At 36.6% G+C, this 71,054-nt stretch overlaps 7 protein-coding genes across 13 annotated transcripts; 5 read left to right on the top strand and 2 right to left on the bottom strand.

Moving 5' to 3' along the window:
- The first annotated feature begins 34,922 nt into the window (after window positions 1–34,922).
- Window positions 34,923–38,168, top strand: LOC145087030 (histone-lysine N-methyltransferase ASHH3-like). Of its 3 annotated transcripts, none has more exons than XM_079024925.1 (13): window positions 34,925–35,351; window positions 35,597–35,646; window positions 35,770–35,896; window positions 36,016–36,133; window positions 36,208–36,307; window positions 36,400–36,478; window positions 36,607–36,778; window positions 36,868–36,948; window positions 37,026–37,203; window positions 37,302–37,329; window positions 37,437–37,524; window positions 37,703–37,751; window positions 37,839–38,168. In XM_079024925.1, the coding sequence occupies exons 2-13, from the start codon at window positions 35,629–35,631 to the stop codon at window positions 37,926–37,928; spliced, it is 1,128 nt and encodes a 375-aa protein (XP_078881051.1). In that variant the 5' UTR covers window positions 34,925–35,351; window positions 35,597–35,628; the 3' UTR covers window positions 37,929–38,168. The 3 variants fall into 3 exon arrangements, 2 of the variants coding, with proteins under 2 accessions (XP_078881051.1, XP_078881052.1); XM_079024926.1 differs by having other exon boundaries at window positions 34,925–35,092; XR_013700708.1 differs by having other exon boundaries at window positions 34,923–35,646; window positions 37,026–37,207; window positions 37,839–37,926.
- Window positions 38,169–39,287: 1,119 nt separating this feature from the next.
- On the top strand, window positions 39,288–40,242 carry LOC145087031 (uncharacterized). 2 transcript variants are annotated; one of them, XM_079024928.1, is made up of 4 exons: window positions 39,288–39,462; window positions 39,545–39,708; window positions 39,836–39,879; window positions 40,001–40,242. In XM_079024928.1, the coding sequence occupies exons 1-3, from the start codon at window positions 39,354–39,356 to the stop codon at window positions 39,839–39,841; spliced, it is 279 nt and encodes a 92-aa protein (XP_078881054.1). In that variant the 5' UTR covers window positions 39,288–39,353; the 3' UTR covers window positions 39,842–39,879; window positions 40,001–40,242. The 2 variants fall into 2 exon arrangements, with proteins under 2 accessions (XP_078881054.1, XP_078881053.1); XM_079024927.1 differs by lacking the exon at window positions 39,836–39,879 and having other exon boundaries at window positions 39,291–39,462.
- A 7,296-nt stretch (window positions 40,243–47,538) lies between these two features.
- Window positions 47,539–49,476, top strand: LOC145089659 (uncharacterized). The gene is made up of 5 exons (XM_079028068.1): window positions 47,539–48,039; window positions 48,111–48,566; window positions 48,663–48,853; window positions 48,909–49,087; window positions 49,208–49,476. The coding sequence occupies exons 1-5, from the start codon at window positions 47,539–47,541 to the stop codon at window positions 49,474–49,476; spliced, it is 1,596 nt and encodes a 531-aa protein (XP_078884194.1).
- Window positions 49,477–52,770: 3,294 nt separating this feature from the next.
- Window positions 52,771–54,050, top strand: NRPB4 (RNA polymerase II, Rpb4, core protein). The gene is made up of 6 exons (XM_079024930.1): window positions 52,771–52,883; window positions 53,105–53,172; window positions 53,253–53,361; window positions 53,437–53,514; window positions 53,601–53,703; window positions 53,819–54,050. Exons 2-6 carry the CDS (start codon window positions 53,124–53,126, stop codon window positions 53,894–53,896), a joined length of 417 nt encoding a protein of 138 aa, XP_078881056.1. The 5' UTR covers window positions 52,771–52,883; window positions 53,105–53,123; the 3' UTR covers window positions 53,897–54,050.
- Window positions 54,051–54,187: 137 nt separating this feature from the next.
- Window positions 54,188–56,540, bottom strand: LOC145087032 (programmed cell death 2 C-terminal domain-containing protein). The gene is made up of 8 exons (XM_079024929.1): window positions 56,370–56,540; window positions 55,940–56,032; window positions 55,775–55,858; window positions 55,587–55,678; window positions 55,205–55,497; window positions 54,900–55,128; window positions 54,613–54,808; window positions 54,188–54,436 (listed from the first exon to the last, which is right to left on the bottom strand). The coding sequence occupies exons 2-8, from the start codon at window positions 56,030–56,032 to the stop codon at window positions 54,359–54,361; spliced, it is 1,065 nt and encodes a 354-aa protein (XP_078881055.1). The 5' UTR covers window positions 56,370–56,540; the 3' UTR covers window positions 54,188–54,358.
- Window positions 56,541–57,784: 1,244 nt separating this feature from the next.
- LOC145087034 (rRNA-processing protein FCF1-like) lies at window positions 57,785–59,457 on the bottom strand. Of its 4 annotated transcripts, none has more exons than XM_079024934.1 (7): window positions 59,216–59,457; window positions 58,902–58,996; window positions 58,759–58,818; window positions 58,577–58,682; window positions 58,320–58,362; window positions 58,067–58,122; window positions 57,785–57,959 (listed from the first exon to the last, which is right to left on the bottom strand). In XM_079024934.1, exons 2-6 carry the CDS (start codon window positions 58,970–58,972, stop codon window positions 58,094–58,096), a joined length of 309 nt encoding a protein of 102 aa, XP_078881060.1. In that variant the 5' UTR covers window positions 58,973–58,996; window positions 59,216–59,457; the 3' UTR covers window positions 57,785–57,959; window positions 58,067–58,093. The 4 variants fall into 4 exon arrangements, with proteins under 4 accessions (XP_078881060.1, XP_078881059.1, XP_078881058.1 ...); XM_079024933.1 differs by having other exon boundaries at window positions 58,902–59,032; XM_079024932.1 differs by having other exon boundaries at window positions 58,902–59,040.
- Window positions 59,458–62,663: 3,206 nt separating this feature from the next.
- On the top strand, window positions 62,664–64,300 carry LOC145087036 (SEC-C motif protein). The gene is made up of 5 exons (XM_079024935.1): window positions 62,664–63,023; window positions 63,235–63,383; window positions 63,535–63,696; window positions 63,828–63,943; window positions 64,064–64,300. Exons 1-5 carry the CDS (start codon window positions 62,810–62,812, stop codon window positions 64,101–64,103), a joined length of 681 nt encoding a protein of 226 aa, XP_078881061.1. The 5' UTR covers window positions 62,664–62,809; the 3' UTR covers window positions 64,104–64,300.
- The last annotated feature ends 6,754 nt before the right edge of the window (window positions 64,301–71,054 follow it).

Here is a 71,054-nt window from a genome sequence, read left to right on the forward strand (position 1 = left end):
TTGATATGAAGTCACATTACACTGAGAGATTTAAAAGAGATGTAGATCACTAGAGTAAATGAATGTAAGTTTTGTTTATGCTTATGTTTCTGTATTGACGATGACATCCCAAATGTTTTAAAAGTGAATAAAAATATATTTCTTTAGAAATGCTTTGATAACGCGATTATCATGTTTTTCTGGGAACAAATTCCGCAACATTTTTATTAAAAGAGATACTCTGATTTTTATAAAGCATAAACAAAATCGGTCTTTTCTGACCGTAAAAATGGGGATGTCACACAAATCATCGAAAATCCATATGTAGGTATACTAACTTTTTCTTCTTTCAATTTGACTAATCATTGTCACTATGCAGCTTTTATGTAATCGATCGAGCCAGAACCAGAAAAGAGGCACTTCTGGAGACTAATTGGGTTATTGCAATGCGAGAGGAACTGACAGTGTTTGAAAGAAATAGGGTTTGGAAACTGGTACCAAAGCCTAAAGGCCATACTGAAGTTGGAACCTGATGAGTCTACACGAACACACTAGATGAATTGGGTGTAGAGATCCGCAACAAAGCTCATCTGGTTGCCAAAGGGTATAGTCAGTTAGAAGGAGTTGATTATGATGAAACATTTGCTCCGGTAGCAAGGATGGAATCCATACATAATTTTCTAGCGTATGCAACACATAAGAACATCAAATTTCATCAAATGGATGTGAAAAATGTTTTCCTCAATGGAAAATTGAAAGAAGAAGTGTACTTACAGCAACCTCCAGGCTTGGAAAATTCATATTTTTCCCAACCATTGCTATAAGTTGGAGAAAGAGGTCTACGGTTTAAAATAAGCACCAAGAGCTTGGTATGAAACTCTTTCAGAGTTTCTTGTCAACTCCAGGTATAAACGACGTATGATAGATCCTACTCTTTTCAGATGATTAAATGACAAACACTTATTGCTCGTGCAAATCTACATGGATGTTATTATATTCGGCTCAACTAATCAAGGAATGATGGATGATTTTTCTACGCTCATGACCAATAAATGCCAAATGAGCATGAATAGTGAGATTAATTTCTTTCTAGGTCTTTAGGTCAAACAAGTCTCTCAAGGAGTTTTCATCCATCAAAAAAAAAATATACAGTTGAACTATTGAAGAAATGTTTAATGGACAATTGCTCCTCAGCAAAGGTTCTCATGGCCTTCGGGTACAAGATCTCAGATGACCCTATCGAAGAGTTAGTTGATCAAAAGGTATACCGAGGAATGATTGGTTCATTGATGTACCTCACTGCAAGTAGACCACATATAGTCCTCGCCACAGGTTTATGTGTTAGATAATAGGCTAGCTGATCCTAAAGTATCACACTTGACCACATTCAAGCAGATATTCAAATATCTCAAAGGGAGTAAGGCCTTAGGTCTCTTGTATCTAGCAGGAAATGACTTCAGTCTGCAGGCTTTCACTGACGCAGAACATGCACGGTGCAAACTTCATAGAAAGAGCACCTCGGGAGGATGTCAAATTTTAGGTGGAAGAATAGTGAGTTGGTCCTCAAGGAAACATAATTGTGTTTCACTGTGCACCGAAGAGGTTGAATATGTTGTCGTAGCCAGTTGTTCCTCTCAGGTCCTCTGGATGAAAACACAGCTTATGGATTATGGGTATAGGATGCTACGGGTACCCATTTATTGTGATTCAGAGATTGAAATGGCCATTTCATACAATCCTATTCATCACTCAAAGACAAAACACATCGAGCTACTGTATCACATCACCAAGGATCATATCGTCAAAGGTAATATTGAATTATCTTTGTTCCATCTCATGAAAAAATAGCTGATGTTTTCACAAAAGCACTCGACACCGCAAAACTTAATGGCTTTTTAGAAATGTTAGGAATGATGAATCCAAACCCTTAATTCTTCTTGAAAGGATAACAAACAAAGAACTCATGATCTTCAGGAGTAACTAAATTTGCTTATTTTCTTTTAAATAGAAACTCTTGTATATCTTTACTTACTTTATCTATTTCCTAAATAACTGATGTAGTGTATACCTCATAAGTTGCTCCTCGGTATGCTTTTTACATCGAAGATCATTTATGATCTATGTACTCCATGGGTCTATTTATTATTTGTATTTCTAACCTTTTTGATCAACTTGCTCTTCAGTATCATTTCTCGTAGAGTCACTCAACAACCCGAAGCCATTTTGCATTAAACATATTAAATTTCATTGTGTGCTATTTAATGAATCTGAAACATCAGTCTTTCAAAAGGAAAACGTTTTATTCTTCTTCATTTAATTTGTCGCACATGAAAAATGATTGTTCTTCAAAGGACTTGTCTTAACCAGGTCTATTTTTGGGTATAGGATAAACAATCTGATTTTCCTTAAAAGAAACCTTTTTTTGAAAATCTCTTTTCACTCAACCAATCCCATGAAGCAACCGTTGGGGTCACATCCGTTCCACTTTCCCACTTTATTCAACGGATGAAACCATTTTCACCCCACGATTGTATGATGCATCATCATGCGCCTGTAACAGCATTTAATGCTTCCTCTTTTCCAGGAAAATTTTGATTTACTTTTAACTAATAAAGATAAAAACCCAAACGTTTTTTTACCAACTGTCATTAAACTGATGTGAATCAATTTTAAAATCCGGAAGTATAAAACCCTTTTTTTCTTCTCCAATAAAGTTTACGCTTTCTGAACTCTTACGGCGATCTTATTCTTCATCTTCTTGCAAGAACCAACTTTTTGTTGGAGTTCTTTAAATCTTTTCATAGCAATGGTGAAATATCGTGCCTCAAAGAAAATCCAAGGCCTCTTTCTATGCTAAACCTAATAGCTCTGGATCAATCATCAAGAACATCACTCCCTTCATCGCAACAAGAAACTACAGAGGAATCTTTGATGATCATGAAAGCTCCAACGAATCCATCAAGCTGTTGATCAAATACCTTACCAATCATCCACTTTTTGGTGAATTTGATTCCTTAACAGAATGTAACAACCAAAAATTTCAACCAATTTAAAATTTCGAAAACAACCCGATTCCATTAAAGTTATTACAAAAAGGTTTTCAATACAAATTTATTTAAAGTATTCCCAGAATCTTATCACCACATAAATACGAGGAGTGGTACGATCACGCCTTCGCCTTGCCACGGTCTCCTGAAGAACCTGAAAAACATAAAACCACAACTGTAAGCCCGAAAGCTTAGTGAGATATCCCCAAAATACCAACCACATATACCATACACGCATAACATGCCATAACATATTCGATCACAGAACAGCCATGCACTTCGGGTCTACTGTGTGACTGGTCCGCCGCACCGGCCAACAGTCCACCTGGTCCACCCTCTGAGTCTAGCCATAACCTCGAGTCTGCAGTGTGATTGGTCCACCCGCACCGGGCCTACAATCCCAAACCGGATGTGCTCCCATTCCACTGCCGCAAACACGCTGCTCAAAAACCATACTCGGATTACTCTTTTCATAACTGTGCTCTGTCGTTCACTTCCGTGAATTCACACTCCCTCTTGGAGTTACACTCCTCTCTCTTTCCTTACCAAGGAAAACCACTTGGCTGCCCTGACACTACCACAAGTGTCACGGCGCTCGCCCAATGCTACACCACTCCTTCATAGCGCAACCGCTATCCATCCAACACACATGCTCTGACTCTGATCGCAGGGACTCTCAAGCCCATGCACTATCTCAACTAATCAAGATCAATACCCGAGGCCAGACCTTCTAATGCTAACACATCGCAACATACTCAATTCATTTCCTCGAACCGCTCTATCGATACCTGCAGAGTCTTCAACATGACTGGACCGCCTCACCAGGCCTTCAGCCAATCTGGACCACTCTCAGAACCTTCAGCCAATCTGGACCGCTCTCAGCGCCTTCAGTCTGGCTGGACTGTTCTCCGAGCCTTCGGCCTGACTGGTACGCCTACCGGCCTTCAGTCTATCCGGACCGCTCAGCTAACATCCATCATTCCGAGCTATCTCTCTGGGAGACCCTCCCATGCATACTGTTCTAGCCCTCTAGGGGTTCCGAACTCTATCTCCATTATACATACTCGATCCCAGCCCGAATCCCAGGCCCTCCACAATCAAATGCCCTAGGTCTGTACCCCGCCCCGCATGCCCGACACTTGCTCCTACCAGCCTACACTTTGGGCTGGTAGAACACTGCTGAATCCCAACAGCTAAGCAACCTCACATGCTCATCGATCTTCCGGAGAATTTTCCAATTCTCCCCCACTTAGGGTGCTGACTATCAACCACCGGTCGCCATCACCGACCTCCCAGAACAACTCTGCACAAAACCAACACTTACACGCGAACTGATTCCCATTAGCACTAGCAACCTTCACAAAAACACATTTCCACACTGATCATCCCGCTCGAAAGAAACTCAATCTGCAGCTAACCACTCTCAGAAGGCAGATGCTACCCGACCTTCAAACCAATACCAGGTTTCCACTAATAACCCTCATGAATGATAACCAATGAAATTCCCAATACAATAACCCATATCCAAACCACAACCCTCAAAAACGAAGAATACCACATCGAAAACCACACAAAGATACCAGCACATAAACAATACTCCACAATAAACACAAGATAACAAGACATTAAGAAAGAAACATACCCGCAGCTGCATCTGGCACTGCTCTGACCTCCTCTGCCACAAGCTGATAAGCACGACCCTGAGCCCTTGGGGGCTCCGCTCCATCCTGACCTCTACCTGTGATCCTCAAAGTGGCCGGTGCTGGAGCCTGCACCGGTCCTGCAGCAAGCTGTGGACAGTTGACCCTCAAATGTCCAACCTGATGAAAATGATAACAATTCCTCAAATCCCGAACCGACGCTGACTGCCGACAATCCCTCGCATAGTGCCCCTCATTTCCGCACTTGCGGCATGCACCACCAGACCTACAAACTCCGGTGTGACCCCTCCCACACTTCCCACAAGTGTGGCTGCTCAGATCTCCCACTCGAGCATCAACGGTCTTGGACCGTTTCGGCGCCGACTGCGACTGCACCGGAGCCTACCTCAGCTCACGCAACTGCAACTCAATCTCTAACTCACGCCGCCTGGCGGCCTCCTGCAACTCCAACAAGGTCTCGCACCTCTGCGCAGACACAAACTGTCTGATGTCCCTCCTGTGCATGTTCAGATATCGAGACATCTGAGCCTACTCCGAAGCGAACTTTGGGCAAAACATCGCCCTCTCAGTGAACATCCTGGTGATCTCAGTCACCGACTCCGAATCCTGCTTCAGCTCAAGGAACTCCTGAGCCAATCTCTGCCTCTCCACTTGTGGAACATAGCGAGTGCTGACATCTCTCTAAACTGATCCCATGAAACTGCAGCCCTCTGCGCATCCGAAAATGACCCCGTGGTCAACCTCCACCAATCATTCGCCCCGAGCCTCAACAGGTTCAGAGCACACCTCACCCTCTGATCATCAGGGCATGAACACGTGAAGAAACACCCCTCCACGTCCGATAACCATCTCATAGCAACAATCGGGTCCTGAACTCCATCAAAGGTGGGAGGCTTCGTATTATCGAAGTCTCGATACTGCACGCCCCGACCAGCTCCTCCCCCTGTCGCTGCTATAGCCGCTGTAGCTTCCATGGCAGCCGTCTCTGTGAGAGCTGCATAGCGCTCATCAAAATACTCAACCATGGCGGTCTTGATCGACCCAAACAGCTCCGACAACTCAGCCCGGAACAACGCAGCAATCTCATCACGCAGGATCTCACGAATCCTCGCATCCAGCTCGCACATGCTCATCTGACCAATAACCTCGGGCGGTACTGACCCGCCCGGAACTCCCTCTCCTGCTCCCGATCCTGACCCGGATCCACTCCTAGCATGCCTCAGAATCTCCATACTGAAAAACACCACAAAAGCTCAGATATTTCCCACTATCCGGGAACCAACTCTCTCAACCCAACCCTAGAGGTCATGGTTTCCCTGATACGTGTATGGGTCCTGTGCTTTCAGTAGTACGGGCCCATACTACCTTCCACACCTACCCATATTTGTATGAAGTACTACCACAACACCCTAGAGAAAACATGCATAACAACTCTCAACCCTCACCACAAGAGGAACACTGAAAATCTCCCACAAGGAAACCCTAGGCTACAGGCATCACAAATCAGGCAACATTATCATGAAATCCTGAAGATCTGTAGCCTAACACTAGCATGTTGTTCTATCAAAGCTCAAAACAAATCATGTATGGTATTTTGGGGTTACTTACTGGCTCCGGCTGATCGTACCTCCGCGTCCTCCTTTACTCATTTTGAAAACCATTTTAAATTCTCTTTTGAAAACTCTCCTCGATTTGAGACTGGAGTCACACGAGTGTTCCTCCAATTCACTCAAACCAAGGCTCTGATACCAACTTGTAACAACCAAAAATTTCAACCAATTTAAAATTTCGAAAACAACTCGATTCCATTAAAGTTATTACAAAAAGGTTTTCAATACAAATTTATTTAAAGTATTCCTAGAATCTTATCACCATATAAATACGAGGAGCGGTACGATCACGCCTTCGCCTTGCCATGGTCTCCTGAAGAACCTGAAAAACATAAAACCACAACTGTAAGCCCGAAAGCTTAGTGAGATATCCCCAAAATACCAACCACATATACCATACACGCATAACATGCCATAACATATTCGATCACAAAACAACCATGCACTTTAGGTCTAATGTGTGACTGGTCCGCCGCACCGGCCAACAGTCCACCTGGTCCACCCTCTGAGTCTAGCCATAACCTCGATTCTGCAGTGTGATTGGTCCGCCCGCACCAGGCCTACAATCCACCTGGTCCACTCTCCGAATCTATCCACATACATCAAGTTTGCAGTGTGATTGGTTCGCCCGCTCTGGGCCTTCAATCCACCTGGTCCACTCTCTGAGTCTACAGTATGACTGGTCCGCCCGCACCGGGCCTTCAGTCGGCCTGGTCCACTCTCCGAGCCTCGACACGTCTGGTCCGCCCTCTTGGGGGCTACATCTTATCCGGACCGCTCGCTGGGCCTTCGGGTCAACCGGTCCGCCCTGGGTATCTTGGCCTACAACACAAAGCAGGACCCGCCTCAACCCAACTCCAGTCCAAACAACCATGTGCACACAAACATACAATCATATAGCAATTCACAGACAACAAGCTGATCAAACATATCACATAACATATCATCATCCTAACCAGGATACCGACCTAACCGGTCACTAGCATCGCATCACTCTACATCTCAGAATACCGATCTCAATCAGGTCTTTAACATATACCATCCTAGCTACCAGGATGCAAACATATCAAGGCAATAACATAACAACAATACCCGGATCTCAATCCGATAAGGGCCGGCCTTGGTGCCTTAGACCCTATTGATATAGTGAGGATAACTCACCTCGAAACTGCCGGCTGAAAGAATAAGATCCCGCTGCTCCAAACTCCGACACGAACTCCTCCACTGAACAACACCAAAGCACTGAACTCAATAAATACCCATAGTTACCAAAATACCCCTGGAGGGGAACTGGTCAACCCTTGGTCAAATTCAAAGTCAACCCCTGACTGACTCCACTCGCCGAGTCAACCCGATGACTCGCCGAGTCCCCAAGCTCAGAACTTCCCTCAATCTGCGACCTAACTCGCCGAGTCACCCCGAGACTCGCCGAGTTCAACAATTCTGAGTCCACTCGCACACAACTCACCGAGTCATCCCTTGACTCACCGATTCTCGACTCAACCAGAAAATATTGGGGCTCTTCGACAAGACTCGCCGAGTCCAAGAACAGACTCGCCGAGTTTAAGGCTATCTTCAACCTACTCGCCGAGTTGTTCTTACAACTCGCCGAGTTCCAGGCCATCTTCATCCAACTCGCCGAGTTGTTCTTCCAACTCGTCGAGTTCTAGCTCATCTTCAAGCCACTCGTCGAGTCTACCCATGTGACTCGCCGAGTACCATCGATCTGAATCCATACAAAAGCATTCCAGGCCATGCAATTGATCCAAAACATAGATCTAGCCTCCTACCACCCATCCATCACGTAAAGTGGCAAACTTTACGTGAATCCAAAGAGATCTAGGCCTTTTACACTTTAGGGAAAGGGTTTGGGACATGATGGCTTCACTAAACACTCCAACATAGGGACTTTAATGCACTCTTACCTCAGATCTAACCTCCAAACTCCAAAACATACCAAGATGAGCTCCCATAAACCCCAAAATGATGAATCTATATGATTAACAGCCCAAGAACGAGATAATACCTCAAAAGAACGCCCCAACATCAATGAAACTTGAATCCAAGCAAAGCCCCTTTCTCCAAGCCTCCTACCCTTCAAGATTTCCTCAACAATTGCTTCTCCAAGCTTCCAAATGCAACTTGATCCACTCACACACGAAGGTTAGGGTTTCTGGACTTGAGGATGAGTAAGGAGGCTGGGGGAATGGATGTTATGTTCTTTATATAGGGCTCAACCCCGAGAATTAGGGTTTTCTCCACTCAGCGCCTACTCGCCGAGTCCAATACACTAACTCGCCGAGTCGGCCACTTAACACGCGACCAAGTCGCGACTCTACTCGTCAAGTCCACCCATGGACTCGCCGAGTCTATCTTTCCCATATTGCTCTTTTAGCCCTTCAACTTTACTCTTGCTATTCCGGGATGTTACACAGAAGTTGTACCACAAGCAATCTTTTTCAAATGTTCCTTCTCTACATTTAGGCCTTTGGACAAACTGCAATAAATACATCTTCGTTTGATCGATGATTCCTTGGTTGTTCTAACCAAAGAAAAGTTTCTGGAAGCCATCAACCTATGAGTTTTCCCATCCAATGAGTTCTACACTCCCAACACCAATGGCATATTTGTTTCTTTGTACCATATGGGGTATCAAACTAAATTGAAAGTGGTAGCTAAATTCAAGAAGGGAAAATTACCTGTTGTTTTGCAATACATTTGCCACATGTTATCAGATGTTTATCTGGAAGAACTGGTGGTACTGATAACATAGGCAAGTCACTACTGGACATCGTGTGGAGCATCTTTACTGGAAACCCTGTGAACTATGGGAACATCCTCAGGGAGGATTTTGTTCAACATGTTATCAAGGGAACCCCTAAGGAAGGAATAATGGAACTCACATCTGCAAGGTATTGGTCACTGTGTTTGGTCGATCTACATAAAGATGCAAAGCTCAATCTCGGCAATGATACCAACCTCTTCTCCTACAGAGATCTCAAAAGGTAAAATCATTCCAAAAACCAATCTCTATTTGGTCCCACTAGACATCTCCCTATGTATATTCTCGAGTCTATTGGACTCACTAATCATGAGGTAGTTGATCACATTGTGGCTACGAGTGGTATTACCCCATACCGCTCTACCCTGCCAAGCCCCCCACAGCTACCCGAAGCTTAAGCCTCGTAGCCTAATCAAAAAAGGGTTAAATCCATGGTTATAAAACACACTCCTTCAAATGTTGTATCAAAGGGTGCGGGTGCTTCGAAGAAAAGAAAAGCTACCACCGCAGAGTACATACACCGGGTTCAACCTTCTCCATCCAAGGCTCTTGATCCACCAGTAAAGGTAATTGATGATAGTTTGAATGAGCCTTCTGATTCCGGAGACATTTTTAGAAGGAAGAATCTTAAGCTTACCCTTACCCATGGCCAAAAGCGAAACAAGGCAAATTTTGGAGTCTCTCAAAAGACTCCTATAACCATTTGAGTCCATGCTGACTCACCTGAAGCAACCCCCTTCGTCTACCTTTATACATAAATTAAAGTGTATCGGTTTTGATTAGAACATGGAGACAAAACCCAATCTGGATTCCAAGTGGATCCGGATGCCGATGTTTGCCCTAAGGTTTCCAAGGCTTCGCGTATGCACTTTGTTACTCCTGAGGAATTCAATTCCATTTTACTTCGTGTCACACAAACACTTCAAACACCAGTTTCACTGCAGGTCTTTTTTTAGAGACCCTTTATAGAACAGAGGCGAGGACACACTTGGTTTCAGACCAAGGAGACCGAGGAAGCTCCCGAAATCCTTCGTCGGCGATATTACGACCAAGCGGCATAAGCATGGTGAGCACCATTGTGCAGGGATCCTTGCACCCGAGGGACACCTTGGTGCGACAAGGAATGGATGGATATACTTCAGATGACACATGGTCTCGGTATCGACCAACAATTGAATTAGAGATAACGAAGTTTGAAGCCTTCAAAAGGGAGCTCCATGCCAGAAAGCAAGGCAAGTTCAGCAACAACATCAAAAAAAGGAATCTCTTCTTCATATTGCTAAGTATTGGGTCACTGCGTTCAACAATGCCAAAACCGTGTATGACATCCTCACAATTCAGAAATGGATGTCTGATATGGAACACACAGATCAAAAGGTTTAAGATATGGAACACAATGTCGGTGCATCAAAGCCTCCTCCCACCAACACTGAAGTACATGATTCCAATGAAGGAGGAACAAAGATTGAAATAAGTTCTGAACTGTCACACCCCCAAACCGAGTAAGCGGTGGAAACGTCCGAGGGCGGATGATGTTATGTACAATATTCCAACAATTGTACAATAGATATCAAATCATTACAAACATTGTATTGATAATTTAATATTTACATTGTATATTGAATCATTGTTTGACTCCAAAAGCATACAACAAAAATATAAGACGTAACAATACTAAGCTCCATCTTCACCAAAACATGTGAGAGTACCTGTCTACTTATTTCCTGAGAATACAAGTGGTTTTGAAAAGAGAGTGCCAACAATTAAGTTGGTGAGTTCATAAGTATTTTGTTTGAGAAATGTATGTCTTTGTTCCTTGAAAATGATAGTGTGCTCTTTCAGAAAATCCAATATTTTCTTTTAGATGTAATGTAGCCTTTATTTTTCCAAGACCTAAATATATAAGTATCGTTGTACTTTGTAGTAGTATAGTGTAGTTTTATATCTTTATAAAACTATTTGAATGCATGTTTCCAGAAATGTAATTTGTATTGTATTGGAAATAATTTATTGTGGTTGTATCTGTGTAAAACCCTTTGAATGTATGTTCCCAAAAATGTAATTTGTATTATACTAGAAAATGATGAAATGTAGTTGTATTTATATAAAACTACCTGAATACATGTACGAATTCGTAAACCAAACGTATTGTTAATATCCCTTGTGAGTAATTATAACCATGATAATGACCTAGATGGCCTACTACAACGTTCTTCAGACGTCAGAATGGTATGACATTTGTCACCCTAAACTTGCCAGTCAAGCTGTAGCTAACAATTTAGGTGCGGCATTGTCAGTACCGTATAGATCTATACACAAGTGTCACGCTCTCCCTCCAGGAGACTCTGGTTATAATACAAGGACTTTAATATGTATTGTGGTAAGTACAGTGAAGGAATGTCTCACAAAGCTGTATTGACTGTTAACGTGTAGTATAATGAAAAACTCATTTTCATGTAAATGTATGAATCATCCTTTTATGGTATTTACATAGTAAGAAAATAATTATATTTTCAAAATAATTGTCTTCTTTGTCCCCAAAGGGTAAAATGGTGTGAATATTCCATAAACTATACCTATTATAGATTATAAAATGTCTTGTTGAAATAATGAATACTTTGAATACTATTATCAATTTGCCCGGATAATAATGTGAAATGAAGTAATTATATATGTTCGTTTATATAATTATACCATTTTTGCTCGGCATGTTACAAAAGGGTTAAAGTTTTATTGTATCAAATTTGTACCCATATGTATATTTATATTTTATAAAAATATAAATGTAACGGTTCATACTTTAACACGAGTTTCCTTGTTTTATTCTTATATCCCCCCCCCCTAAAACACAGAAAAAATATGAAAACGTAGGGGTATGAACTCACATCGGGTGTGTTCTTGACTGGGTAACGATGTGAGTGGCCATGTTCTTCAAGTTAGAACACATGAATACAGGCGTACCCTAATAGTATTTAACACATAATAAAATGTATAATTTAGTTTCCATAATAAGAAAGTGTTTGTAATAACACTTGATTAAGAAAAAGAACTTACAATAATCCTTAAGGATTAATTGAAGACTTTGGTTTTTCAAGGGAATTGTTTGAAGACGTTTTGGGTAACTTTTGAAGATATGAAGATGTTCTTGATGTAAGTTTGAAGATTTGAAGATATTCTAGGCAAAACATTAAAGATTTAAAGAGTGAATTCGGTTCTTTAAGAGCAAAATGGATAGTTTTCGAAGATGGAAATGAGAAATGAGCTTGTGATTTCGGTTTGAGCATATATATGGGATAAAATAGGATGTGACATATGCCTTGAAATGTGTAATTTATCCTCTTGAATAGTTTGCCACCATTTAAAAGTGGGTGTTTTCGGTTTATCCCCACCGAAATCACCTTGATTTCGATCCAAGCACCAGCCGAAATCAAGGTTTTCGGTCTCGCAAGCTTCCAACCGAGGGTTCTCGGTCCAAAAGAGTTTTCGGCTAAGAGGGTTTTTGGCCCGAATGGTGGGACATCGCATGATTACAGTTCAAATGTTGATTTTGGTCCTAATTGTTCCCACAAAAGGGGATTTCGCTCTAAGGTGATTTTTTGATTCCAAAAACCGAAATCCTCAAAAGCAATATAAATTTTCATTATTTAATTTAAACTATTTAATTATTTGACTTTTAATTTGACGTATTTGAATTTTATTGACTTGATTTGACTTTTATTGACCCGAAATAACCGGTTGTTACATGAACCACTCTTCGGGTTAGATGATGAAAATAATGATGAAGTTGAACACCCCCCCCCCCTCCGATGACTTTATTAGTGTTCTTGATGACAAAGAATCCAGCGAGTCACATCATTCTACTTCCAAGCCCAAGCAAAAGAAAAAAGAAGAAGTTGGTTATGTCAAGAAAGGAGTTCCTATATCTTTAGTCTAAAGTGGATCAAATTTTGGCTGCAGTCACGTCTGTAACCCCGAAGACAATAGAAGACTCAACTCAGTAATCAATGATCGAGATAGTTCAAGCCATGGAAACACGAGAGAAATTCTCTGCTGATAGGATGCTTCTGCGGTTGGAAATGGGCATTCGTCAGCTGGAGAATCAAAGATCTATTGATCATCGGGAGTTCATCTCGAAATCCATAACTCTCATCGACGAGGTGAAGGATCTTAAAAACGAGCTTCAGAAAGCCATGCAAGAACAAGAAAACAAGTCTCATCAACTCATCAGTGAGACTCACACGATTTATGAAACAGGTTATTCGGTTCTTCAAGAAACAATCAAAGGGTTAAGGCAATCTATTACAAAAAAAAGAAAGTGTTGATGAAATCCTTCGTCTTACCAAGGGAACTTATCAAACACTTTTCAATCTTGAAATGCCGACCAACAAGGAAGTGAGTGTTCAGATGACAACCCAGTTCAATACCACCTTTCAAAATCTTGCCGATTTAAAAGCTTGTTTTGAGGAGTAGATGGAGCCTGCTTCCTCAAAAGGGGGAAATGATCCAAACCAGTGAATAAGGATTGAAATCGTTTCATCCTTAAAATCTTAAAAGTCAAAGACTCCCTCGGCAAACCAATCCAACACTACTCCTCGGCATCAATCTTCTTCAGAGCACATCAAAGACCCAACTCCTCATGGTTCTCCTCGGCATTCAATGTCTCACACTTCTGTTTCATCCTCAAAATATTCAAAGTCAAAGACTCCCTTGGTAAACCAATCCAACACTTATACTCGGCATCAATCTTCTTCATAGCATATCAAAGACCCAAGTCCTCATGATTATTCTCAACATTCAACGTATCATAATTCTCCTCGACATTCATCACCTCTTACTTCTCCTCGGCCTCAAACTCCTCCTTTTTTGCAAAATTTAGAGGAAGATGTTTCATCAATTCACTATGATGATTTCCCAACTATGACATCCCCATTTTCACGACCATAAAAGAACGATTTGTTTGTGCTTATTTAAAATTAGAGTATCCTTTTTGAAGAATAATATTGTGGAATTCGTCCCCAGATGACATGATAATGATATTGTCAAAGCATTTCTGAAGAAATGTATTTTATTTATGTTAAAACATTGGGATCTCATCGTCAATATAGAAATATAAGCATAACGAAATATTACAAGTCTTACAGTAATTAATCTAGTGGCCTAATACTCCTTGAATCTCTCAGCAGAATGTATCTTTCATATAGCCACCTGTGATAAAATATACTGAGTAGCTCAGGTTGGGAAACCTGGTGAGTACATAGGGATTTCAATCCCACAATGTGATAATAATGTATATATCTGAAACCTGCAAATCCAACTATTATCATTAACACATATATATATATATCATATCTCTACAACAATTTATCCCATCCCGTCGATTCCCACATATAGATCCTATACAACGATCTTACAAGATCTAGCCTAAAGGATCAATATAAACAACAAACTGACGATGCTGCTTCGGAAATTCCCTGGAAACAAACGAGGATCAATAAATACATCAAATAAGGGGAATGGAGTAAGTTTCACCAAGAACCTCCATTGGTAAAAACAACAAGACAATTAAGTCAGGGTTGGTTATCTAGATAACTGTGCCTAGCAGTGGTCTGAGGTCGTGAGGTATTTTACCCCCAAACTCCCCCTATCTAGCAAGACAACATCTGACATACCTAGTAGTGGCCTGTTATTGAAACACTATAATGGGCAGTCCACGGAGTTCCCTTAATTACTTCATGAAAGGAAACGTTGACACACAAAGCTCATCAAAAGAAAAGTATGGGGAGATACTAATAAAGTACTCCCGTACGCTCCCGTATCCCGACAGACAATAGTGTCAAAAAAAAGGACTTTGTACATGATAGTACTTCTGGCATTTTATAGTACCCTGGTATGAGTAGGACTCGTACCCCAAAACATAATAATACTTGACACAAGCAGCACCTAAGACGCAGAGCTTTGAAAAAGACTTGGTACATAGAAAATACTTTTGTACGTAGGACATACTTCACTGATCATCAATCTCCTCGAATAGAGTTTCTACTCTCCATTCCTATCACACACATACCCTTAATAAGATACTACCCAATATCCAAACTTAATTGAACTAAGCATCTCTTTTAAGTCTTATTTCATCACTAAGCAAGCCTACAATCCTTATAATCAACTTTCAATACTAACTTTGTTTCGGCAAAACTATCCTAATTTAGTGTAATATTTTATACAGAGTATTAAGTATTAACATACATTTATCTTCTCATTTATAATACTTCTATTATTATTATTATTATTATTATTATTATTATTATTATTATTATTATTATTATTATTATTATTATTATTATTGTTGTTATTATTATTATTATCATGCAAATACATCTCAAACATATAGAACCATGCCTGGTTCGCATAACATATATCATCAAATATACATATAACACATATTTCCATATAATAAGCATATAACTCACATATAAACTTTCAACCTATATTTAATAACTTTATTAATACTTGTATTAAAATCATGTTCATGAAAGGGACTATGAACTCACTTGTTAAAGTGACGACTTGAAATTTGGGCAGCGTTTCGCTTCTAGCAGTTGTCTTTTCCTTTGACATAATCGAGCATTATTGATAAGTTTTAGTCTAATATTTATTGTGACTAATTATTAGTCTAGATTAATCATTAACTCAAAGTCTACTTCAAGATCTATCAAGTAAGGAACAACCAGGTAGGATCATATCGAAGGTAGGGTCCGCTTGGTATACGAAGTATACTGTTTGGAAATCTCACTTTAAACACCTCACTAAATCACAACCTAGACATCATCCCTATAAGTAGATCAATCAGTATAACGATTTGGAATCACTGATAAATCCTGTTTATAGGTTCATAGTAACGATAATGAACTTAAGCATAAGTTATACTTAAAGTGTGGTAAGCATAACTCACTTACAAGGGAGTTTAGTGAGGACCCGAGCTCTGCACTGTCAGAACTTCTGAGCCGAAATCCCTTCTTCTCGGGGCCTTATGGCGCTTCTGGACTCACTTCTAACAGCTATAAGGTGCTTGGGAAAGGTATAGAGGGTCTGGGGAGGTTTGAGAGAGAATGGGTTAGAATGGTGTGAGAAATGGAGTGATTTGTGCCTTCTATTTATAGGCTGAAGGAGGGTCGTACGCTGGGCATACTCAAGCATTACGCTGGCAATAATTTGGCGAGGTGTCACCATCTGGTGGCAAGGCACAGGGAAGAAGCAATGGCTCAAATCGCGCCACATGTCACCCGTTGGTTACTCAGAAGAATAATTATCTTCTTAAATCTACAACTTTTGCAAACGAGCTCCAATTTTGCCGTTTTTTATATCCAACGTAGGTATCGACGGGATCTATAAGTTTCTTTTAGACTCTGTCGGCTATTTTTCAATCTATTTTTAAAGTTATATTTTAACAGGCTTATACAGTTAAAGTTCGTTAAAAATTCATGACTTTGTCATCCGACGTCCGTTTTCGATTGTCTTTATGTAATACCCTGTTTATTTATTTGATAAATAAATAAATTAATGAACAAATAGTAGCCCTAAAATAAATAATTATATAGCAAGGTGTTGGTCTCGGGGAGCTATTGGTCATAATTTTAGAAGTCGGGGATTAAAAGTGTAAGTTTCGGACTAAGTTTACAATTATTTATGAAGATAGGGACCACTTGGTAAATTATTGGGACTTAATTTGAAAAGAATTGTAGAGGAGGGGTTGTTTTAGTAAAATTCGAACCTACTTTGTAATGTATTTAGATGGCAGGGGTTAAAAAGGTAAAATGTGGATTACATTTGAATAAAAGGGACATGGAGGGACTGTGATTGCCATTATGGCAAACTCTTGAGTGGAACCAGGTATAAAGGGTTAAGCAAACCCTAACCCTAACTCATTTCTCTCTAGCCGCCATATGAAGACTCCAGCCGTCGCCTGCCTTCCTCTTCGCCATCTCTACCGTTGCCGGACGTCGGGTTGCCGAGAAGAACCAATCAGATCGACGCCGCCATTAGAAAGGACCGGTCGAAGGGTCGTGGTTGGTTCTCAAGATGGACAACGGCTTTGCGGGGCCATTTCACCAAGTGTGGCTGCTGCCACTTCGCTTCTACGATCTCCGACCGCTGCTCTCATCCCTCTCCTACTTACAGCGTCGTGCCACCACCTCTGTTGAGGTCTTCAACCATCGGGCGCCACCACAATGGTGTTTCCGTTGCGGTAGAAGAAGGGTCGTTGACCATATGAGATCTCCCCAGCCGCCGTTGCATCCCCTGGGTCCGATTGCCACCTTTTGGCCACCGTTACTTCGTTGTCGAGGTCACAGATTGCCGGAGGAGCACCGGAATATTCCAAAGTCGTGTGCTCTAAGCCACCAAGCGAACATCGAGCATCTACCAGCCTCCTTCCCCTTCTCCTTCTTAGGCCGCGCTGTTGTCGCCATCTTGAAGATTCTGCCGTCCCCGCCATGTGCCACCTGGTGGCTGCGGGTGTGTTCATGGGTGAATTTTCGTGTGAAATTGCTGCTACCGGTTTCAATCGGGTGTGTATGTGTGTTTCCGATCTTGGGTGTGTTGTGTGTAATCTATTGTTGGCCGGAAAGCCTAGGGCCGCCACTGCCACCACCATGACGTGGTGGCTGTCGCCATGAACCACCGTGGGTGGGTGTACTTAGTGTGTGTGTGTTGCTTTTGGTATTTTCTTTGTAATTGTAAATGGAATAATGAGAAAGGAATTCGAAACCACCACCGTGAGGTGGTGGCTGCCGCCTCCTGCCGCCACTGGCCGCCGTGTCGGGTGGCGGTGTGCTTTGATGGTGTTTGGACTCGTTTGGATGATTGGACAAGGGACTAAAACCCTAATGGGCCTTGAAACCCTAATGGGCCCAATGAAGCTTAATGGACTCTAATGGACCCAATAAAACCCTAATGGGCTTAATAATATTTTAGTGGGCTTAATAGGCCCAATAAAGCCCTAATTGATCTAAAAGCCCAACAAATTAATTAATGGGCTAGTATTGGGTTGGAAACCCTAATTAGGGTTTGGAAAACCCTAATGCCAATGAAACCCTAACTTTAAGAATTAATCGGGTCACACACACACAAGAATTATTTAATAACTTGAGATATTAAATAATAAACTTTAGCAAAGATTAATCTAAACGATAATGGACTTAATGGATTAAGTCCATAATGGGTTAAGTAGGAAACTTAACCCTAATCATCATTTTATGTGAAACCTTAATTTCTCTTGGGTTTATTGTTGGGCCTTTCTTTCGGGCCTTGATGATCGGGTTATTAATGGGCCATCTAAAGTCAAGCAATTGGACTAGAATAAGTTAATGGGCCTAGGGTAAGGCCCATGTAAGGGGCTTGGGCCCAATTTGGAAAATTGGGCCATAGATGGGCCATAGTTTGGGCCTTAATAATTATATGATGTTGGGCCTTAGAATGAGACTATGTATAGGCCTAGGCCCAATTTGGAAAATTGGGCCATGTGTTGGGCTTTGATTCATAATTGACTTTGGGCCTATGGATCGGGCCTTGGTCTTGAATAAGCCAAGCTAGGGGTAATGTAGTAATTACCCAAAGAATGTACTTATGGTTATGCATTGGGACCCAATTATTAATTGGGTGTTATTTTGGTGTTGACAGTTCGGGAATCTGTCAGCCAGCAACTGGGGTCGAGTCTGCGGGACTTCAGCAAGTGTGGGATTGTGTCTTCGGGACTTCAGCAGTGTGAGGTGAGTTACCTTCCAGTAGCGGTCGGTCTAAGGCCACAATGTCGGCCCACCAGTAGGAGACGTATGATAGATGATTGTCTTTGTGATATCATCTAGGTTTGCTACTACCTGATATGTTGTATGCTAGCAAGATATGTTATATGTGATAGTAGTAGAGTTCGGTTGTTAGGACCGGAGGGTAGTCAGACACCCCAGATACGTCTGACAGTATGTGATGTTATGTTTATATGCTAGCATGATCTGTTATATGAGTTAGAGGTAGTAGGAGGGGAGCAGTCCCCGAGTTCGGTTGTTAGGACCGAAGGGTAGTTCAGACACCCCAGATATGTCTGATAATCTGTTACGTTATGATGTGATAGTAATGGTAGTAGGGGGTGAAATAGTCCCCAAGATTCGGTCGTTAGGACTGATGGGTAGTCAGCACCCCACAATGGCTTGACACGGGTACGTCGGGCACCCCGAAAATGCCTGGCAGTATGTATGATATGTGATTGTATGGTATGTGGTATGATGGGGGAACCCACTAAGCTTCGTGCTTATGGTTTTTAGTTTTGGTTTCAGGTACTTCGTGTTTAAAGGAAAGGAGTCGGCTTAATCGCAGCGCATCACAATATGGTTTTCCGCACATGAGATCTTTGGGATTACACTCTGATATTGTTTTATGATAACATGTTTGATTATTTCTACTTGGGTTTGACATGACATAATATTACAGATGTTTTATTACACTGTTGGTTTTAAAATGACGTAATTAAAAAATGAAATTTTTGGCCTTGAATTTTGTGATGTTACACTTTATATCGGTGAGCTCCCATTAACAAGTTATTTGATTCTCGTTTAGGTTGTATCGGCTAAAAAAAATCGATCTAAAATTCAATTTCCAGGCTGTATACTGTTATGCAAAATCTTAGAAAATGCATAACTTCCTCAAATGAAGTCATATTTGGACGTTGTCTATATGCACGCACTTCGTTTAACATATACTACAAATTTCGTTTAGATCGCTAAGGCTAAAAAGTATTTTGTCAAAAATTTACTTTTTACAATACACGGAGTCGTGCCGGTTTTATCGCAAAACTTCGACGAGTCATAACTTCTTTATAAGTTGGATTTTCGTATTCTTTATATGTACGGAATCTTTGTGACATATACTATACTTTTGTTAAGATTATTTATTCTAAATAATCTTCTATCAAAAATTCATTTTAAAGCTTATTATCTCTAAATTGATTGGCCTGAATCTGTGGGCGTTACACCAGCCACGGTTCAAAGGAAACAAGATTGGAGGGTTGCAAAACTTGTAGATGAAATATGGAAAGCCTAAGGCTTCGACACCACTTTTGATGAAACCCTGATTAACTCTTGGGTGAATCCTACCCGAAGACTTTTGGAATCAGACTACATTCCATGTCTCACCTATGCAGAATCGCCTCATGATGTGTATTGGGATATTCCTATCTCCGCCAACTCCAAATATTACCCTATTTTTCAATCCTTTGAACTCACCATTCCTGATGATCAAAGACTTCCCATGGAATTTGAAAGGCTGAATCTTTTTCATTCCTGACATGGTGATAGGTTTGAAAACATCTGGTCAAATGATAAACCAGAAAGGTGGAGACCTACAAGGCCAGAAAGTTCATGAAAAGTGAATTCTTCCGATACACCCTTTCCCGCGGAGGGTGTGATTACATAACAACACAAGCAAACTTCGTGTTCATGAATCCGGATGAAATTTTCTTGATTGCCCGAGTATTCCAACTGAAAGCTGAGAAGTATCCAAAGATGAAGATTGAATTTGAAAGGGCATGTGAAGTTCTTAAAGCCCTGGTATGCGACTTCAGGAAGATAGACGTTGAAATCCACCTGATACTTGCTAAAAAAATTTGACTTCCCTCCCATTTGAACTTGTTCCAACAATCACTAAGGGTTGTGAAAATATGAATTTCGGTGAAATTAACTTTCCAAAGCTTGGGATCGATTACAAGAAGTCCTGATCAATTCCAAAGTTCTTCATCCCAATCACGACCATTCATCGTTTAACCAAGAAACAACTGGAGATCACCTTGACTATGGTTCAAAGATCTAAACACACCACCGAAGAGGTGAAGTTTGAAACTACCAGGAGGATCAACTGGCTCTTTGAAGTTAGCAAATTTTGGTGGACTCTCATCAAGTTTCTCAAGCTCAATCAATGAAGAACTTAGTTGCGAGGTTATTTTGGGGGAAATTGTTGATACAAGAAAGTAACCATCGACCGCTAATAATCCAATGCTTTTGTGAAGCAAATAGGAGATTGTTAAAGATTGTTTGTCGTCTTTTGGAGTCTAAAGACGAGAAGAAGACCCGAATAAATATGTGAATATGAAGATTTTGACAAGAAATCTTTACTGACTATGCGTGTAAACTTAGTATTGTCCGATGTACTCATCGGAGTCACCGAAGTCAGTCACTTTATAATTGTTTATTACTTCCCAGTAACTTTTGGGCCTCTATAAATAGACGGTTCCACTTCATGTTTATGTACCAATTCTGAACTTATCAATATAAGATATCTATATCTTTATTCTAAATAAAAGTTATCAGATTGATACTTTATATGAGTTCCTCTTCATTTATGTTGTTCATCATTTACTAACTTGTATTTGCATGCAAACCATGTTACGAGTCAACTAAGTGTCTATTTGTTTAATGCTTATTGATATAACTTGCTGCTATTTACATTCCTTACTTTTCCGCAATCTAACTTTTATTGTTGAGCTAACAAAGATCTATTGAGATTAACTTACTATTTCGCAACATATTATCTCGTTACTAAATTTTGTTAAGTTCTTATCTCAACATACATGGATTAAAACGAACAACATTAGGTATGGTATTTTCCATTTAGAAGGAGGTGTAAAGGTTGCATAGTTTCCGTTTGGTATGACTCGATACACATCAAACCTCCAATAAAGATGAAACATATGGTAAATGTCTATGTATGTTAAAAAATGTGCCATCGCCAGATCATGACCATACAGTATACCACGACTGTGTCATTTCCCACATATACGCGTTCGAAGTTGCATATCTATAACATAAGTATTCTTACAATTTGTTACTTCAAACATGTCGGGCGACATCTTTCTAGCCTCCCACCAGACAAACATGTGCATCCTCCTTTAAAGCATCATATATGTATATGGAGTGATTATACTCGTGACCCCCTACAGAATAAACATTAGGATAGAAATACCAACCTCAATAAGCATTGTTATTGGTACATTGTTGTTACGTCCCAAATTTCAAACAAAAATTTTATTTTAAAAACATAAGAGAAAAATCCATTTTTCCATAAAGATAGAAATACCAAATAGTTTAAAACCATAAAACCGTATCATAAAAACGATGTATCATAATTGTCATAAATATCAATAGTCTTAAAACATAATCATATGCGATGCACATGCAACATGGTCAAGCTGGAGTCTTCTCACTTCTAGAAGCACAACCTGAAAAACATTTAATCCGCTACTATAAATATAAATCTTAGTGAGTACCCCAAAATATCATATATTATATTACATATACAATGCATACAAACAAGGCTCATAGTCAACACCTTAATGGGCCTATAGACACAATGTTATCATCTCAAAGACCAGTTGGACTTCCAACTTCCATCCTAGTGGGCCCGAAGGCTTACAACCAACATCCTCTGGGATCCAACACATAACACAAAAATGAACTAACCAACTTAATCATACAATCATACCATAAGAGTACACATCCAACCTACCATAATGTACATACGATGTTACACATAGTATAGCGAGAAAAATCACTTGAATCAATGAGCTGAAGAAGCACGCTGTAACGTCGCAATTTTCAGAATAAATTTTAGATTTTTAATATCCATTTTCATAAAGATATATTCAAGTAAAAACCATTTGTTCATAAACAATAATCCATAATCAGAGTTATAAAGAAAAATATCGCGGAATCTCAAATCATAAAATTGATGATGTGTATGTACAGTCATGCTTTCACCTTCTCACGAATTGATGAAGTACATGAAAAACATTTAATCCCCAACTGTAAACCAAATCTTGTTTAGTTCCCCAACATATCACATACAACATAAAATAACCATACATAACAATAACGTGTTTGTTTCAACCCAATGGCTCTGTATCAACCCCAGGTCTGTATCAACCCAACTGGTGTTCTAACACCCCATTTTCGCTTTACAGTATGATCGACTAGCCATGTAAATAGACGGTTTTAATAAAGGACTATTTAGGATAAATAGTCTTGACATAAGTCGTAGTAATCGCAAAACCAAGAGCGTGTGTATAGAGAGCGTCCAAATCTGACTTCATAAGAATAATTTATGTTTATTAGAAGTTTTAGCATAGCAGTATATGGAACATAAACTGAAATAGAGATTGGTCAATTGTTAGGAAAAACAATCTAAACGAGAGTTGAAGTTCTCATCCATATGATTATGTCCATATAAAGTCAGTCGAGAACGAAATTCATATGATTTTTATATGAGCTTTAACAGTCTAAGCATGTTAAAATATAGCTTTAAAAATAAAATCAAAATTAGCCAACGGAGTCTAAACAAAAAGTTGTAGATCTAGTAGATAGCTACATGTGGATATAAAACCCATAAAAAACGGAGCTCGTACGGAGAATATATGGAATTTTAAGAAATTATAAATCTTTGTGCGCAGCCGCGCGCACAAACCAGATGTGCGGCGTGCACTGACAGACTACCCAAATCATGACAAGTGTCACTTTCTTCATGGAGCAACGTTAGCACCCCCGACCAATTGCGCGACGCGCACTCGACAATGTGCGCAGCGTGCATACCAAAATCAGCTATAAATAGGAAACATATTTCATTCATTTCCTTCATCCTTTTCCTCCATAACCTCTTTAGAACTCCTACGTGTCTCTTGACCTTTTCTCTCTAAATTCCCGACTGCATTAATGAAGCTCTAAGGCAGTAAGCCGGGTAGATAAAAGTTCTCGGTATCAAGGTTCTGCCAATACAATCTTTTGGTTTCATTAGGAACTCTCTGGAAGTTAGGCTATACTTATTATTTTCTTTGAAAGAGGTTAGGCTATACTTATTATGCTTTAAGTGTAACTTATATTTATATTCATAGGCGTTGTTATGAATATATAAATAAGATTTATCAGTAATCCAATTTATAATGTTGATTGATCTACTTACGGGAGCGGTGTCTAGAATTGTCACATTGACTTGGTTGTTGGATTTCAGAAAGGCTGTATGTCGAAATGATATTGCCTCCCGACTGTTCGACCTGACTGGTCCTTATTTGATAGAACTTTAGGTATTTATTGGGATTAGTGAGGGGTCTAGTTTACACTACCAGATCATCATGTAAATTAATAGGATAAAGTATATAGGTTAATACTTGTTTGACTCACTATTTGCCAGTTGAGTCGCCAGTAGAATCGCCCAGATAACTGTCAATCTTCCGAGTAATTGTCCATGTGAGTTACCTCACTATACTGTGTACTACAATATTCATACATGTATGTTAGAATATAAGAACCACTAGAATATGCTGGTAGTATAGTATATTTGGGCCTAATGTTATTATGCTTAAGTTAGTTGGAGGTGTTTATAGTATGATGTTAGGCAATCAGATTAGTTTAGCTAGTTTCCGGTTTGTGGACTGTTTATCTAGTTTTCCATATATGTATTGATATGTTATGAGGAGAGTTGAGGTAGCGGACCAACTTTATGTTGAAAGCAAAGGGGTGAGTTTATAGCAATATCAGCTTAAGTGATTGTGAGCCTAGAAAAGGGCAATAACAACGTAAGCGATTGTGAGCCAAGACACTCAAAAGACGAGGTGATGGTAATATCAACTTAAGCGATTGTAAGCCTAGAAAATGGGAATAGCAACTTAAGTGATTATGAGCCTAGATACTCGATATATGCATGTATATGTATTGTGATATATGATATTTTTGGATACTCACTAAGCCTAGTGCATACCCATTTTTTACAAATGTTTTTCAGGCACTCCATTTTTTCATGAGAAAAGCAAGGTTTAACTGTACACACGCTCATTCGCAATCATGTTTCCGCATTATACTATGACGTAATTGAATATATTATTAAACAAATAAAAAATTGGTTGAAAAATGGGACGTCACAAGTTGGTATCAGAGCCCTGGTTTGAGCGAACTGAAAGAACACTTGTAATTCTAGACTCAAACCGAGGATATGAATATCTTAATAAATCTTTTCATTAAAAGAATAACACAAAAAAAATGTGATCCGTATAGTCATCCAAAGATCAGAAAGGAAAATGATTCCCAAAATACCCATATTGTTATGTTTGTTGATATGTGAAATGTTAGATATGCATGCTAGTATGTAAGTTAGAGAATTGCTTGTTATTCGCCGCTTAGAACATATATTGATATTAATTAGTTATTCGACAAGTACGTTAGGTTGCATCCTCCCAAAATTAAATAGTTTTAGGTTGCTTGATTTGGCGTTATTGTGTAGCTCTCGTATGAGTCTAATCGTTGTAGTGTCGGATCTTTCAATCAACAGTCTATTTAGTTTTAGAAGCATGTAATCGTATTCGTGTAGTAATTAGCTAATATTGGTAGAAGTTTTCCTCGACAAATAGTAGGGTGAAGTGGAAAGAATACTAAAAGAAGTCTTTTAGGAATTGCACGTTAGAATATTTCTGATAAATTAGATGCCTTGTAACCTAGGGATTTACTTGTTGATTGTTGTTTAGAACCTATAATGATACTACTTAGCTATTTGAAAAATATGTTAGGTTACATGATCCCATGATTGAATAGTTAGATTGCTTGATTTGGTACTATTTCTCAGCTCTCGTATGAGTCTAACCATTGTGGTGTCATATTTTTCAGTCGACAGACTGTTTGTGTAACACCCCAAATTTATAATGTTCAATGAAGGGCCAAAAGTGTAAATTTAGGAAAGGGACTCGACGAGTAGGTCCACTTACTCGCCGAGTCGGAGCGGGATTCTATCGCGGTTTAAGTGGCCAACTCGCCGAGTCGGCGGCTTGGACTCGACGAGTTGGTGCTGAAGAGAGAAAACCTTAATCCTGGGGGTTGTGTACTATATAAAGCACATTATAACCCACCCTAGCCTCTTTGCTACCCTTTTGAGATCCAGAAACCCTAAATAGTGAGTGAGAGCCCTTGGAAGCAATTTGGAGCCTTGATAAGTGATTTTGGTGGAAAGGGGCTTGGAGATCAAGAGGTTTGCTACAAAGGAGGGGTGTAGATCCGGGATCTACTTCAATTGGAGCTTATATTGGAGGTAATAATCTGTTGCTTGGGATCTTTTGCATCTAGATCTATTATCATGTGAGATTTGGGGCATTTTTGGTATGATTAAGAGCTATTTCGAGTTAGAGGCTTAGATCTGAGGTTGCTACTTCAGATCTAGGCTTGTGATGGTCCATAATGTCATAAAGTTTCAGTCATTAAGTTGTTGGTGAAGCCCCTTTGTCTAAAACCCAAGCCCTGGTGTGTTTTGGGCCTATATCTCCTTGGTTTCACGTAAAGTTTGCAACTTTATGTGAAGGTTAGGCTGTAGAAGAGTGGATCTATGGATTGGAGCCCCTGCATGGCTCGAAAAGCCTCTGTATGGTTTGAGAACTGAAGAGACTCGGAGAGTCACATGTGTGTACTCGACGAGTTGTATGAACATGTGCATGGACTCGGCGAGTTGGAAGAACAACTCGGCGAGTCTGTTGAAGATTGCCTTGGACTCGACGAGTTTGTTCTTGGACTCGGCGAGTCTGGTCGCAGAAACCAACCTCTTTTGGTTAAAGCTTTGGATTAGTGAGTCAGTTGGCGACTCAGTGAGTTGGTTAGGATGGAATTCCGAGATCGTTCAACTCGACGAGTCTTGGGGCGACTCGGCGAGTTGAGTCGTGTTGTGGGAGTTTCCTGAGTATAGGAACTCGACGAGTCGACAGGCTAACTTGGCGAGTAGAGTCAACCAGGAAGGTTGGCTTTGACTGAGGACTTTGAATTTGACCAAGAGTTGACCAGTTTGATTTCCAAGGGTATTTTGGTAATTTTGGTATTTATGGAATTGGTTCTTTGGTAGTGTTCTGTGGTGGAGTTCGTGTCGGTGGTCGGAGCAGCTTGGTCTCATCTCTTCAGTCGGAAATTGCAGGTGAGTTATCCTCACTATATCAAGGGTCTACGGCACCAAGGCCGACCCTTTATCGGATGGAAATCCAGGTATTGTTTGTTATGTTATTGCTCTACTAGATCTGCATCCTGGTATTTAGGGTAACGCTATGTTAGTGACCTGGTTAAGGTCGATACTCGGTATATAGGGTAATGTTATGCCAGTGACCGGTTAGGTCGGAATCCTGGTTAGGATGTTGATATGCTATGTGATCTGTTAGACTGTTTGTCTGGTTAAGGATTTGTTATGTGATTAATTGTTGTATGTGCACACGGTTGTTTCACGGGGGTTGGGTTGAGGTGGGTCCTGCTTTGTGCTGTAGGCCAACATACTCAGGGCGGACCAGACATGCTAAGGCTCGGAGAGTGGACCATGCCGACTGAAGGCCCGGTGTGGGCGGACCAGTCATACTGTAGACTCAGAGAGTGGACCAGGTGCATAGAAGGCCCGGTGCGGGCGGACCAATCACACTATAGACTCTATGTACATGGCTAGACTCGGAGGGTGGACCAGGTGGACTGAAGGCCCGGTGCGGGCGGACCAGACACATAGTAGACTCGATGTGCATGGCTGTTCTATTTGTGATATGTTAGGAGTATGTTTATGTGTGGTTGGTATTTTGGGGGCAACTCAATAAACTTTCGGGCTTACAGTTCAGTGTATTGTTTCAGGTACTTCTCGAGATCGTGACAAGGCGAAGGCGTGATCGTACCGCTCTTCATTTTTTATGATTTATGTGATATGGTTATGGGCGATACTCTGATGTTTAAACTATTTTGAAAACAAGATGTATGAACCTAATGGTTTTTGAATGAGATACAATGTTTTAATTTGGCTCAAATTTTATGGGTGTTACAGTTTGATTTTAGCAGCATGTAGACGTGTTCGTCCGATAATTAATTAATGCTGGTAGAAGTTCTTCCTCAACTAATAGTAGAGAGAAGTGGAAAGGAATCCTAGAAGGATGGTCTAGGAAGTTTCATACATGCTTGGTAGGGCATATATTCGTAAGGTAGGGCATCGGTAAAGATGCAAAGTTCTAATGGAGTTTAGGAAAACCTGTTGTATATGCTCATGGGACACACACATACCTACGTACATACATACATACATACATACATACATACATACTGTTGGGTCAAAATATGGTTTATACTTTACTTTTCTGGGCAGTTGTATTTTTGTGTAATATTTTATGAATTTATGGTCTAGTTTACGGTTGAGTTTACGGCCGTAAACTCATTTACTGCCCATTTGTTTCCGGCCCATGTTCCCTAGTATAAATAGAGGTGTTAGGGTGAGGAGTAGAGATTGATGAACCCTAAGGAGTTTACGGCCAGAGAGGAGAGAAACGGGAGCTTTTATGTGTGTGTGAATCTCTTGTATCCGGATCATCATTCTATTCACTAATACATTGAGATTCATCATCTACTTTTTCTCCTTCTCTTCTATTTTATTTGACATCATCCGTTTGATTGGGATTCCGCACCATCAAACGGATCTGACTGATACACAGGCAGATTAGGGACTTACACATACATACATACATACATACATACATACATACATACATACATACATACACCCCATATCAACAATGAGCCCGACTAATGGTCTTGCTCTCCATCTACCATACCACCCCACAATCAAACACAGGTCAAAACCACATCGAATGTACCCGAATCAGGTGTTCGGGTCATGCTTCGAACCCCAAAGCCTTCATCATACAAGAACAGGCAGAGAGGCTCTAACATAAACCTCAACCTGGATCCAACCACATATCTGCTATGTATCACTATAAATGTGCCACCCTATTGTTGAAAGTTTATGAACCCCCAACCTTTTGCTACCACAATCCAGACTGCCACTTGAACTGGTTTTCCTCTCGACTATGATGTGGAACTCCTCATAGTTTCGCACCTGAATCTATCCCTGGAAATCCAAATGGTTCTCCCCACTTGGTTTTAAATATGCTCTACCAACCTCACCAAGGGCAATGAAAGATGAATCCCTTTCTACCGGTACTGACAAGTCATTAATCCAACAACTCACTTGTCGAAGGATTCATGCATTCTAAACATCGTCAACTGATATAATTTCGAACTTTCTTTGACAATTCTATCGTCTTAGCAAACCCATGCAACCATCCTCATCATCCACCCATTACCGCTCCTTCCTTATTAACGATAGCGATCAGACCCAAGAGTCCTTCCATACACAATTGTCATCCATACTAAGCGATGCAAACACTTTTGGACTATGACTTCATTGTCCCAAGAGGGGACAACCAACTTCCATGGTACATTTTCCTTAAAGCTTCTGATGCGAGGACTACCCTCACGTCCCGAGAATGTCAATTCAGCGACAACTCTCTTGTACTCGAATCCTGGTCAATCCCTTACACCCCACAACTATCTTGAATTCTATTAATCAAACGAACTTGCACTACTACTTACTCTTACCCATTGTTGAACTAATCACGCTAATTCGACTACTGATCTTCCAAGAGTAACCCAATTCGCATCCACTAATGGCCCACAAAAAATGCCTAATAATCTAAATCCAACCCAATAAGATGTGCCCCACTCATTAGTCATAACTCTGGGCTTACAAAATGTCATATAACGACCCTTGATACTACTAACCAGACAATTATAGAGAAACTAAATTGAAGATAATGTCTTACACATACAAGCATATGATTTAAAAACACATATATAAATAATAACGCACAAGGAAACAAAAGATAACATACCCACGATAGCATCTGATGAAACTGTGGCCTCCCCTGACTGAAACTGCAATGCTCAACTCCTCATTGCTGGGGATTCCGCCCTGCCCTCACGACCATTTGTGATCCTCAAAGTATCTAGAGCAGGTGACCTCATTGCTCCACTCATTTTATGGCCCACCTAATTGTAGTGAAAACACGTCGGACCCGGTCCATAAGGGAAATACCTACTGAAATGACCCATCTAACCACAACTAAAACATCCCATTTTTGTCTCTTAACAACCTCCCTCAAGAGTCCTCCCACACTTAGCATAATGGACCGAACCTGATGGCCTCCCAAACGCGAATCCTGAGTCTTGGGCCTCTTCGACCTCCTTTTGAGATGCTCTACGGGAGAAAGTGTTGGAACCCAATTTGTTTGGGTGAGGTCGGTCAACGGGTTATGGGTAGCATAAAGGTGGTGCTCCGGACTACCGAGTTGATCCAACAGGTGCATGGGGGATTACAGACCGTGCAGAGCCAACATAAGAGTTATTCCGATTGACGCCAATCAGGTTTGGAGTTTCAGGTCGGGGATATGATACTCCTGAAGGTGTCGCCTTGGAAGGGTGTCATCCATTTCAGAAAGATAGGCAAGTTGGGGCCCATGTATATTAGACCTTTCAGGGTGGTTTCACGGGTGGACATGGTTGCATATCGTTTGGATCTACCCGAGGAGCTGAGTCGGATCTACAATACTTTTTACGTCTCTCGGTTGCGTAAGTGTTTAGTTGATGATTTCGTAGTGGTTCCTTTGGAGGACATTCTGGTGGACGATCGTTTGAATTCTATAGAGAGACCGATTGCCATCCTCGATAGGAAAACAAAGACTTTGCGTAACAAGGTTGTGAGCTTGGTGAAGGTGAAATGGCAACATTGCAAGGGTTCATAGTGGACATGGGAGCCAAAAGAGGAGATGAGGGAGCATTACCCAGAGATGTTTGCAGTAGCAGACTTCGAGGACGAATTTTGATTCATGTGGGGGAGATTTGTAACATCCAGATTCTTGGAGGTACTTAATTTTAATCTATTTTGGAATTTTTGTGAGTGACCACGTCGTGGTGAACGCATCCCACGACGTGGCGATGCTAGAAGTTTCACAAATCATTTAATGATCCCCACGGCGTGGTATCTATTGGCCACGATGTTGGCGACCCTCTGTCGTAAAAACCAAGTTTTTGAGGGTAAGCTAAGAGGGTACCTTATATGGTCGTACAGGTGGTGTATAACATCTATACTCTTGGAAGTAGGTACGATAATAGATGATCGTTGTTTGATAGGTGAGTCTCTTCACTATATTCTTGGGTCGAAGGCACCAATGTCGGCCCACTAGATTATGTTGTATGATTTGTATGTTGGTTGGGGCCCGTTATGCGAGTTAGGGTGAGGCCCGTCATACTCATTAGGTGGGGCTCGTTATGCGAGTTAGGGTGAGGCTCGTCATACTCATTGGGTGGGGCTCGTTATGCGAGTTAGGGGGAGCCCCATTAAACTCATTGGGCGGGGATGGTTATGCGAGTTAGGGCGAGGCTCGTTATACTCTTTGGGTGAGGCCTGTTGCTTGTATGATATGTGGTATATTGGGGAGCTCATTAATCTATGTGCTTACGGTTAAAGTTTATGTTTCAAGTACTTCCGATTCGAAAGGGAATGGATCGGCCTGATCGCTGCCCATCTCCTCGTGTCTAGTATTTTATAATTTTGGGATTGTACTCTGATAACTATTTTCACATTGACATACTTATGATGGTTTGATATGAATAATTGACGATTTTGGCTAACTGAAAAACAAAATTTTTACTTATGATTTTTGGGATGTTTCATCTTGAGTTTTTGATCGGGGTTGAGTTGTTGGCTACGATGTGATTATGGGTTGGTCACGATGTGAGAACCAACTGTTAGTGATGATGAGTGTTGAATTTGGTTGTTGACTTTTTGACCGATTTCACTTTTGGTCAAACTTAGAGAGGTGTTGAGCTTAGTCTGAGGTTTAGCTTGTGATTGGTTTAAGAGGTTTGTGTAGCGATTCTGTAGGACTTATAGTAGTGGATTTCAACTCTCAGTTCCGGTGAGTCTTCTCAATATACTTGCCTGTGTGGTAGTATATGCATGATAACCAGTTGGGTCTTATTTGTTGATTGATGTTATATGTGAACTGAGTTGTTGATAACTCCTGGACTACTGATAGTCCCCAGGGTCACGGATAACCCGTGAGGTGTGATGTTAATCCACAGGGTGTGTTGTTTGCACACTGGGGCAATTGACCCAGGGTTGCTGATAACCCATAGTTGTGTATATTGTGTGTTGTGTGTGATAATCAGGATTGCAGATAGTACTAGGGTTGCTGATAACCCTTAATTGATTATTATGTTGTGTTGTATGTGATATTTTGTGGAACTCACTAAGCTTTGTGCTTACAGTTGTGGATTAAATATTTTGCAGGTGCTTATCGGATTGCGAAGGCGGGACTATACACACAGATCAACAATTTTATGTTTCGAGATTCCGTATTGTCTTCATTATAAATCTGATTTTTGAATAATGGTTTGTGTATAAATGGTCTGCCATGAATGTAATTTTATTAATATGAATGTTATATTATTTTAAAAATGAAAAATTTAGCTTGAGATTTTGGAATGTTACAAGTATTATCAGTCTCATTGGTCATGGCGGCTTCTCAAATTGTACAAATTATCAGATCAACCATGAACATTAACTCAATTTATTATGGTTAACCTAGGTATACGGTCGACCTTTAGTCCTATTACCTACCTCATTAATGAAGTTTTGGGTCACTAATGTTAGCAAAACAACATGATATAAGATACATAATCTGAACCTAATCTTATATCATGCACATAGTTACATACACATAACAAAATCAACATTAATAAGCATGGGTCGTTATTTGAGAAAACATAATAGATTAAACTTATATCAAAATCATTTCAACAAATTATATCATAATCATATTAGATCATCTACATCTATAAAAAAGTACTGAGGACTTAGCCCTTAAATAAACAATAAACTAAAAAGCAAACCAATACTCAAATAAGTGCTTTTAGCTAGTCTTCAACCTTCAAAGGGATAGAAACTAGGGTTTCTAAAGACCCTTTCTCCTTCCTTTGACTTCCTCTGGTAAAAACTCCTGGAGAATTGACTAATTTACTCTCTCTCTCTCTCTCACTCTCTTTCTCTCTTTCCCTCTATCTTCTTGACGAAATTAGATTTAATTTACAGGATTTTGTAACCGACTTATTTCGCGGCGCGATGAACTGATCGCGACGCGATCTTTATATTTCAGAAGATATCTTCGAAATCTTCTAATTATTTGGAATTATTTTCTTTTAAATTATCAGTAACATTACTTAATCTCCAAGCTACAAATTTAAATCCAAAATATGCCTTTTTAGCCTTCATTTCATCACATGGTCCTTTTTATCTACAAAATACAAATTTATAACAATTAAGTATATCCTTAACAACATGCATAAAAGTACATGATATATCCCTTAATATATATAATTTAGGACATATCATGCATAAAATTGATTACCATGACTATTGGGATCATTTGACTCAATCAATATTCTCATGATACGAATGTAATAATAACTGTTAGATAGTTAATTGCATGTTCATTATATTGATTGTCTTAATAATTATAATGTTAGTTAATCACACAAAGATAACTTACTAGTATATGCATCATTGAATATTACTAATATCCATTGTACTCTATTAGAATCACCCATAACTGAAAGGCATAATCAACTCTATATGGAAACATTCTTATCTCTTTTGTCTCTAAACCTAATATCTAGTTTATTTTAACTAAATTTAAACAAATTCCCATTTACTTTACCGTTTATAGTTTAATTAACAACTGAATTTTTTGATCTAAATCATTCTTGTTCCCCTTGTGTTCGACACATGTTCTACCTCAACTATACTGCTACACGATTAAGTACACTGCCTAGTGTGTGTTACATTTTAGTTGCAATAAAAGTTTTATAAATTTAAAACTTTGATCATAATTATATATATAATTAACCACACATCAAGACATTACCTAGGGGAAAATTTATCATATCGTCTATGTTAATTATGAACGCTACTTGCATAGCGTCCATGAGAGTTTTCTTCAATCTCATCAAGAACCAGGTACAAGAGTTGACATAGTTGTCAGCCCAGACAAAACGTTATAGAAATGGTATGGTTCTTTCTATCCATAACAATTGCTATGAAGATTAAGCGTAGGAGTTCACTTATAAGACACTACCTATAAAGATGACAGGCAGCATACACACAATGAATGTATAAATCTATATTTTTTTGGCCAAATTAAACGAGTAATTGTAATAAAAGTAATGTATTTAAATAAACAATAAGAATCTGGAAATAAAAAGTTAGGCTTACCACATAGCTAAGTGCTAAAAACAATGTTGAAAACAATCCATAACACAACATTTGTTATGATGTTGGTGTAAGTATACGGTTGGTTCTTCTAAGGTTATGTAAGTAAACATACTAGCTGACAAAGTTTTCTTGGTGATTACTATATGAGAAACCCATTTTGAAACTATTATAAAACACAATTACGAATATGTGGTTGTAAGTGAAAGAACAGAAGATGGAATATACTACATATGTAAGGGGAAAAACTAGTATTCAGTTTTCGGAATGAATGCCTGGAATGTACAATCCACACACATCGGAATGTGCAATGGCTTCGGAATACAAATACATAGTCCAAAATGTCAATCTAACATGTACGGTCTTGACTACAGTCATCTGAAATTCACAGCGTCAATCTGAAATGTACGCCGATAGATTCCAAAAACAACTTCTACCAACATCCGTCGACCTTCGGAATAAATTTAACTAATCCAAATGGCCTGATTCTGAATTTGATGGTCTTATTTTCAAATTTTTACAAAAATATTTTTATTATTAAAACATCTATTTTTTTTTGGTTAGTTTAATGAATTTTCTTGATAATATTTCAAATCGAACGGCATTTAATTAGAATCAGGTTGGACCAAAATGACCATCGGTCAGACCTTGAAATTACCAGTTAAAGACTCGGGTGGAGCCGGTTTCATTTGCAGAAAGAACGCAAACACAACAAAATCTAATCTTGCATCACTTCCGGCGAACGCTGTTGCGTGGGAGCGTACAAACTCCCAACTACTAGATCGACTTCTCTTTCTCTCACTCCGCTCCGATTCCGTTCAACCCCTGCCGCCGGTAGTTTCTTCAACTCCAGTCTCCACTCTCTTCTATTCTTCGTCCTTTCCGTCACTCTGGATTTTATATAGAGATTGAGTAAACCCCCAATCGTTGACGGCAACAGGGTTTCCGAAACCCATTACCCCTCTATCTATCTAATCCACGTTCAATCCTCCCTCTTTCTCAAAGCAGTTAAAAAAATTCACCCACATTCACTCACTCCGTGTATCAGGATTTGCAACGGCGATGTGGCGGACGGCTAGGGTTTTTTCTTGAGGTTTGTTATGGAATAGGACTGGAATTTTTGAAAATATAAGAGGATAATTCCGTCTATAAATTCGTTTTAGATCTGAATCATTGTATAAAAGCCATGTTACCATTCCTCATTTCGCTGCAATTTTCAATGAGTTTTCCACGAGACTCCATTTGCGTCGATTTCGCCTTTTACTGATTAGCAACATTATCACCAACAATATAAGAAAGCTCCACGTCTTCTAATACCAAGCCCTTTCTTTGGTCTAGGAAAATTTCGAAACTGCATATTCAAGTACGCCATGCCTGCCATGAAGAAGGTCGAACTGTGAATTTTTTTGTGTAATTAGATTATCTCTGTGTGTTTTTGCTGTAACAGCAGTTATAGACGATAGTATACTGATTTGACTCTTTTGCTTTTGTTGATTGGTTAATCATTACAGAAGACTGAACCTGGTGATATGAGGCAATTGTTTGAAAGACTGACGAAGGAGATTGGAGAACCTGTCGAATTTGAACTTCCTGATTGGTTGAATAAATGGAAACCTAACTATACCATCATAAAACGCAGTATCCTTTTCAAGTGTTGTGATTAATATCATTATATCAATGTGTATGAATGATTATATTATACATTTTATATTCATACTTCTGCTTTCTTTTAATCAAAGATTTAACATATATATAAGATATATATCTAACAAAGAAGGTTAAGAAACGAGTAAGAGTAGAAGATGATGGAATATTCTGCTCTTGCACTTCAACACCAGGTTCTTCTGCTGCTTGTGGTAGAGATTGCCACTGTGGGTAAGAACTAAGAACTAATTGAGTATTTCATAAACACATTTTTTTTTCAATTTATATTCTGTTATATGTTGCAGGATGCTATTGTCAAGCTGTTCATCAAACTGTAAATGTGATGATTCATGCCTCAATAAACCATTCCACAGACGACCTATGAAGAAGATGAAGATAGTGCAGGTATTATTACTGAACAACAAAGTTAAATGTGTTTTGCTGATGTCATTGTGATGCCATTGTTATCAATTTATTAAGTTAATGTGCTTTCTTAGACTGAAAAATGTGGGTCAGGGGTTGTTGCTGAGGAAAATATCATGCAAGGAGAGTTTATTATTGAATATGTGGGAGAAGGTAACGTCTTTGAGTTAAAAGTATGTTTCTATGATTCTATCTTCTATTTTTCAGTGTATAGTTTGTTTTCTCAAATATATTTTTTTAATGATATGGGCTATTTTCTTTTTACCCAAAAAAAAATGCAGTTATTGATGACAAAACATGTGAGGAAAGGCTATGGAGAATGAAGAGACAAGGAGAAACAAACTTCTATTTGTGTGAGATTAATCGTGACATGGTGATTGATGCTACATTCAAAGGAAACCAATCAAGATATATAAATCATAGTTGTTCTCCAAATACCGAAATGCAAAAATGGTTTTTTTACCTTTTAGTTTTCCTTTCCCCTATTATTTAATCTTAGTTTCATCATTAATAAAAAATTATAACAAAAACCATTTCTCCAGGATGATTGATGGTGAAACAAGAATCGGGATTTTTGCAACTCGGGATATAAAGAAGGGGGAACAATTAACCTATGATTACCAGTATGATGATTTTATTAAATATATTTTTAAATTAAAACATTATTTATCCAGACAATTAATGGAATAAAAATTATCAGGTTTGTGCAGTTTGGTGCAGATCAAGATTGTCATTGTGGTGCAAAAGGGTGTAGACTGAAACTGGGAGTCAAACCTAATAAGTCAAAATTTCCTTCTTCAGATGCTGCTTTAAAGATTGTTGCATGTCAGGTGGCTATAAATTCTCCAAAAGTAAAAGCAGTTCTTTGTGGGAAAGATGTATGTATGTCTTTTCTTTTATATAAAGATCCAACAATATGTGTTATGGTTTTATAATCATTTAAAAAACTAATTTGAGCTTTTTGTTTGTTCTAAAGGCTTACAAGAATGGTGTTGGACAACAAGGTACAAAGTGTTGTATATATAACTCACCATGTAATTATTTTTATATTTTGTTTATAATTTGTATGAAAGATTCTTAAATTCCAACTTTCCTATTTTTGTGTTTATAGCATATTCGAGAAATGCCATTGATGAAATAAGAATACCTCATAATTGCATAGGGGAAGTTGTCAGAATAGTACGCCCTGCTTCAGAGAGGTATAAAATATTTACTATTATCAAATTCCCAGTATTAGACTGTACTGTGTTTGACATGTATTGGACTGAACTTTTTAGTCCCATCCAAAAGGAGTACTTTCTTGTCTGTGTAAAAGACGTGAATACCCTTTTTGTTAGTAAAAGGAGTTTTTTAAAGATCTGTGTGTTGTTTTTTTAGGACTTTTGGTATGATCAAGCGGTTTGACATCAATACAAGAAAACACTTGGTGAGCATATGTTTTTTTTTTTTTTTTTTGCATATAATTTGTGGTTGTTTTTTGATGATTGACAAATGCGGTTATGTTTGCACATAGATCATGTTTGAAGATGGTGTGACTGAGCTTCTTGATTTGGCGCAAGTTGATTGGGAGCTTTGTAACTTAGCAAGCTTTTTACAGGGGTAAAACCGTAAAAATTTCACTCGAAACTGACAAAATGTTCAAACCCGCAGTGAGTTTTTTTTTAGGGTGCAAATTCTTTATTAAGAGGTGTTGCTGAATGTAAAAAAACCTTGGGTCTATCCTCATATATGTTGTTTGTTGTTTATTAGTGATTTTTTGAACTCTTGAACACCAGAAACCGTTTAATTCTTTGTAAATTTGCTTTGATAGTTGTGAACGAAATATTGTTTTTGGTTAGCCTAACCTTGGTTTTATGATTTTTTAATTTCTGATGTTAGTTTTATTAATCGTGTTACAAGGTTGAAGTGAAGAGTGTGTTGTGTTTGCTTTTTGCATTAAGCTATATGAATAGAATAAAACACTTAGGTTGTTTCTTGCATAACAAAAGATGTATATTTGGTTTAGTTGGCACGAAGATTTTTTTGTTTTAGACCCAACTTGTGTTGTAAGACATGATATATCCTACAAGAGACATAATACATTTGAAACCTATCATCAATTTTAATACATTTGGATTCTGGACATGAACAAATAAGCTTTGTATAAAATTTAGTTGCATCTTTTTTAGTATTGCCTCTAATAGATTTTGTTAAGTTGATTTAAAATTACAAATATCATTAATGATGGAATATCTAGAACTACATAAAAAAATGTTAGCGATAGTCCAATGTATTCCAATGTAATACATTTTGACACCTCCACTCTCGTAAATATCATTATCTAGTATTTATGTTTGAATTTAAAGTTATAAACGAATAGGAGACAACTACATTTGCTACCTCCTTTTTAGATTTGTCGTTATCTATACTTCTAAAAAGACGATTAAAAGCCTTTATTATATACTCTTTTCAAAAAATTTAAACCCCATAAAAGATTATACAATTTTGTACAATCTTCTTGCTAACCCCTGTACTTTGCTGAATAGTCAAATTTGTCATGTTATAAAGTTAGATTTTATTTTCAACAAACGTTTTTTTTGGTAAATCTAACTAACAGTTGTCAGCAGTTAGCTAGTAGTTTTAAGTTGTTGCTTTTACTTATTAAATGTTTGATAATAATAATTGAAAATTTTTGAAATATATAAAATTATATAAAAAGATAATTGTTTAAAAAATATATATTAATATATTTTTAAAGACAATTCTGAAAATTAATTAAAAGGGTTTAATAAATTTTATTAAACTACTACTTAAGTAAAACAAAGGTAATGTCGTAATTCACCGTTAATTTTTTGATTTTTTCTTTATTCAATAACGGGTCGGGTTGACCAATCCAAAATAAAAATATTCGTTTTAAAGATTGAGTAGCCGACTAACCGGGTCGGGTTTTTGAAAATGGGGCTGAAGTTATTGTTTCGAAAATAGAGGGCTCTGAGAGTTCTGATTCGCACTTTCACTTCTCACTTGCAAAACCGAAGGGTTAGAAGAAATGGCATGGAGGCAAACGCCATTGTTGAATCGAAACATACTCTCGCTGCTATCATCCAATTCAAATACTTTTATTGCTAGGTTTTCTTCCAAAGCAAATCCCTACCATGGTAAACAGATTCATACACTTACACACACAAATTAGGGTTTTATTTTATGTTGATTATGATGAGCAGTTTATCGTGGTTACAGTGAAGGTTGGTATACCGGAGTTCCTAAATGGAATCGGGAATGGAGTAGAGACTTATGCAGAAAAGCTCGAATCTGAATTCGGGGATTTACAAAATCTCCTGGTTGCTCGTTCTTTGAAGCTGAAGAAACTCAATGTTGGAGGCGATCCAAAAGTTTGCAAACACGTAAGTAAATCTACTTGCAATCTTATGATTTGGAATCTCTTCAATTTCATTATATTAATTGGAATGAGGTAACTGCTTCTTTCATGGCATTAAGTCTGTGTATGCTCTTACATTTTGATTTAAATAGACATAAAGCCATTCCAAGCTTCAGCCACCAATGGCGTTTTTTAGGTATTAATAGGGTCAAATTCCAATAGACATTCATAAGCTTGGAGGAATCCATATTTCTTGACCCTATTGCCTCCATTAATCTAAGACTGATGTTATTATCTTTCTGTATTTGATGCAACAGAGGAAGCTGATATTAAAGTATGCCCATAAGTACAGGTTGGGACTTTGGAAGCCTCGAGTTGAGCCTCCAAAATCCAATAAATGAGACATTCTAAAACATTGTCCTTCTTGATGAAATTTAGAAAAGCTCCATTAGAGATTAATTCAGACATTAAACTTATCCTGTGTTTGTTTTCTTTGCATCCTTCATTCAGAAGGTTTTTGGAATTTATAAAGCAGCAGGCTTTGCAATTATTACTTGAATATTGTGGTGGAATTATACAAAGGCATAACGTAACTTTAAAAAATCAAAATACTACATTCAAAATCTATATTAACTGATGTGATATGGATATTATATATATTTGATGCACCTATGCATATTAAAATAAAATAGCCTTGAAGCTATTGAGTCGAAAGATAGTAAACTTGTGATATTTGTAATTGAATTGTTTTAATATGCCTTGAGTTATTAAAATGTCAAGAGGGTGGAAAGTGGAGTTTTGAGGAGTAAATGGTGGTTTTTGCTAAAACTCAAAGTATGTTGCTATTTCTTTTTTTGAAAAATCTTAATTTGAAGAAAGGTAAAAATAGGGCATACATTGCGAAATAGTAATGTATTTTGTGTGCCGATCAAAAAAATAATAATGTATTTGGTGTTTTTACTATTAAAAGACAATATACATTAAATTTTACTGAAAAGTATGGAAGCTTTAACCACTTTATATGTTTATATGTGGTGGCATTAGATTAAGGTTTGAATGAAGTAAACCATCCTATAGGTACTCTCTAGTAGTCTACACCAATGTCGCACATATAGTTGATGAAAAAAAAATTCTGTTTTTTTTATTTCCAACTTCCATAACATCTAGATAATTTATTATATGGATTTATGCTCATAATAATTCTTTATAACATCTATTCTGACTTGTATGGCAATGATGAATGTGATTTTTCTGACTTTATGGCAACTGTAATTAGAGTTAATGTGATTTGTGTATATATAATAGTTTATACTCTACTACTCTAGTTTGAAGAACAAGAGAATAACGAAAAAACAATACAACACACATACTCTTTAGACAACAAACAATAACATTATGATCATGGGTTGAAAGTTTTTGAACACCATGAAACGGACATGATAAATTTCCGCAGTGGAATTATCCAAGGTATATTTCAAGCGTTTTCTTTAGTTTGGTAGTCTTTAAGAACCGTACCAACTGTTATATCCTGAGTGAGAGAGACTGGGAGAGATGGGTGTTTACTATTATGAGCGAAATTTGTTTTATGAAAAACATGTCAAATTTGTTATCGACATGGTTTTCCATGTTTTGGTTGTTATATTTGGGTCAGTTTATGTCAAATGTTAATATTTTCTCTAACACATTTTGTCAATCTTGAATGACAACAATGTTTATGTCCAAAAACAATGTCTTAAAACCCCAATAATCAATAATTTGACACAGAAAACATCCAAAATTTAAAGAACTTAAAACATAGAAATCGTAAAATTAAAAATAATATTATGCTTAAATTAAAAATTACATCAAAACCTAAAATTTATAAATTCTTATATTTGTCTTTCATCTTGCGTTGGAGCTTGTTAAAAAGTGCGAGTTGATCTAGTGGAAGATCCAGATGTGGCGGCATGTTTATCATTTTCAAGTCGTTGATTGTGGTTTTTTACTCTAATTTTTTTTTTGAAGAAAGTCAAGACGATCATCAAGTTTTTTTTGAAAGCATTTGACTGGAATTTGGTTCCGGTTCAATGATTTTTTCCCCTTTGTCCCTTCTCGATGAAGATGTCGCTTTTCTCACCTTGTCCCTTTCCACTGGGCATCGAATGATGACCATTTCCAGCTCGTCGTTATCATCATCATCTTCATTAAGGTCAATTCCAAAACCTTCTTCCGATTTCGAAGTTCTTGTTCGTTTGTTGGAACCGATGGATTGTGTGTGCGAGTGACTAAGCGCACTTGGATCAATTACCTATTTTGAACCGGTTAACATAACACGCTAAACTTTGTGATGACTAAATGGTTGAGGTAGATTTTGTTGAAACTTGTACAACTACTTATTAACTTGCGCCGTTTTTCGTTGACACTATCGTAAGTCTGATATTCACCTTTAAAAAATGCAAAATTTTCAAAATAAAATAATTAATAAATAAGCAATATTTTATAGTTTTTAAATAAATGATTTTTTATGAAATATGTTATATTGTACTTTTTCCCATTTGTGTATGGAAGTGTGCTAGAATGCGGTTTTAAAATGTCGTCCTAGTTTGGGCGTTTCCCTTATGCTCATCGATTGATATTGCAATCCGTGTCACTTCCTCATTTTCATCCCATTTGTTTTGAACTTTTTTCCCCCTTTGTCCCTTCGTTGCCTTCTTGATGATTGTGGTTGAGTTTCCAACACCGTTTTGACATCATTGTGACGATATTGGGTTGGGAAGGTGGTTGTTGTGAAGTTGGTGGTTGTGAAGGTTGAGTTTTGTCACACCCCCGAACCAGACGGCGGAAACGTCCGAGGCTTGTGCGTGACTTCATCTTTATAGTATCATCACAGAGTATATAATTGAAACATAACATCATCATCATCACATACGTAATATAACAACATTCATAGTTTACATTGAATATTGTGTTTGAATATTACATGCTAAAATAATTAAAGTGTGATGAACGAAATATAACAAAAACATCCATTAAACTGTTTAGCCCAACCTGCTTCAACGGTTTTCTGAGAATACAAGTTAATTTAAAAAGGTCAACATAAAAATGTTGGTGAGTTCATAAGCATGTTTTGAGAAAATGTTTTGTACAACTTTGTAATCGCAAAAAATCTTGTATTTTCTTAAAATAGTTTAGTATGTTTGTGTCCGATCTTGTATTAATGCATGTGTGTTTTTGTTTAGTAGATTCCCAAAAGTAAGCAAAGAGAATGTATAAAGGAATGTCCCCAGACAACCCTATGTTGCATGTAAAAGAGAATGTTGTCGTACCAATCCCCGAGGTTGAGTACTAGTGTGAGTATGTTCCCTAGTAATCCAAATAAAAAAAAAGAATGGTCTCCCGTAAATTTCATATTGTTAATTCCTCTAAGTGAGTCGTCATAACCATACTGATTAATGACAATTTCGTCTGTCTTGGCGTCTTTGCGACGCCGACAAAATATAGAATAAGGTTGTCGTCACCCTAGACTGATGTAGTTTAACTGTAGCGAACAACTCAGGTATGGGGTGTCATCCCCGTATAGATCTATACACAAACACTCGCTCTCCCTCCAAGAGACTCTGGTTATAACTACATGCTACGATCATACACTCAATATGTGCCAACCGACAAGTCTCACTAGATCCTTAATCGAATTTTACGCGAAGAGAAACATATAAAACTCATTTCGGGCCCAATAAACCATGTCTGCGGACCACTGAGTCTCACTGAACACGAAAGTCATTTTCAGGCTCGAAAGAAATGAGATTATATAACATGGGCCCAAAATATATATGAAATGACAACTAAGGCCCATTTCACATGTAAGGTATTTATAGGCCCAAATAGCACGCAAATAGTATCCAAGGTCCGTCGCGCATGTAAATGGGTCAGTGAGGCCCAATAAAGAAATAAATAGTATTCAGGACCTATCAAACATATTAATAGGCCACTAAGGCCCAATATTATACGAATGACGAAATTAGTCCGTTTGTTATTTTATTGCTAGTATTTGTTCAATTGTTTGTCGAATTGACTTAAAAATACCACTTTTGTAATCATATATATATATATATATATATATATATATATATATATATATATATATATATATATATAATGCACATAAGTTAACATGTCTAGATGATTTAAAAGCATGTATAAGTCATATAAACTTGCATATAACAAAAGTATAAGCACTTTTAGTAAGTCAAAACCATTTTCTGATTTTCGGCTTTTCTGCCCCCGTTTTTGGAAAAGTTATAGAAAAATCATCGTAAGTCGAAATTTGGATCTGTAAACTCTGAAAGTTTAGAAAATGGGTCTACTTTCTTCATAATTTTTAGTGATCTCAAACTAGTGTGAAAAATGTTCATCTTCACAGACTGGTCCGAAATCCTTCCTGAAATGATAGGCAGTTTAGTAAAAATCACCAAAGATTGTAGAAAAATCGTATGAACGCGTGAGAGTAGTCATTTTAAAAGTATAAACCTGAACTTTTAGCATGTAAAACAATTTTGAAAAATATTACCATCAAGGTGGTCAAAACAGTCCGTAACTAGACCAAAACTTTTCTGTTAAAAGCTGATTTTTGAGTTTAGGTTATAGATCTTTGAACACAACACTTGTTTTTGCTATTTTGAGTGTATAAATCTCAGATCCGCAAGTTTACATGACAATATATACTTTTCTCATAGTTTTTATGAAGACCTAAGTGATAAACTTCGTATTTTTAACATATTTTTAGATTTATGGAGTAAACAACACATAATCACCAAATAAATCATGAAAAACACACATATTCATGTATATACACATAGATCTACACAAAACAACTTGTATCCCCCCCCCCCCCCAAAACTTAGTAAAAACCGAAAATAGGGGGTATGAACTCACCTTGGGGTTTTGGAGATGTAGATGAAGAAGAAGATGAAACTTTGAGCCTAGCTTGAGTTTTTGGTGAGATCTCGAAATGGAGGTGGTTCTAATGGTTCATATTCACGAAAATAAGAGTATAAGAGAAAGATCTTAGCATTTCTTGAAGTAAAACACTTGAGTTTTAGTCTAGAACTTACCAAGGAGTCTTGAATTGATGTTTGATGGTGAAGAACTTTGAAGATTCTTGAGTGAATCACTAGAGATCTTAAGAGGAAATGAGATGGAAGGAATTTTTTTGAAGTGAAAGTTGTGGGGATGGAGGGTTTGGCCGAGATTTCAAGAGGGAAGAGAGAAATTTGATGTGATGGTTGCATGGATGTATGGAATCACCTAGATATATGTTGTATAATTACATGGAAATCCACCATGTAAATGTGAGGTGTCTTCCTCACAATTTTCCCCATATTATTATTTTTTTACATGTACATATATATATATATATATACACACACACACACACTTAAATCCGAGAATGAGAGGAGAAAAGAAGAAGTTTGGGCCATTATTGAGTATTTTCGAAATTATAAGGCTTAGTATAGGGGTTTTTAGCCCATTGGGCCCTTCTTATGGGTTTACGGCCCAAAGGTGGTGAAGAACTGGGGTTTACGGCCCAACCTTGTTCAAGTGAGGTGTTCACGTCCCATAAGGCCAATGAGAATGAAGTGGGATATTTTAGGTCCAATAAGGCCCATAAAAGTGAAATGAGATATTTTAGGCCTAACATGGTCCAAAAAGTTATAGTTTCATGAAAGTGGATCCAATTAGAGTTCAAATAACCAAATTGTGAGTTTATTGGCCCATTAGGCCCAATAAATGATTTCTAGGGTTTTCAATCCATATGAGATGTATTGTATTAGGTATTGAACTTAGGGATAATGACTTGAGAGGGTAACATACTATTCCATTTTGTCACATTTGGTCACTAAACTTTTTTTCGTGCTTTAATAGCCATTTAACTTGTTCATTCGTGTAAAATTCCCCCCTATGACTGATTATAGCCAGTTTCAACGATTGCATGGGTTTGATGTAGCTTTTTTTTCCTAGGTGGCCAATGAGATGGCATGTAGGCCCCGATTTTGCCTCCCATCCTCATTAAAGTTAAGAGTGAAGTCTCGTTTGGTCCTTAAATTCGATTAGGGCACCAAGTCTCATTAACCCCCGATTTTTTCTCCTTCAATCTTCAATCGGTCTCTGTAATGGCTTCATCTCAATGTCCCATTGATCGAAACTTCATTGTAGTGGATTTCCACTATAATGGAACGTTTGCACCCAACCCATTAGTATACTTTGATCCCGACAAACAATCAGTAGGAGATGTTGACTTCAGTGCATTTGAGTACGAGGAGTTCATGGAATTCCTTCAAAAGCTCACCAGAACTAGAAGCAAAGACATTTACTTCTGCCTTCCACAAGAGTCTTTAAGTCAGGGAATTCATACACTAGTGAATGACGGTGATTACAAAGAATTTTTGGATTTGGCTTATGCAAATGAGAGGAGAATGAATGTGTATGTGGACCACTATAATGAACCAATCTTCGAATGGATTGATGAAGAGGAAAATGAAGATCAAGACTACAGCTGTGAAGAGGATGAAGACTCAGTATTCTCGGAGACTTATTCTGTTGACCATGAAGAAGATGATGTTGAATATCCATTCCCAGCCAACAAAACCAAGGGTGACAGGTTCTTAAACAAACTTTGTCTAGACACATTAGATGAAGATGTTGAATATGTTGAATCTCGATACCCTGTACATGATGATAGATAACCATGGAATCAGATGAAACCACTGTTAGGTATGCGATTTTCTAACCCTGATGAGCTTAAAAACATGTTGAGCAACTATGCAGTTGCTAATGGATATGATCTCTGGTTTGAAAAAAATGACTCCCAAAGGTTGTTGGTTAAGTGTTGCAAAAAAAACAAGTCACCTAATTGTCCATTTAGACTTTGGGCCTCTTGGATGAGTAAAGAGATGACTTTTCAGATAAAATCTTTAGTTAGTGAACATAATTGTAGCAGGGTGTTTAAGTTTGGGTCCATAGTAACTTATAAGTGATGGGTTTTAGGCATAAGAACAATCCTATGTGCTCATACAAACCCTAATGCTTGGATCTAGGTTTCTCTATTGTACATGCTTTGAATCCAAGACTAACAAACTTAGATCTAACATATTATAAACTGAATTAGGGTTTATAGAATTACCTTTGATTGTTATATAGCAATAACAATCAATTCCTCGCTTGAATTGGCTTCAAAAGCTTAGTGCCTCAAATGCTGCACCTCTAATGGAGTCACAAACACCACTAAGCAACTTGGATGAAGAGGGAAGAGAGGGGAGGCACCAAAAACGGATGGAAACCCTAATGGAAGTGTTGTCCACGTTTTTGGAGCCTAAGGGGTCCTTTATATACTTGTGTGGGCTGCTAGGGTTTCAGTCAAAACCCTAATGGACAGCTTAAACTCTAAGCAGCCCATGGAACCTTCTGGATAAGGCCATGGACGAAAATATGATGGGCTTCCATCATAATTTCGTTCACCCCTTATTCCTTTAGTATTCCTTAGCCCAATAACTCAATTATCCAATAATTACAGTCCAGTCCCCTAAATTTAATTAATCTCTTTTAGCCACAAAATTAATTATCAATTAATTCTTGACTAATATTAATTAAACAATATGATTTCTCCTTTAATATATTATTCTCATAATATATTAATAAATCATATTTAAACCTTTCTCTCCTTAATTCATCCAACATATTGCTATGGTGAAGACAACCAAAAAGGACCATGCTCATAATCGGGTCAAGTACATACCAAAATAGTTATGGACTTAGACACTAATCCAACAATAAGTGGTTAGGAAAACAGTTTATGAGTGAAATTATAGAGAATCCAAAAATGAGTGTTAGGAAGATGAAAGCTAAAGCTTCAACAACATTCAATATAAATGTGAGTGAGGGGCAATGCAGAAATGCAAAGAAATTTGCATTACAAGAAATTGAAGGAAGTCTAATTGAACATTATGGGAGATTATGGTCATATGGTCATGAAATTCTGAGGACAAACCCTGGGTCTACTGTGAGGATGGATGTAGACATCATGCCAGATTCCACAACTTTGTTTTCTAAGTACTATGTCTGCTTTAAAGCTATAAGTGATGGTTGGAAGGAAGGGTGGAGGCCTGTGATTGGCCTTGATGGTTGCTTTCTAAAGGGTATTGTTAGGGGAGAAGTTTTGGCAGCTGTAGGGAGGGATGCAAACAACCACATCTACCCTATAGCATGGGCTGTAGTTGGAGTTGAGAACAAGGCCACATGGAAGTGGTTCATAGATCTCCTCATGGATGATATTGATGGTGGTCTTGGTGCAGGCATTACCCTTCTTTCTGATGGACACAAGGTGAGCATTGGTTCATATTTATACATATGTTTTTATGCATGTTTCACTAATTTTGTTGTTGTTATTTGTAGGGGTTGCTAGAAGCAGTAAAAGAAAGGTGTCCAGAAGCTGAACACAAACAATGTGCCAGGCACATTGTGGCTAATTTTGCTAAAAGGTTTACCGGTCAACATTTCAGGAAGCTTTTTTGGAGGGCTGTTAGAGCTAGGACTGAACAGAAGTTCAAACATGTAATGGGAAAGATCAAATCTTTAGATACTCAAGCATATGAGTACCTTATAGACAGAGATCCTACTACCTGGTCTAAGGCATTTTTTAAAGAGGGCAGAGATTGTGATGCAGTTAAGAATGGGGTGAGTGAGAGTTTCAATTCTGCTATTAGGCATGCTAGAAGGAAACCAATCATCACTATGCTAGAGGAGATTAGGATATTTGTGATGGAGAGGATATACAGTCAAAGAGTAGAAGGAATTGAATGGGATTTGAATATCTGTCCAAGTATTAGGAAGCGTATACAAGCTTTGAAGGTTAAACAGAGGTAACATGTAGTTTTACAATTCATCTATCCAAGTATTAGTTTGTGTTATTAGTTATTAATTTGTAGTCATTATTGCCTTATACAGATTGTGGGGGTTACTCCTTGTGGTTATCAAAAGTATGAAGTTAGGTTCAATGATGCAGCATATGGAGTGGATCTAATTGCAAAGACTTGTGCATGCAGAATATGGCAACTTACAGGGATACCATGCTTACATGGAGTTGCTGCAATCTCTTCCCTGAATCAAGATGCAGAAACATGTGTCCCAATCATACAGTAAAGAGGCTTATCTAAAATGCTATAATTATAGCATTAACCCTCTCAATGGTAGTGATATGTGGGAAGAAGTTCCTTATCAAAAGCCTTTGCCTCCCAAAAGAAGAAGATTACCTGGTAGGCCATCAGTGAAAAGGAAGCGGGATGCAGTGGAAAGGGAGTTGAGTGGACCAGTTAGACATTCTGTGACAAGAAGGGGATCCCTAATAAAGTGTAGTATTTGCAAGGAACCAGGTCATAACAAGAAAAAGTGTCCATCTAAGCAGCAAACAAATACATAAGGTAAATGTCCCAATTATCTGAACATAATACATCATTTTGATATGTAATCTTGAGACTTCAATTTTTTTGCAGCACCAAGTTCATCCAGGGGTAGTGGAGCAGGACCAAGTCAACCACCAAGTTCATCATGGGGTAGTGGAGCAGGACCAAGTCAACCACCAGCAACAGCCCAACCACCTCCACCACCACCACCACCACCAGCTGCAAGGCCTGTCCCAAGAAGGGCCCCAATTGGTAGAACTGGACGGAGGAAATATCCTGAAAGGATTGTCAAAATGGCATTGAGGAGGAACATACATGGGGTTGGGAGCAGTGCAGAGAACCCTGCAGTCCTTAATTAAGTAGGTGTGTAGGTAGTGGGTGGGCACATCTTTTGTTATCAAGTTGTGATGTAAAGACAATACTATGTGTCATTTATGCTTTTCTTTTGGGTTTGTGGGCACATGGTGGCCCTTCTTTTGTGGTCCCTAGAAGGAATCTTTTGTCCTATCTTTTGTGTATGCAGACAACTACTCACCCTTTATTTAATTTAGAATATTGATGGAGTATTTGCAATGAATTCAACCACCGTATTCAATTAGTTTCTTATTATTTCTATGCATTGTTGTCTCAATGATTCCATTACAGTCAAAGAATGGAATCCTATATTGTTAGATAATATGACAGTTAATCAGTTTTGACTACCAAGGGTAGTTTCGTCAATTCCTATTTTCTAGTATGTTACAAGTTATTTAAACATCTTGATGTGTAATGTTATTAATTGAAATATGACAGTTAATTAGTTTTGACTACCAAGGGTAGTTTTGTCAATTCCTATTTTCTAGTCTGTTACAAGTTATTTAAACATCTTGATGTGTAATGTTATTAATTGAAGGAAGTCTAATTGAGCATTATGAAAGATTATGGTCATATTAGCTAAGATGTTGACTGGAATTAGCTAAGCTTTTGACTGGAGTTAGAAAGAAGTCTTTGATGTGTAATGCTATTAATTGTACATATATGCCTTCATTCCAGTCAAAATTACTACTTTGTGATTCCATTCTAGTCAAAATTACTACTTTATGATTCCATTCCAGTCAAAATTACTACTTTGTGATTCCATTCCAGTCAAAATTACTTCATTCCATTCCAACAAGAAGTTAAGATAATACATTCATTCCATTCAAACAACATCTTTCAATACATCATTCACATCATTTCATCATATACACGATGATCAAAAAAAGAAATCCTATGGTAAACTTATATATTTTTTCCTTCATTGCAATGGCATCAGAGTACTTTTCCTTCTTCATTTGTTCCATGTCTTCCTTCACCTTCTCTACTTCGGTCTTTAATGCTACTAATTCAACTTTCATTCCCTCCACCACTTCCATTAGAGACATTTCTACAGGTTCTACATCCAACCATTTCCAATATTTGCATTTACCCTTCAACACAAATAACTCATAATAAGATTTCAAATTAGGAAAAAAGAATCAGAAAAGGGAGCAGATTCAAGTGAAATAGTTTACCTCATTGCACACCATGAAATGCCTCCCTGGATTCTTTGGTGTTTTTGATGTTAGAATACGTGCAGGGAACCCACAATCACAAGTTTTTGTATCGTGCGCAGTTGATTTCTTGTTTGATCGATTGAGGGATGATGAGAAGCTGTAGGAGGAAGCCATCGGGGGTATTAGGGCACAATCAAGGAACCACATACACCCCTCTTTTAATAACATTAGCCCTACATGCCACGTAGGATCATACTGACACGTAGGATCGACCAGTCCATTGAAACCGGCAAAAAGCAGTCGTAGGGGTGAAATTTACACGAATGAACAAGTTAAATGGCTATTAGAGCACGAAAAAAAGTTTAGTGACCAAATGTGACAAAATGGAATAGTATGTTACCCTCTCAAGTCATTATCCCTTGAACTTAAATCAAGAGTTTGGATTCAAATGGGTGGTTTTGATTAAGCATAGAGTATGATTTTCACTTAGAGTACATGCCTTACAATAGATGATGTTTACATGAGTATAGAGTTTCCTATCTAAAAATTCTAGTTGTGACAAGTTTGAAGTTGTTGAAATTGTGATTGTTGGAATTGGTTTCGTGCTTGGAAAAGCTTTGGTTGTTGGAAGTAGTTTTGTTGGTATGGCTGTTGGAAAAGAGGTGATTGTGGAATTGATGAGTTTGTTCGGAGAAGAATATTCATGAAACCTCCCGATAATGATTCAAAATTCAGATATTGGCAAGGTGTTGTGTATAATGCGAATGTGCCGGCAGGTAAAGTGGGTGTATGGGGTGTTTGAATTTTGATCTATTTTTGGGATTGTAATATAGAGAGAAAGAAGTGAAAGTATTATGTGTTGTAATGTGAAAGTTTTATTGGTATCTATAGATTTAATTTATAAGTTTAAAAAAAAATTGTTTAAAACAATCAAATTTGAAACGGTCATATGACTATTTATCTTTCTCTCTCATTTGTATCGCATTGTCCAACCCACGATTGTTCACACGTACACTGCATGGGGGTAGTATTCTAAAGAAAGTCATGCGTGACTTTTGTGCCAACTGATCCTACACGTAGTAAAATACCGCCATTCCTTATAGCCCTATCGATGTCATATTTTATTAACAAATGTGTTCATTGGGGTAAATATCATCCTCTCTAATAAATGAATGTTTTTTTTATCACTTGTCACTTTCTCATTCAATTTGTTAAATGTCATTTTGTAGTTATTTTGAAATAATTTTTTTCTACATGTCATTTTATAATATTATAATATAATGATTGCAATAAATATAATAATAAATGAATATCAATTTCATTAATGAACTTCCCTTTCAGTTTCAAAATTCTCAAAATTAAAACTTATTAGTTTATTTTATTTATTTAAATTATTTGTTTAAATTTAAAAGATAAAAGATATTTCTATTATAACAATTCATATTTTTTTTTTCTTATATTGTTATAAATTCGAAGTTATTAAATAATTTGATCTTTATATTTAGTTTTTGCTTTAAGTTAACTCATGCAATACATGGGTCTCACAATTAATCATCTCTAATAAATGCAGATTTTTTTTGCCACTTGTCACATTTTCATTCAATTTAATAAATATCATTTTGTGGTTATTTTGAATTAATTTTTTTTCTATATGTCATTTTATTAGTTTTTATATTTTATTAAATTGCAAATAATATTTTAATATGATAATTGCAATAAATGTAGTAATAAATAGATATTAATTTCATTAATGAATTACTTTAATTTTAAAATTCTCAAAATTAAAGTTTATTAGTTTTTTTTATTTATTCTTAAATTTAAAATATAGAAAACATTTCTATTATAATAATTTTTTTTTATAAAAATCAAAGTTCTCAAATAATTTGATTTTTATATTAATTTTTTTTAATTAACTCATATAATATATAACTCTTACAGTAAATTTATAATATTTCTAACCCTGTTTAATTTAAACATGAGCCCAAATCGTTGTCACCCATATTATCTAAGGACTAGAAATACAAAGCTAGTAGTTCAGGAAAAGAAAGGATTAAAACTATTATTTACTGGGAATAAAAATACAAAGTTAATATAGTTCAGGGATTAAAACTGCATAATGGTATACTCAAAAAGCTTTTATGCAAATTTCAGGCGTTGTTTTATAACATATCTCAGGGTTTTTCTTTGGCCTTCATTCTTCGTTTTCGTTGCGATCTCTCTAGGTTAGATTATCGGATCGATCATTGACACAGGTACTTCAATCGTCTATTTACCCCTCTTTCGATTTGTATGCATGACGAAATACATAACTCGATTATAGTGGGTGAAATTTCGTTGATTTATGACCTAAAATTTTGCAAAAAAGAGCGAACCCTCTTACAAGCCCTATCCGGACATCGTCAATGTGTATGAGCAAGATTGTGATTTTAGGAACTGAAGTGCAGATTATAATCGCTGTTTATCTTATCTTCAGGCTTAAGCTATCTCTCAGTATGTCTGGAGAAGAAGAAGAAAATGCTGCAGAGCTGAAAATAGGCGATGGTAAACCCAAATATTTATATCTGTTTCTTTCTTGCCATCGTATTATGAACACAAATTGATAACCAAATATGGATTTTCAGAGTTTTTGAAGGCCAAGTGTCTAATGAACTGTGAAGTCTCCTTGATTCTTGAACACAAATATGAACAGCTTCAACAGATGTCTGAAGATCCATTGAATCAAGTTTCTCAGTGAGTATAAATTGCTCTCTTTCACCTCGTTTTGCTTTGTGGAGTTAATCTTTTACTGTTGATGATCATGATCAGAGTGTTTGAGAAGTCACTGCAATATGTGAAGCGATTCAGTCGTTACAAGAATCCAGATGCTGTTAGACAAGTTCGAGAGTATCCTTAATAACCTGCAATCGAAAACCATGTTCATAATAATTAATATTGTCATATTCTTTTGATATTTCTTAACCAATATTCAGATTGCTAAGTAGACAACAGTTAGCAGAATTTGAGCTTTGTGTTCTTGGAAATCTTTGCCCTGAAACTGTGGAGGAAGCCATTGCTATGGTCCCATCTATCAAGGTACTTACTTGCCTTTTTATGCTAAATGACCATTTACTCCCTCCTTCTAAGTAGCCTTCTGTATAAAAATAAAAATTGCATAGTCTTGAAACGTTAAATTGTTTTTTTTCTTCAGTCGAGGGGACGTGGACATGATGATGAGGCTATTGAGAAGATGCTGAATGATATGTCTTTAATTAAAAAGTTTGAGTAGTTTATGACTATATATGTATTTTTCTGCTTCTGATGATGATGATGGTGATCATGATGATGATGGATGTTGTGTTTCTAGTAAACCTTGTATTGGGTGTAATGTTGACCTAAATATTGGCCAGTAATTGTAATGCAATATTAGGTTGTTTGGTTTACATTGTACCTTTTTTAGTAATGCTGGGTGTAATGTTTATATTTAGTATCCTACTTTGATGGATTTTTTTTATCAAAGGTTTGATGTTCATTTTTAGCATCCTATTTTTATACCCAATATAATTCATAAGTGAGAATGTGGTAAGTCTTAAGTTTAAGTATTATGAGGTCAATGGTAAAATATAAGCACAATACATGGTAGAGAAATGTTAACAATATAAATTTTCAACTATCTATACAAAAGGAGACAATTTTTCATATAAATTTATCAAACGAAACGATTTGGTATGGTCAACATAAATGTTGACTTCTACTCTGTTTGTATGACCACGACCTCTTCAGCCACAATCCACCCATTACACTCCTGCTTCAAAGAAGGTGCACATCCCTTCACCAAAAATAACACAATGTAAGAAATAGCAACCATTTGCTTATATTATGGCATCTTACTTTCTTTCATTTTTAGGGTTAATGTCATAAATGCTATTTCTTGCTTTTAACCTTTTTTCAATCTCCCTTTTCTATACAAATTTGGTAAAGAAACTTTGTATGAAGTGAACTTACCTTAGAACAAGTATACACAATTACACTTGTCCAATCCCAATTTTCCAATGACTGATTCTTTGATGCTTCCTGTAGAAAATATAACAATGGAGGCATAAGCTGCATTTCATAGTGCCTTAATTCACCACACAACAAACATCTTCCAGGATCCCCTGCTTCTGAACTTGCCAAAAGTGGCTTCCCACCATATGAGTATCTACACACACACACAAACTCAACAATTATAATAATTAAAAAAAACAAAAAAAAAACACCTTTTTCATCATCTTTCATAACAATTTAATTACCTGAAACAATGCTCTGGATACACATCCAATCGTTTCTTGAATTTAAGATAAGTTTTGTCAGCATGTAGGGTTCTATCATACTCATAACTTTCCCCTATCCATGATTCTTTCTCATCATTATCATCATCTTTCTTCTCTTCTATTTTATGTTTAGATTCACTCTTATTGAGAGCAGCAGCATCCTCTAAATAATTTTCCTCCTTAGGATATATATAAAAGCATGGTAACACTGCAACCGATAAAACCATTCTTTTATTCACCCAAAATATAAAATTATTAACATTTTTCTTGGAAAATAGTCATACCTGGTGTCTTGTCATCAGTGGATCTACTTAGGCTTATAGGTGAGGGGTTTTCAATTGAATCTGATAAAGTATTCTGCTTTTTCGTTTTGGAAGCTGAAGCTAATGTTGTGGCTTCATTAAGGGCCTTACATATGGCATCAAGATCTATTTCATCATCATCATCTTCTTCTTCATCATTGAATGCCCATGGATCATCTTGCAACTTAGTGGTTGATGGTGATGCAACAGAATCATGGGATGAAGGGTTTGAATCTTTATCAGTGGAAGATCTCTGAACACGAAGAGCACGCCATCTGTATATGAAAAAACATTTTTGAATAAGTAATTATGATTTGTGATTATTTACTTAACAAAACAGTATAACTGTATAAGTATAAACTACCTCTTGGTTTCACAAGCTGTTGCAATGCAAGAAAATATGTAAATAACACGCTCTTCTGTTGTCATTGTTGTACTGGAAATAGGAGCATAAATCTGGGAATTAAGCAAATAATGCACAGTTATAAACCACTTCAATTTCATTCAAAGATCTAAGATCATAAAAATCAATGACTTGAAATTAACATTAACCTGAGCCACAAGACATAGTTTCTCTCCACATGAATCACACTTAAGAAGATCAGGTTTTATAATCGAATGGAGAAAAGGCCAATCCTACAAAAGCAGTAGACTTGTTATATAACAGCATAAATTGTCGTATCGCATGAATCCCACTAATGTATTCGATTTACTTACAGGAACTCCACCAATTTTGGTTGTATAATGATCAGCTGCTTCAGAATTATCATCAGCCCAAAGTCCTGGCATGCCTAGCATGACTTCCCCCATCTTGAACAAAGTAAATGCGACGTGATACAATTAGAACAAGAAGCATAATCACTCAATATGTAATTTCGATTGTAATTCTGTAGACAAACTTAAATCGACAGTGAGAACTAGTACAAATATAGAAACTTGAGAAGATTTGTGAATCAACAAGCACCAAAATATGTGTAATGGTAAAGAACGAGCAAAATTTACAGTGGTCCATGCACAAAACCCTAAACGAAAACCGCCTATGAAATTAAGAGAGATGTGATGTTCTAATGTCAACAGAAGAGTAATTAACTTAATGTAAACTAATTGGAGGTCCATGAAGATATAAGAATGTAATATAGTAATATACCGTTTTGGGTGATTGAGAAGATGCCAAAACAGCTGAGAGCTTTACGGGTATATCTTCGAACTATGCTTCTCCTGAAAGAAATTTGAACGGATAAAAGCAAGATCAGAAGGCGGTGGCGGCGGCCGCGAGCTCGACGGGTTGGGTTGGGTTGTACGAGAAGGCTGAAGAGTATGCGCTCATTTACTCTTTTCTTTCCGGGGAATCATTGAATTACATAACCCCCTAGACTATTGAAAATTTCACCTTTAGTCCCTCGGCTAAATAATTGTGTTTCCTGATATTTTAGTGAAGAAAAAAATTTGCAAATATAACTAAATTCTTTAATTACTTTGTGGCAAATAGTAAAAAAGAAAATCCAAATTACAAATATAACCATGAAAATCAGAGATGGATTAAGCTCATCTGCGATTTTAGCATTCCATCTACGAACGTACAAGTCGCTAAAGCACAGTCGTGAATATCATCTTGTACGTTCGCAGATGGTTTTTTTATTATTTATTTATTTATTTTATTTTTTCCGTATAAATACCCACATCTCTCAAATCGCAGATGAACTAAGTTCATCTACGATTTCCTCTCATCCCACCTGCGATTTTACGTTTTTTTATTTTTTATTTTTATTTTTGACTACAAAATTGATAGAGTTTAACTATGAAACTTATTATATATAAAGTTTTGCAAAAAATTATCAATTTAGATCTTATTTCTTTGGAAAATTTGTTTAAAACATCTCTAATAAAATGAACTTTCTAACAAAAACTTTGAAAAATATTTGAAAAATGAAATTTGTCTATAGTGTCTTCAAAGAGAGTTCTAAAAAAAATTTTGAAAAATAAAAGAAGAAAAAAAAAATATTTTTATACCCTTGAAAAAGGGGAAATCACATACATGTGTTCATCTGCAAACATACAAGTTGTTAAAGAATAGATGTGCTTTAGCGACTTGTATATTCACAAACGGACAAGTAAAATCGCAAATGGACTCGATTTTGATGGCTATTTTTATAATTTAGGTTATTTTTGGCTATTTTCCACAAAATAATCAAGGAATTAAGCTATTTTTGTAATTTTCTCAAAAAAAAGGAAAAAAAGGAGGAGAATGGAAAGGTATGTTTCTATTTTCTTGTTTCCTAGTTTAAAAGAACGAAAATGAAAATAAATTTGGTATGTATTCTTGAGTTGAATGGAAATGAAAAAAAAAAAAAAAGTTATAAAAGTACAATTATACCCTTTAGTAAATTTTTTACCACACGTTTTCAATTTAGTCAAAAAAACTAGAAAAACAATTTCAGTAAATTATAAACAACTAACTTTTACATTTGTTGGCAAATTTTCAAACTGCAGCTCCTTCATGGTTAGTATTTTCAGACATCAAACACAATGAAACACACAGCCAATCGAGTCCTTGGAAACAAATAAACAAAAACAACTAGTTGCTTTTAAAGTTTACAAAATCCATCTCCAAATTCATCTCATATATTACAAGTATCATAACACAAAGCCTATAAATTAAAAACCGAAAAAAACAACATATTATCAAAAACAGACTCTAATGCAAAGCATGAACACCTAAAATGTCACATTCTTGGAGCTGTAACAAAAAAAAAAGATTAGAGATTTATAAAGAATAATGGTATGAAAATATGTGTTTGTGTTGTGTGATATACATAATTGGCACACCAGGTATCTAATTATTACCAAAATATCCTACGCTTTAAATCTCTATCACATGTCGCTACCAAATAGCACTTGTGCTGTTTCAAAAAAAAAATATGAGATTTAATACAACAAGTTCAGCCATCACACAATCGGTAATACATGGAGTGCCTTTTAGGGAGAAAAAAAAAACATTAATTAGAATGCATTAATATAATGCCCTTTTAATCAATCTAAAAAAGTACTACTCCATTTGTCCTAAAATAAATGCAAAGTTTATTACATCAAAACTTACATTTTGCATATAAGCAATCCATCATCCCCTTCTCCAAGTCCAACTACATCAAAAGTTTGTAACATATTTAGTCACTAAAACAAGTAATCACAAAAATCAAAAGTTTAAGATAGAGCTCTAGTCCTTTCTGAATTAGAGTGCCATATACCAAAAAAAGTACTGAAATTTGCATAAAAATTATCTCTGAATTAGAGTGCCATATACCAAAAAAATTAGAGTGCCATATACCAAAAAACAACAAATTAAGTAAAACTCACTTTATTTTGGATTGAGAAATTAATAAAGTTGGTATCAACCAAAACTCGATAAGGTGGCCCAAGCGCTTTATTGTATGTAAAGAACAAAGCAGAAGAAACATAGGGTCTGCAAATCGCAAATCACAAATCAGATGCTTCAAATCATGATATACAGACACCAATACGATGAATTACAAGCTTACACATTTCTAGGGAGCTTTGTTAAATCCTTTTTATTAGGATTCAAGACGTCTTCTTTATGTCTGAAGAGAGAAACGGGCAAATCCGATGATTAACAGTCAAGAAGATAGAAACGTTAATGAGCAAAACCTAAGAGAATAATTACTGTTTAATCGCTTTATGAGAGACAATTTTCTTCATTACAGCGAATTTGGGACCCTTCTTTGCTCTCCCCATCTCTCTCTCTGTATCTCTCTAAACCTGATTGATTTGAGGAATGTTACTGAATTACAAACCCTACAACACTTGTATATGATAGATTTGTTAGTTAACAAACACCAAAATTTACAGTTGCCCATGCACAAAAACCCTAAAACGAAAACTGCCTATGAAATTAAGAGAGGTGGTGTTCAACTATCAACGGGAGAGTAATTAACTGAACGTAGCCTAATTGGAGGTCCGTGAAGATATTGTATATACCGTTTTGGGTGATTTAGAAGATGTCAAAAGAGCTGGAAGTTTTAAGTATATATCTTCGAACTATGCTTCTCCTAATAGAAATTTGAACGGATAAAAGCAAGATCAGGGAGGTTGTGGCGATGGCGGCGGCCGCGAGCGGTTGTACGAGGAGACTGAAGAGTATGCGCCATTTTTGCTCTTCTCTTTCCGGGGAGATTGAATTACATTATCCCCCTAGACTATTGTACATTTTACCTGTAGTCCTCGGCTAGATGAATAATTACTATACAGTTGTCTATTTTATTATTTTTATTTTAAATAATAAAATCCCTACATATTGGCCTTTTAATCGATTTAGTCCCTATATATATTTTTTATTCAATTAAGTCCCAAAAACCGGTAATCGTATTCAATTTAACCCCTTGACCCGGTCAACAGGTCATCCAACTTTCGAAAATTACATTTTTGGCCCAAATTTCAAAATTTATTACAAATTTGGTCCAAAATTTACACTTTTGGTCCAAATTTTAATTTTTTTTTTTACAGATTTGGTCCAAAATGTACCATTTTGGCCCAAATTTTAGAATTTTGTTGTGGATTCATCCTAATTTTAGTTATTTTTACAATTTTTTTTCTTCAAAAAAAATTCTAATGTTTTTTCTTTACAAAATCATATTTATACAAAAGAAAATGTATACAAACATTTGTTTTATACAAAAAAAAAATTTGGGTCCAAAAGATTGTATTCATCGATTTGATTTTTCATAAGTCCAGTAGGTTGTACTTTGAAGATCAAGAAAGCTAGTTTGATTTTTGAATTTGAATCGCATATCATTTTATCTCTTCTAATCAATTGATTTCTTATTCTGAATCTATTTCTCATTTGATTTTTACAATCTTATTTATTTGATTGATCTCCGGATCGTTGTTATGAAACTGATTTTTATAAAACATCTGTTTGACTTTATTTATTGTCATGATTAAGTCTTCTTCTATGAACGATTGGAAGTGCGATTCGTAGAAATTGGATGTTTGTTGTCATGTAGATCGATCTTTGACGATTTAATTGAATATTGGACGTGGATAAATGAAGATTATTGATGGGGATTTCATTGGTAAATATTGCATGAATAATGTTTGATCTTTGATGGGTTAGAATAGTATCTTTTGAAAATGTCAAATAAATTATGAAATGCTTCATTACAAGAACGACATTATGAATACATTTTAAAACATTGACCCAACATTTTATTTTTACCTACTCGGTTTTTGTAACTACTCATTATTTTACTCATATATTATGTGTTATGCTCCTCTCATAAGTGACAAAAAGACTTCATATATTGTTACGACTTGGCGTAAAGATGCTTTCCAACTTTTTGATTCAAATAAAGTCAAAACATTTACATGTTGTACTCATCTTTATCTTCTACTATTTTTGGATTTCAAAAAATAATTAAGGTTTATTTGATAGTATAAAATATAATATTAAGGTAATAAAACAAGTGTTTGTATACATTTTTTTTTGTATAAATATGATTTTATAAAGAAAAAACATTCGAATTTTTTTGTGAAGAAAAAAAGTTGTAAAAATAACTAAAATTAGGATGAATTCATAACAAAAATCTAAAATTTGGGCTAAAAAGATATATTTTGGACCAAATTTGTAAAAAAAATTAAAATTCAGGCCAAAAGTGTAAATTTTGGACCAATTTTGTAATAAATTTTAAAATCTGGGCCAAAAATGTAATTTTCAAAAGTTGGATGACCTGTTGACCGGGTCAATGGGTTAAATTGAATACGATTAACGGTTTTTGGGACTTAATTGAATAAAAAAAATATATAGGGACTAAATCAATTATGAGGCCAATATGTAGGGACTTTATTGCAGTTTTCCCTTTAAATAAAAAACAAATTACACTAATCTGATTTATTATTTTTCAAAATTTAAGCAAATTCAAAATATTTATCTAAATAGCCATAATTTTTACATATAGTCATCTGCAAAAATCCATATTATATGTAGATCTAACGCATGAAAATCGTTTTGGTAATTAAGTGGGATAAACTGAAAACTTGTTCATATTTATAGGAGATTTTCTCAAGCAGAAAAAAATAAGGTTCCCTCATATTTCTATTTGCAAAAATGACTTCCTCACATGTCATTTAAAAAATGTTATGTCAAATGTTGTATTTTTTCATATGCCACATGCATAAATCATGGTTTTCCTCGTTTGCCAAAAATAGGTTTCCTCACATATTATCTACGAAATAAGAAAAACGTATATTTTTTAATAATTCATACTGCTAAAATCTAATATTTATTCAATGAATTTAATGATTGTTTTATAAGATCTAATTTTCATAGAAAATAAACCATTACAATTTTTTCCTGTTTGGTATTAGTTTTCTAAGAATAAATATGATTCAAAATCTTACCGATAGGTATTTTATTGTTATTTGTATCGACGGTCATGACAGTCATAGATGAAAAATGTATTTAGTTATTTACATTATGACTTTTGTTAAAAATTATAGTGTAGAAACTTCATCAAATATAGATTCCCTTGATTTATTAAATTTGGTCAAACTAAAGACATGTTTGGAAGACAAATATAATATATGTTTGTCTTTTCAACATCCTACAATGTCCCTTGATTTATTAAATTTGATCAAACTTAAGACATGTTTGGAAGACAAATATAATATATGTCTATCTTTTCAACATCCTACAATGTAATTTATTGTATATCGTTGAAAGTGATATAAAACACTTGGAAAATGTTATTTCAAGCTTAAAATGTTGTATATCGTTGGATAATGGTCCAATGGAAGAAACTTCAATTGTTCAATACAATGAAAAAAAATCTATCAAAAAGACTCCAATAACAAAAGTGGAAAAAAACTTTGTTGAGAACCGATCTAGCGAAAGAGATAATGACAATCAAACTTGTATTTTATATATCTAAAACCCTATTCTCCTGGATATGCTATAATCATAATATCATTATAACAATCTGATACAACCACAAAAATGTTGGATACGTTTTATATGAAACATAATTTTTAGATATTAAGATTCATTATGTCAATCCATAAACTTATAATTATGTTTGTGATGATGTCGTTGTTGCATTTGCCAATATTGTTCTTAGAAATGACAATAACATTGGGAAAAATAATGATACAACTCTCGTTAAAAATAAGTACATTGTTATTATTAAAGATGATGATAAGGATTAGCAAAAAGTAGTAAGAATCTTACCTATTCCAATATTAAAAATGTTAAGTGATTTCTTGGAGAAAAAATTAAAGGTTTTTCCTGAAAAGTCATCTAAAAATTATCAATAAACATGCTACAAAAGATAAATCCAAAAAAAGTTATTTTAGAAATAAATAAATAAATATTGATGTTCAATCGAAAATCTCAATATATCCACAAAGGCACAAATTATAAAAGTCACGTACCCGACCCGGCAGGCGTGGTGCACCTTTGATACGGTTAACCTGCAACCTTGGTGGCTGTTCGTGGCGTTCTACTTCCTGAAGTTCATTAACACAAACCCTAATTCCATCCTGTACAATCAAAGAATGATTAGTGAGACTAGGATGTAAATGGCAGCAATAAGGCGTATACTTTTCTCTTCTTTATCTCGTTCTTCATCAAATTACACCAGCGAACTAGTGTATAATACCAACCACAAGTGGATCTCCACAACCATCCACCTCAATCAGTCATGGATGAATAAGATCAAAGGTGCCTTCACCGGGAAAAAACCCACTTCACCAGCTAACGAAGACGTCACGTCGCAATCATTCACTCTCTTTAGTAAGATCGCAATCTATCACTTCAAACTTGTCCAAAATTATGCTCCATTTCGCAAAATTTCCGTTTCCGGCTTTACACATACCGTATACTAAGTAACGATTTTCTGGAAAACTGTACTCGTAGTCGAATAATAATGGCGAATTGAACCAAAAACGACTATCTCTGTCTCTCTGTCTCTTTATGTATGTATGTATGTATGTATGTATGTTAGGGTTTGCGGATGAGCTGAAAAATGCACGGAAGTTGGGTACTTTCAAACAATACATGGTTGGTCGAAGCAGTGAAGCCACATTTGCAGATGCATTCGAGAAGCAAGAGGCTATAATTCGATTTCTTGGGGGATTTGATCCCAGTGGAGAGGTTGTTCCCTACTAGTTATCATCACATTGTTTTCAGTTTCAGATATTTCTATGTTCATTTAGTGTATTTGTTTAGTCTTTAGATGCGCTCTTCAAGACCATATTTTGAGTATATAATGACTGATTTGAGTTTCTATATACTGCAAATGTAGAATATCCAACCTAGTCAAAAGCAAGAAGCAGCAAAATGCTGTAATTGCACTATAGCTGATGTTGAAAATACTTTGGCAAAATTCACATGGGCTAAAGAAGCGCAGAGGAAAATCGAGAAGATGAAGGAAGAAGGAAAGCCAATGCCAAAGAGCTTAGCTGAGGTATTAACTATTAAGTCAGTTTCTTCTAGAGACAACAACTCTAGTCTCTTTACTAGAGACTCATATATGTTTTACTATATATGTTGCTAATTTATCTTAATTGATATTTTGTACTTTTTTTTGGTATGTAGGTCCAAAAGCTAATGGGATCAACACCAATGGATCTTGCCCAATCAAACATGGCTAAAAGCGGACAAATAAGCAGAAATGCACTCTGCCCTTGTGGATCTAAAAAGAGATACAAAAGGTATATTTTCATACTTAAATTTATTTGTAATATCAAATATGTCCTTTTATTTGTAATACTTAAATTGATTCGTTAAGTTCCAAATTTGAATTTAATCTTTTGGTTTTGATTGTTAAAAAGGTGTTGTGGAGCTGAAGGGAGCATAGCAACCAAGAATTAAATGTTAAATTGATCAGTGATAAGCCTTAGTTAAGCCAGCTGCTTGTTCGATAACAAGTGAAGGATGTTAATTTATTTTGTAGTGTTTTCCCTTCCGACTTGGGGAGTATTGTAGCTTCAGAAATAATTTTGATATGTGGCCAACACTACAAATGACATTGGCTTTGAAATTTTGAAAATAAACATTTTTCTTTTCCATGTTGCTATGTATGCTCTATGAATCATGTATTCTATATAGTTATATAGGAGCAAAGTTAAAAAACGAGAACCTCCTTTCATTATGAGAATGAAAGAATCCAATGCAACAGGCAAAAAAATATGAATATCTAAAAGATGTTAAAAAGTTGTTGGTAAACTTGTAAATGTCTAAAAAACCATTGCCATTAGGGGTGTTCGAGATTGATTTTTGAACCCCAAAATATTTATTTATGTATTTATTATAATATTTGGATTAGCTTTTGTTGTGGCAAATGCAATAAGTTAAAAAAATGTTTAGTATATAGACGGTGTTTGGAATTCCTTTTCAAAGTGATTTTTTGGACTTTTAATTTTTTTAAAAAGCTAAAAGTTTGAAGATGTGTTTGTCAAATCTAAAAGTTGACTTTTTGGCAAGAAGAAAAAGAAGTAGTTTTAAAAGTCTAGAATTTTTTGGTGACTTTTGGCTTTTTGGCATTTCATCCATCAAAAGTTAATCTAAACATATTTTTGAAGATAATGAAAAAACTATTTTGAAAAGTGCTTTAGAGCTATGCAGTTATCGCGGTCAAAATTTCAATAGCGGCACATGCCGCTATTTGAGATCGCAGTTATCGCGGTGGTATAGCGGTGATATAGCGGTTTTTTAATATTACATATAATTTATAATTTTATATTATATTTATATAGAATTTATATATTTGAGTATTAATACTATAAGTCTATATAGAATTAATATCATCAAACCTAAAAAGTCATATAAAAACATAACATAATATTCTATTATATTAATATGGAAACTAGGTAGTGTAAAAGTGTCAAATCGAGTTTAATTGGATTGCACGGATTCAATATCATATTAGTAGGCCATGGTTGATTTAAGAAATTAAGTCCCAAGTCGTGGCCTCATAGGCGTGGGTCGATTTACAAAAAGCATTAATGGAGTGTGACCATGGCAACTCAAGTTGGCGTGAGTACAAAAAGAGATAAGTAAAAGAGTTGTCGATAGACGTAGTTGCTTTGAATGCTTTTAATTATGTTATTTGTTCGGGTTTTTTAAAATGAAAGTGTAGTGAAATCATTAAGACAAGTTTTTCATTGAAAAAAGTAACCAAATGGCCAAAAATGTGAACAAAAATGGAATAGCGCCCGTAGCGCCGCTATAGCGGTTATTGAAATAGCGGTAAATAGTGGTGAATAGCGCCGCTAATAGCGGTACCGCGAAATGAAAACGCTAAACTGAAAATAGCGGTTCTTGACCTCCGCAAAACGCTATAGCGCCGCTATAGCACCGCTATAGCGCGCAATTGATAGCTTAGCTTTAGAGTTTAACTTTTTTTTTTGACTTACCTTTTCAAAAAACCAATAAGTCAATAAGTTATTTTGAAAAACAAACCCAAATGCCCCCTAACTATCAGGTTTGAATCAGACATATTTTAGAGAATTTTGTGGACTGTGGACCAAACCAAGTGACACATGTCGGTCTTGATTTTCCAATACTTAGACATGTTGGACCTGTACAACATGTGGCGTATGGTACAAGTCGTTAAAGTAGTGACGAAAAACTTTTAATTTTGATATCCCGACTTCGTAGGACTGTAACTCATTCAATATGGAACAAAAAATAACTAAGTTATATCATAAATTGAAGTACAAACTACTAAACATGTTGGAAAATATGTCATGTCAATCCAACTTGAGATATGCAATTTTTAAAAGTTTCACAAATTAAGGCTCTTTAACATCCGGTCCAAGCTGGTCAAAAACCCGAGAACCAGTAAAAATCTCGAGACGATTTTGGAAACACAATGATTACTTTGTTCGTGATATATATATATATATATATATATATATATATATATATATATATATATATATATATATATATATATAATGCCCATAAAAATCAAGCCAGTTTAAAACTTTTTCAACCAATCAAAATCATAAAATGTGAGGAGCTATATGATCACGCCTTTGACTTTTCGCGATCATCCGAAGTACCTGAAACCAAAACTAAAAATGTAAGCCCGAAGCTTAGTGAGTTCCCCCAAAATACCCATACACACAATAATATACATATAATCACAAACAACATACTATGGGTCCAATCAACCATCAGGTTGGAATACCCCATGCCCTCAACCATCAGGTTGGAATGCCAATATACTATGGGTCCAATCATCCTCGGGATGGAATACCCCAGGCCCACAGCCATCGGGTTGGAATACCCACATACTACGAGTCCAATTATCCTTGGGATAGAATACTCACGGCCCACAACCATCGGGCTGGAATGTCCAGGTCTATTAGCTCTTGTACAAAGCAGATAAGCCTCAATCACCAATCAAACATGTGAACATATATCAGATAATCGCATAACAGTCTATGGACAGACAAACCGATCTAACCGATCATAACAACATAATAACATCCTATCTATACCAGGATACCAATCTAACAGATCATACTAGCATAACATCATCCTATCTACCAGGATACTGATCTAACAGATCATAACAACATAACACCATCCTATCTACCAGGATACTGATCTAACAGATCATACTAACATAACATATCAGGATAACAATCCAAAAGGGTCAGCCTTGGTGCCTTAGACCCTTGAGTATAGTGAGGAAAGTCACATCAGAACCGTTGAACTGTAGTGATAAGATCAAACTCTCGAATCACAGCCACATACTCCACCACCTATATTCACCATAGGACCACTTCCATAAATTCCCAATTAACTAAAATGCCCCCAGAAGTCAAACGGATCAAACTTTGGTCAAAGCCAAGGTCAACGGTCAGGGTCAACAGTCCATGTTGACCCGACTCGTCGAGTGCAGTTTACTGACTCGTCGAGTCCTTCCAAAACTCAAGAAATCGTGAAAACCCTAGTTGACTCGCCAAGTTTCCAGACAACTCATCGAGTACATGCGTGTCCAAAAGTCGGGAAAACCCTAACTAACTCATTGAGTCATCTTGCTGACTCGTCGAGTTCGTGTAGAAACCAACAACGACCAATCTTCATTGGACTCGCCGAGTTGACCATGCAACTCGTCGAGTCCCTTCAGACCATTTCCCATTCAGACATTTTTAAGCTACCCCAAAGCTCCAAATTATAGATCCAGGTTCCTAAGGCACAAATTCCATGTAAAGTTGCAAACTTTACGTGCATGCAAGGTCTTAAAGGCTTAGAACACCAATACTAAGTCTAGAATGAGGTTTAGGGCATGGTAAGAGGTCAATACGAGATAAAGTTGATAGCTTTATGAAATTAGACCTGGAGGAGTCCATATCTGAAGTTACAACTTCAGATCATGGCCAATACCCCAAATGGTTCATATATATGCTAAAAATGGCCATAAACTTAAGCATGGAGAGATCTAACTAGAGAGAAGTCAAGCTAATGACTTGTTACCTTCCAGATGATGCCAAGATGAAGTAGAAGTCGGATCCAAAAGCTTCTCCTTGCTCCAAGCTCCTTAGACTTCAAGTCCTTTTCATAAATACACTTTCCAAGCTTCTTAACACACAAAATGGAGCAAAATCGTGATTAGGGTTTTCTAAGCTCAAGGGGGACGGTAAGGGAGGCTGGTGGAGGCTAATGACCCTTTAAATAGGGTGTAGAACCCTGGAAATTAGGGTTTCATTTTCCAGCTCCTACTCATCGAGTAGGTCCAATAATCCATGCGGGCTGACCCTCCTCTACACGACAAGTTGAGGCAACCAACTCGTCGAGTAGGTACATGAACATGTATATAAGGCTTTAAAACTTATACCTGAGAGTCGGGGTGTTACAATATATATATATATATATATATATATATATATATATATATATACACACACACACACATCGCATTTAATATGGTTAGTGTGACATCCCCAATTTCACCGCCATAAAAGACCGATTTGTTTATGCTTTGTTTTTTAAATCAGAGTTATCTTTTAAAGAAAACAGTTGCGGAATTTGTTCCCAAAATATGATAAAGATTTATCAAAGCATTTCTTTAAAGAAATGTATTTTCATTTTATAACAAAATCTCGGGATGTCATGTTCAATACAGACCAAAAGCATAAACAGAACAAAACATACCTTACAATAGTTAGTCATAACTACTGGCCTATAATCCAAAATCTCTCGTTATGTCAACCAACTTATGCTCTCGTGCCATAACCTGTAATATAAAGAAAACTGAGAGGGTCAGGCTTGGGAGCCTGGTGAGCATATAGGGTTTTCAACCCACAATAATATAATTATTATATTTAATTATCAAATAATCAATTCAAATACCCACCCCCATTATCTCCATTTATTTCTTAAAGATTTATCCTAAGAACCAATTACCATTCTCCTATTCATTCCTAAGGATTTCCCTAAGGAATTGGCACAATGTCTAGTGTTGCCAAGGTTCTTAGATTACCTCTGGTGAATACGCAATTCACAATAATTAATGAACACCTAGTTCAAGAACACCTAATGAACACTTAGTTCCAATATTACCCAATGAACACCTAGTTCAGAAACACTTAATGAACACTTAGTTCGAATATTCCTGATGAACACTAAGTTCGAATATCTAACGAACACTTAGTTCGAATATCCCTGGTGAACCCAATCACCTAAGGAACACAAAGTATGAAAGCTCTTAGTTCAAACAACGTGATAATAAAGTATAGCTCGATCCTGCAAAATCACTAATATTATAAACACATAAAAAATTATATTTCTAAAACAATATATCCCATCCCGTCGATCCCCACATACTGACCCTATACAATGATCTTACGAGATCTAGCCTAAGGAATCGATATGAACCACAAACTGACGAAGTTGCTTCGGAAATTCCTTGGCAGCAAACGAGGATCAATAAAGACATCAAATGAGGGGAATGGAATAAGTTTCTCCACGAACCTTCGTTCGTAAAAGAAAGAACCACAAGACAATTAAGTCAGGGGTAGTTATCCAGATAACAATGCCTAGGTGTGGTCCAACTATCATGAGGTATTATACCCCCAGACTCTACTTATCCCAACATCGAACTTTGCCTAGCAGTGGCCTGAATACATGAGGTATTTCACCCCCAGACGCACCCTATCCGACAATATAACACCAGACATACCTAGCAGTGGTCTATTACCGACACACTTTATTAGGCAGTCTATGAAGTTCCCTTAATTACTTCGTGAAAGAAAACACTGACATATGAAGCTCGATCGATCACCTCATAAAAGAAACGCTGACTCCAAAGCTCTCTCAAAATAAAAGTATGGGGAAATACTACTAGAGTACTCCTGTACGCTCCTGTAACCGACACACAAAATTGTCAAAAAGACTTTGTACATGATAGTACTTCTGGCACATTATAGTACTCTGGTATGCGAAAGAATCGTACCCGAGAAGATAATAGTACCCTGGCACAAGTAGCACCCAAGACACAGAGCTTTGAAAAAGACTTCGTACATAAAATGTACTTCTATACGTAGGACGTACTCCACCGATCATCAATCTCACAACACACGTACTCTTAATAAGAGGCTACCCAATGTCCAAACTTAATTGAACTAAACATCCCTATTTAAGCCTTAACCTATCACTAGGCAAGCCTACAATGCTTATAATTAATATTTCGATATTAACTCCGTTTAGGCAATGCTAACTAGTGTATACCTAACACAGATTTTTAAGTAATAATATCATATATTCACATCTTAACACATATCGAACCATAACTGATTCGCACGTTGTATATCATCAAATATATCTAACCCGTATTTCGGATAATAACAAATACTTTACATACATATGTATATTTCATACTTTAATCAATACACGTATAAAAATCACGTTCCTAAAAGGGACTATACGCATGATATCTTATCGTATGAACACATAATTCAAAAATACATAATCCGTACTCCCGGATCTAAAATTTATCTCCTTACCTAATCCATATTCCCGGATCTAAAACTAACCTCTTGATTTGATCCATACTCTCGGATCTAAAACTAACCTCCTGACCTGATCCATACATCGGAATCTAAAACAAATTTATCTCTTTATCCTTTTATCTCCTGGTCCAACCCACCTTTTATCACCTACCAACAACCCCATCTACTCATTTTCTACCCAACATATTTTTAGATACAAAATACGTATATAGTTTAACTCATTAAAACTTATATAATTCATCCATTCCACAATCATCTCAAATAAACAACAACATATTATACACGTAGCACATATTTCATAGCAAATACTTAATATTTATGTGTTAGAAGAAAGTGATCACACACTCACTTGATTAGAAGATGATCGGACAACACTACGGCTTGTAGAATTGTAGTATTCTTCGGTAGATCTGGAAGATCTTCACAAAAATTGGCTTCTCGCGGGCAGAGCTTCGGCTCGGGAATCTCACTTCTCGGGATCTTCGGGGCTTCGGGACTTGCTTCGGGGCTCGGGAATGATATTGGGGTTTCGAGATATTTCTTGCACGAAAAACGATACAAAAACACGAGAGAAAGGGAAGAAATGAGCAAAGAACTCGGCTGCCCTCGACATCCTTTTATAGGGGGCTGGAAACCCAAATTACGATGGGCGTAAATTACATTACGCTGGGCGTAATGTGGATCAGCTCGCTGACTCCCCCCTTTGGATAATATTGGATAATTTTTATTTAAATTAAATACCGAAAATATTTAATAAACTTCAAAAATTCATATCTTCCTCATGCGAACTCCGTTTTCG

Source organism: Lactuca serriola, chromosome 2 (genome assembly GCF_051521515.1).
Source record: "Lactuca serriola cultivar US96UC23 chromosome 2, Lser_US96UC23_V15, whole genome shotgun sequence".
Classification (NCBI taxonomy): domain Eukaryota; kingdom Viridiplantae; phylum Streptophyta; class Magnoliopsida; order Asterales; family Asteraceae; genus Lactuca; species Lactuca serriola.

Bases quoted from the DNA above. Each gene is read 5' to 3' on its own strand.
- LOC145087034 (XM_079024934.1), bottom strand. From the start codon at position 58,972: ATGGGGAGAGCAAAGAAGGGTCCCAAATTCGCTGTAATGAAGAAAATT. The intron at 58,683-58,758 runs GTAAGCTTGTAA...TGCGATTTGCAG, and splicing joins ACAAAGCTCCCTAGAAATGT to ACCCTATGTTTCTTCTGCTT. The intron at 58,123-58,319 runs GTAAGTTTTGAT...TTTTTGAAACAG, and splicing joins GGATTGCTTATATGCAAAAT to CACAAGTGCTATTTGGTAGC.
- LOC145087032 (XM_079024929.1), bottom strand. From the start codon at position 56,032: ATGGGGGAAGTCATGCTAGGCATGCCAGGACTTTGGGCTGATGATAAT. The intron at 55,129-55,204 runs GTATGACTATTT...TATCGGTTGCAG, and splicing joins CACTGATGACAAGACACCAG to TGTTACCATGCTTTTATATA. The intron at 54,809-54,899 runs GTAATTAAATTG...GTGTGTGTGTAG, and splicing joins TATCCAGAGCATTGTTTCAG to ATACTCATATGGTGGGAAGC.
- LOC145089659 (XM_079028068.1), top strand. From the start codon at position 47,539: ATGAGTGTTAGGAAGATGAAAGCTAAAGCTTCAACAACATTCAATATA. The intron at 48,040-48,110 runs GTGAGCATTGGT...TGTTATTTGTAG, and splicing joins TTCTTTCTGATGGACACAAG to GGGTTGCTAGAAGCAGTAAA. The intron at 48,567-48,662 runs GTTAAACAGAGG...TGCCTTATACAG, and splicing joins AGCGTATACAAGCTTTGAAG to ATTGTGGGGGTTACTCCTTG.
- LOC145087030 (XM_079024925.1), top strand. The intron at 36,479-36,606 runs GTAACGTCTTTG...AAAAAAATGCAG, and splicing joins TATTGAATATGTGGGAGAAG to TTATTGATGACAAAACATGT. The intron at 37,330-37,436 runs GTACAAAGTGTT...TTGTGTTTATAG, and splicing joins GAATGGTGTTGGACAACAAG to CATATTCGAGAAATGCCATT.
- NRPB4 (XM_079024930.1), top strand. From the start codon at position 53,124: ATGTCTGGAGAAGAAGAAGAAAATGCTGCAGAGCTGAAAATAGGCGAT. The intron at 53,173-53,252 runs GTAAACCCAAAT...ATGGATTTTCAG, and splicing joins AGAGCTGAAAATAGGCGATG to AGTTTTTGAAGGCCAAGTGT. The intron at 53,362-53,436 runs GTGAGTATAAAT...GATCATGATCAG, and splicing joins CCATTGAATCAAGTTTCTCA to AGTGTTTGAGAAGTCACTGC.
- LOC145087031 (XM_079024927.1), top strand. From the start codon at position 39,354: ATGGCATGGAGGCAAACGCCATTGTTGAATCGAAACATACTCTCGCTG. The intron at 39,463-39,544 runs GTAAACAGATTC...TCGTGGTTACAG, and splicing joins CAAAGCAAATCCCTACCATG to TGAAGGTTGGTATACCGGAG. The intron at 39,709-40,000 runs GTAAGTAAATCT...TTGATGCAACAG, and splicing joins ATCCAAAAGTTTGCAAACAC to AGGAAGCTGATATTAAAGTA.
- LOC145087036 (XM_079024935.1), top strand. From the start codon at position 62,810: ATGGCAGCAATAAGGCGTATACTTTTCTCTTCTTTATCTCGTTCTTCA. The intron at 63,024-63,234 runs GTAAGATCGCAA...TATGTATGTTAG, and splicing joins GCAATCATTCACTCTCTTTA to GGTTTGCGGATGAGCTGAAA. The intron at 63,944-64,063 runs GTATATTTTCAT...ATTGTTAAAAAG, and splicing joins TCTAAAAAGAGATACAAAAG to GTGTTGTGGAGCTGAAGGGA.